This window comes from Eretmochelys imbricata, chromosome 7 (assembly GCF_965152235.1).
Source record: "Eretmochelys imbricata isolate rEreImb1 chromosome 7, rEreImb1.hap1, whole genome shotgun sequence".
NCBI lineage: Eukaryota > Metazoa > Chordata > Testudines > Cheloniidae > Eretmochelys > Eretmochelys imbricata.
The window spans coordinates 122135997-122207895 of NC_135578.1; the positions used below are offsets into that span (position 1 = coordinate 122135997).

At 43.9% G+C, this 71899-nt stretch overlaps 1 protein-coding gene across 5 annotated transcripts; it reads left to right on the forward strand.

Annotated features, from left to right (window-relative positions):
• Positions 1-303: 303 nt before the first annotated feature.
• SLF2 (SMC5/6 complex localization factor 2) lies at positions 304-58854 on the forward strand. Of its 5 annotated transcripts, XM_077823279.1 has the most exons (21): positions 305-512; positions 9641-9684; positions 11727-12436; positions 13522-13579; positions 17517-18712; positions 21123-21205; positions 22078-22197; positions 22854-23021; positions 25862-25918; positions 29661-29763; positions 33179-33254; positions 34888-35029; positions 35836-35938; positions 36926-37102; positions 37759-37856; positions 39606-39693; positions 40284-40412; positions 41195-41272; positions 50299-50385; positions 51919-51987; positions 52930-58854. In XM_077823279.1, the coding sequence occupies exons 1-21, from the start codon at positions 403-405 to the stop codon at positions 52963-52965; spliced, it is 3732 nt and encodes a 1243-aa protein (XP_077679405.1). In that variant the 5' UTR covers positions 305-402; the 3' UTR covers positions 52966-58854. The 5 variants fall into 5 exon arrangements, with proteins under 5 accessions (XP_077679404.1, XP_077679406.1, XP_077679408.1 ...); XM_077823281.1 differs by lacking the exon at positions 25862-25918; XM_077823278.1 differs by lacking the exons at positions 51919-51987; positions 52930-58854 and having other exon boundaries at positions 304-512; positions 50299-51910.
• Positions 58855-71899: the final 13045 nt, after the last annotated feature.

The window sequence follows — 71899 nt, forward strand, 5'->3', positions numbered from 1 at the left end:
AACACCAGCGCGAAGCTTTCCCGCCCTCCCCCTCGCGCGCCGGGCACGGACCAATGGGAGAGAGAGAGGCAGCACGAGGCGGGGCCGCCAGGCACCTTCCCACCCCCTTTCCCCCCCACCTCTATCCGTCGGGAGGCTCTCGCTCAACGCCGCTCCCCCGCCCTTACAGCCTAGCAGCCAATCAGAGGGAAGCTCGGTCTCTTGTCCGACCCCCCCATGCATTGTGGGAGCCAATTGGAGAGTTCGCGCCTCGTCTACGCAGCCAATCAGAGGTCTGCACGCAAGAGGGGCGGTGTCGCTCACGGCTGGCGTTGGAGGGCCGGGCCGGGCTGTGGGGAAGGCGGCGGGCGCGGCCCTGGTTTCCTCTCGCGCCTGGGCGGCGGCCTTCGTGCAGCCGGAGCCATGACCCGGCACCTCGGCGCTGGCTCCTCCGCACAGGGCTCTCCCGGGGGGACCCCCGGCCGCCATTTTAAGCCGGCGGCCGCCGGGAGAGAGAGCGCCCGAGACTGCAGGTACCGGCGGGCAGGACCGGGGCTCTGGGGCGCGGCAGCGGGTGTGAACAAACGTCCTGGCCCGCCCCCTCTCGGCGGGGGGTGACACCCCCAGGGAGACCGCAGCGCCCAGCGTGCCCTGGGGGGGGGCTGGCTGTGCCTCCTCCCCCCCCCGCAGGGAGACCGCAGCGCCCAGCGTGCCCTGGGGGGGGGGGCTGGCTGTGCCTCCTCCCCCCCCCCGCAGGGAGACCGCAGCGCCCAGCGTGCCCTGGGGGGGGGCTGGCTGTGCCTCCCCCCCCCCCCACAGGGAGACCGCAGCGCCCAGCGTGCCCTGGGGGGGGGCTGGCTGTGCCTCCTCCCCCCCCCCCCCCGCAGGGAGACCGCAGCGCCCAGCGTGCCCTGGGGGGGGCTGGCTGTGCCTCCTCCCCCCCCCCCCGCAGGGAGACCGCAGCGCCCAGCGTGCCCTGGGGGGGGGCTGGCTGTGCCTCCTCCCCCCCCCCCCCGCAGGGAGACCGCAGCGCCCAGCGTGCCCTGGGGGGGGGCTGGCTGTGCCTCCTCCCCCCCCCCCCGCAGGGAGACCGCAGCGCCCAGCGTGCCCTGGGGGGGGGCTGGCTGTGCTGTCGTCGTCCCCCCCCCCCCCCCCGCAGGGAGACCGCAGTGCCCAAAAAGAAAAGTTTCAGAGTAACAGCCGTGTTAGTCTGTATTCGCAAAAAGAAAAGGAGGACTTGTGGCACCTTAGCGACTAACCAATTTATTTGAGCATGAGCTTTCGTGAGCTACAGCTCACTTCATCAGATGCATACCGGTATGCATCTCATCGGATGCTCACGAAAGCTCATGCTCAAATAAATTGGTTAGTCTCTAAGGTGCCACAAGTCCTCCTTTTCTTTTTGCGAATACAGACTAACACGGCTGTTACTCTGAAACCTGTTGCAGTGCCCAGCGTGCCTTGGGGGGGGGGGGCTGTGCCTCCCCTCCCCTCCAGAGGAGATGGCAGCATTTGCCATGTGCTGCTGCATCTCAGTTTTTCTAGGAGGATTCTCCCATATAGACATTTGCAAGTGCCCAACTCAGAGGAAAATAAGTTCTGTCGCCTGCTACACTCCCAAGTTCCACCCACTTGGGACACTGTCAGAACAGACAGATGCCTTCTGGGCTTGGTTTGGCCTTCATGAGATGCACTTTTCATGAGATGCAAAGTGCATCTCGTGGTTTGGGAGGGCTGTTGGGCTCGCCTCTGTGGAGCTCTGGGTGGTTGCTTATGCAGTTTGTGTGCTCACCTGCTTGTGAGGAAAAACTGCAGTAGCGCCAACACCCAGATGAAGAATTGATAGTGTTGTGTTGCTTAATAACAGGTGCTGATGGCAAATTGATCTCTCCACTCTTTGGAGGGTGGTAGGTGATGGGCTAGCTCTTTCTTTACTTTTATTTGATGCCAGTGGTTCTGATAACACAAGATGGCTGAATGGCAGACTTGGGAGCAAATTGAAAATGGTGGCTGACCCAAGAAGTACTAATTCAGGAAGTCATACTCCTGTGTGCAGAGGTTGCAGCTGTCAATATGTGCTGGTCTGTTTTGAGTCCAGGAAGAATTGTAGCCAATTGAGAGAACTGGTCTTAAGAGCTCAGATCAAAAGAGAGAGCTTCTGTTTATCTTTAACTCTAGTTGGCCTGTCCCAGATATGACTAATACCAGCTCATGGTTTTGAAATCAAAGCAACATGAGGGTGGCACCAAATGATTTTTTTTTTTATACCAGCTGGGTTCATCTGTCCAGCTGTTTGTGTGACCCATGCTTGCTTGGTGTGGTGCTGTGTCCCCCTCTAGTGGCACCTAGCCCAGCTAGAGCAGGGGTTCTCAAACTGGGGGTCGGGACCCTTCAGGGGATCGCAGGGTTATTACATGGGGGGGTCATGAGCTGGCAACCTCCACCCCAAATCCCACTTTGCCTCCAGCATTTATAATGGTGTTAAATATATTAAAAAGTGTTTTTAATGTATAAGGAGAGGGTCGCACTTGGAGGCTTGGTATGTGAAAGGGGTCACCAGTACAAAAGTTTGAGAGCCACTGAGCTAGAGATTGAGTCTGCTACAGTCTCGGGTAAGAACCATATGGCTTTTAGTTTATGCAATTGAGGCTCATACGCTAAGCTTCAGAGGTCTCAAGTTCTATCCCGCCCACTGATGACCAGGTTCTATTGGTGCTACGCTTGCAGTCAGCTGAATTCTGCTGATGACTTGGTCAGCTCCATCCCAAATTTTCTGTACGTGACAGGAGGCTTTCTCCTACATGATGGAGCACCTTATTTTGCCCTTCTATTTCCTTTATTTTTCCTCCATCTTAATATTACCTGTTCTAGAGGGAAAACAGGTATGGTTTCATTTTCCTCTCTGTATTACTTCCTGTTTGGGAAAGTGAAACTGATTTGTGTGGCTTTCGTTCTTTGTGAAGCGTTCAGATGAAAGTGGTTATTTTGAAAATGTGTTTTGGCCAACTTGCATCCTATTACTTTGCAGACTTTGAAAAGACTGTCATGAGATGGTAGATGTTAAAAAGCTTCCAGGAGGACAAAACGAAGTCATTACTCCTATAGATCTATTAGTTTGAGATGCTCCATTGCGGCAGGGGCAGATATGTTTGGTACCCTGCTCCCATTTTGTGTAACTGTGCTTTGTCTGATGGACTAGCAATATTGGTGCTGCTGCAGATTTCTTTGGAGATTAAACGTGGATCTTACTGGATCTGAATAAGATGGATATAGATAATAAATAGTTTGGAAGGGCTGTGGACCCTTATGTTCTTAGGGTATTAAACATTAGTTTCAGTGGTTAAAAGTCCTTTATAAGGAACTTTTATTAAAAATAGGCTTGTGCTGTTGTTTCCTGTTGTATGAGATATGAAGAAGGCTTGAAAAGTGTTAGAAGGGTTATTTGCTTTTTTTTTTTTAATTGAAGGATTTTGTTTGCTTCTTGTCTTATTATCAGGAATGTTGAGTAAGATCATCCCGGTTGTGTGTGGGGTGCTCCTGAGTCCTTTTTGATGGTCTCGGATTTATTGTCTCGGATTAATACTTGCACATTAATTGAAAGAGTGTTAGTAAAGACTTTTTCCCCCCTTTTAAAGTCTGACTGAAAATCTTTCCCCTCTCAATTACTTGCTTTCATTCTTTTAATTATTGTGACACTGTCACTTCACTAGTTCTCCATCTTCCAGGGCTGATGACCTGGATTTTCAATGCTTTTTGGGTTTGTTTTTGTTTTTTTGTTTTTTTTTTAAGGGGAAGCAAAAATGCACTGCTTCCCTGAATACGCACAAACCTATGCATCCTCTTAGGTTTTTATCCCCACTGAGTTATTTGTCTTTGTCGTGTTTTGCCTTTATCTGAAGTATCTAATATACTCCATTGTCTGAGAGAGGATATTAGTCTTGAGTGATAATTGACCTATTAATAGGACAGATACTATCGCCCCTGGTTACAAAAGGCAATGTGTCTTTAAGGTCTATCCTTCTACCCTTTCTGTTCTAAATTTTACAGTGACATTAAAAAAATTGATGGAAAGAGCAAATACCAAATAAAATTCTGTAGCATTTACTGTTTTAACCCTGAAAGAAAAGCATATATACTCAGGTTTTTCTGTCCCTTCTTTTGGACTGAAGTTTCTGACCACTGTTGCTTCAGCGTGCAAGGGCAGGGAAAATGGTACTGCTGTGGGCCTGCAGGGAGAAGGCTGGAGAGTAGAGCTTCCTCCAAGAGCCTGCCTTCTCCTGCTGGGTGAGGCAAAGGTGGAAGATCATTAATTATCGGAATAATGATGATCAGGGCTTTTTATGTACTATTCATGACTTGTCTATCTTGATAGTATGTAAAATTATTTTCTCCTAAGTATGGATTTCCCCCCAAGCATGGCTGTGATGTTACATCTACCCTAGATGTTAACAAGAATACATAGTTATTATAGGTTTCAGAGTAACAGCCGTGTTAGTCTGTATTCGCAAAAAGAAAAGGAGTACTTGTGGCACCTTAGAGACTAACCAATTTATTTGAGCATGAGCTTTCGTGAGCTACAGCTCACTTCATCGGATGCATACCGTGGAAACTGCAGAAGACATTATATACACACAGAGACCATGAAACAATACCTCCTCCCACCCCACTGTCCTGCTGGTAATAGCTTATCTAAAGTGATCATCAAGTTGGGCCATATCCAGCACAAATCTAGGTGGTCATATAGTCTGGTCACAGCACATGTTTGTTGCAATTGTGAGTATACTCTGAAATTCAAATGTTAATTTAACCCATTTAAATTAACGTTAGGTGCAGGAAATTTCCCGTGTGTGCGCCTTAAAAGCAACAGAATCAAAAGTTAGTGTTGTTTTTTTTAAACATAAGGTTTCTCCTCCAGTCTTTTTAAAAATCAAATGTAAAAATTAATATATTGCTCTTAAAAGGTGACTGAAAAGTGCTATAAACTTAAGCCTCAGTTCAGCAAGGTACTTAAGTATGTTCCTAACTCTAAATATGTGGGTACTGTAGTCACACTGACTTTCTGAAGGCATGTGCTTAAGTCCCTGAATTGAGGCATTTGCTGGACTTCTAGATACAGAGCTAACTGTCCCCTTCTGGCTCAGAGCTAAAGACAGTTTTGTAACATGTCTCTCCTTGCTTAATTCCCATATAACAAGCTATCACTTTAATCTGTAAAAGCATAACCAAAATATGGGTAATTGGAGATCTTAAATGACAGTCCTCAACAAATAAAGCTGGTCTTTGTAATCTTATACTTTCCATCTGCATACTAATTCAGTTTGACTAGAGTGTTAGAAAGTACACTCTGATTACATCACCCATAGGAAACAATTTTAATAAAGATCTCTCACCATACATCAGACTCCTCCTTTCAACATCATTTGTTTGGAACCTAAAGAAACTTCCACAAATAAAAAAATAGGAACCATCTTGCAAGTCAGTAATAATTTCCTTCTCTTCTTGGAAGAGCGTAGATGGTGGTCATTTAATTACTTTTGAGTTAGACTGGGGTGGCTAACCTGAGCTTGAGAAGGAGCCAGAATTTACCAATGTACATTGGCAAAGACCCACTATAATATTTCAGTAGCCCCCCGGTCCTAGCACCTCTCACCCACTGGCAGCCCCACCAATCAGTGCCTCTCCGTACCTCCCAATCATCTGCTTCATGGTGTGCAGGAGGCTCTGTGAGGGAAGGAACGAGGACATGGCAGGCTAAGGGGTGGGAGTGGGAAGGGGTGGAGTGGGGGCAGGGCCTGTAGCAGAGCCAGGAGTTGAGCAGTGAGCAACCCCCCCCCCGGCACACTGGAAAGTTGGCACCATAATTCCAGCCCCAGAGTCGGTGCCTATACAAGGAGCTGCATGTTAACTTTTGAAGAGCTGCATGTGGCTCTGGAGCCACAGGTTGGCCACCCCGAATTAGACTGTTACGGGTTCCCCCTGGGGTGCCTCCAGTGGCAGGACTTCAGGAGCCAGGCTGTGCGGGTTCTGGCCTCCAGCTCTGGCTGCTGCCCTCTGGCTCTGGTCCCAGGCACCTGCTGCTATGTGGCAGGAGCTGGCCCTGGGTGCTGACCCCCTGGTCCTGGCTGCACAGCAGTGGGCTCCACCCTGCGGCTTCAGCTGTGTAGACCCTGCTCTGACCACACAGCAGCGTGCGCTGACCCCTGGTTCCGGCCATTCAGGCTCAACCCTGCCTCTCCCCCCATTGCTTTGGGCCCTCACTGCCTTCCCCCTCTGACCTCCTCATCCAGGGCTTAATTTGTCCTGGGGCTTGCTGAGAAAAGTGAATTAACAAACATAGAAGTATCACTTTTCACAGCAGACTTACTAACTAGCTGAGAGGCTGTGGTAAGTGGTACTTGTATATTTGTTAGTATCGTATCATTTATCACAGCCTCCCAGCTAGCTACTGAGTGTGCTGTGAAAAGTGATATTGACAAACATACAAATATCAGCAAAAACGAGGAGTCCTTGTAGCACCTTAGAGACTAACAAATTTATTTGGGCATAAGCTTTCATGGGCTATAACCCACTTCATCAGATACATGGAGTGGAAAATACAGTAGGCAGGTATAAATACACAGCACGTGAAAAGATGGGAGTTGCCTTACCGAGTGGGGGGTCATTGCTAACAAGGCCAATTCAGGTAGCGTGGATGTGGCCCATTTCCAACAGTTGACAAGAAGGTATGACTAGCAACAGAGGGAAAATTTATTTTTTGTAGTGACCAAGCCACTCCAAGTCTTTATTCAGGCCTAATTTAATGGTGTCAAGTTTGCAAATTAATTCCAGTTCTGCAGTTTCTCATTTGTTTTTGAAGTTTTTTTTGTTTGAAGAATTGCCACTTTCAAGTCTGTTGTTGAGTATCCAGGGAGATTGAAATGCTCTCCTACTGGTTTTTGAATGTTCCAATTCTTGATGTCCTATTTGTGTCCATTTATTCTTTTGCATAGATTGTCTGGTTTGGAAAATGCACATGGCAGAGAGGCATTACTGGCATATGATGGCATATATCACATTGATAGATGGGCAAGTGAATGAGCCCCTGATGGTGTGGCTGATGTGGTTAGGTGCTATGATGGCGTCCCTTGAATAGATATGCGGACAGAGTAGGCAGTGTGGTTTGTTGCAGGGATTGGTTCCTGGGTTAGTGTTTCTATTGTGTGGTGTGTAGTCGCTGGTGAGTATTTGCTTCAGCTTAGGGGGCTGTCTGTAAGCGAGGACTGGCCTGTCTCCCAAGGTCTGAGAGTGAGGGATCGTCCTCCAGGATATGTTGTAGATCCTTGATGATGTGCTGGAGGGGTTTTAGTTGGGGGCTGTAGGTGATGGCTAGTGGCATTCTGTTATTTTCTTTGTTGGGCCTGTCGTGTAGTAGGTGACTTCTAACCCAGGAACCAATCCCTGCAACAAACCGCGTTTCCAACTCTGTCTGCATATCTAACTTCAAAAACAGAGTTCAATGAGAAACTGCAGAACTGGAATTAATTTGCAAACTGGGGAAGGGGGTTGTTAGAAGGTTATAGATTGCTGTAATAAGCCATAAAATCCACTGTGTCGAATGAGTCCATGATTTTTAGTAAAGAGAAAAGGAGTACTTGTGGCACCTTAGAGACTAACAAATAGTACTCCTTTTCTTTTTGCGGATACAGACTGACACGGCTGCTACTCTGAAACCCATGATTTTTAGTGTGTAGCAAAAATTTTAATTTAAGCTCCCAGGCTTTCTTTTGAAAGTATTGTGCTGGTTTCCTTTGACGATTAGGACTGATAGGTCAGAGATAGTGATCACTTTGTGAAAAGCAAATTCACCCACATGTGATGTAGTGTTTTTTGTCTCATCATTTTTCTCTGTGAGTGCATTTGACAGCATAGTGATTGTCTGGTTTCACCCACATAGTTGCTATTGGGGCATTTAGTGCACTGAATGAGGAACACCACATATTGTGCTAGGCATGTGTAGGAGCCATGGACCTTGAAAGGTGTTTTCCTGGGGGGGTGTTGATCATTAGAGATAGGGCATTGCAGCATCTCTAGTGTTACTTCGCAGTGTGTCTGTTCTAGCTCATGCTAGACTCAAAAGGAGTAAATTGAGTGCACTTATACTGAAGTGGGAGGAGGAGAATTGTAAAGGTCTTGAATAGTAGGAGGAGAAGCTTGAAGTTGATGCCTTGGAAGAGTGGAGTCGGTGGAGGGATTCAGATAGGGGCATGATGTGATTATTGGATAACAAAGAGAGAAGGCAGTGTGTTCAGAGAGGAGGAGGCTGCAATTGTTGTAAATCAGGGATGTTTTAAAAGCTATACCTATCTCCAGAGCTTGATCAACAAGACTGGTTGGTTGATATTTTCAGAGTTGAATGCAGGGGTTTTAGCCACACAGGTTCAAATGAAATTAATGGAAGCAGTGTGGCTAAATCCCCTCATCAACTTTGAAAATCTCACCCTTAAAAAGACCACTTAGTACCAGTGTTCCCTCTAATTTTTCCCACCTATGTTTGGAATGAATTTTGTTCATATCAGTGCACATAACAAAATCCATGTGGTAGAGGTGGGGCTGAGGGGTTTGGAGTGTGGGAGGGGGTGTGAGGGCTCCGGGTTGGGGTGCGGGCTCTGGGATGGGGCCAGGGATGAGGGGCTCAGGGCTGGGGCAGTGGGTTGGGGTGCAGGGATGTGAGGGCTCTGGCTGGTGGTGCGGACTCTGAGGTGGGGCTAGGTATGAGGGATTTGGGGTGCAGAAGGGGGCTATGACAGGGAGAGAGGACTCCCTCCCCACCTCTCCCCCCAGCAGCACCTGGGCTGGGGGGGAAGGCACCTCTCCCTGCCACAGCAGCTCCACGGCTGGGGCTTCAGGATAGGGGGCCCTCCCCCGGCCCCTGCAGGTCTGGCCAGGGCTTGGTTCGGGGAGGAACACCCCGTGACAATTCCAGGCTGGGGCTAGGCCATGCTGCGCTTCCCCGGCCCCTGGCTGGGCCCCGGCATAGTTGGGGCTGGGAGCCACCCTGGCCAAGGCAGGTCCAGGGCTGTGGCATAGTTGGGGTGGGGGGCTGCCCCAGCTGCAGTAGGTTGGGGCAGGTCCCCGAGCAGGTTCCCTGAGTGCCTCCGCGCAGCTAAATAGGCTGCTGTGTGGCCACACAGCTTGCAGAGAACTTAGCTTAGTACTTTATTTATAAAAAGAAAAGGAGGACTTGTGGCACCTTAGAGACTAACCAATTTATTTGAGCATACGCTTTCGTGAGCTATAGCTCACTTCATCGGATGCATCTGATGAAGTGAGCTGTAGCTCATGAAAGCGTATGCTCAGATAAATTGGTTAGTCTCTAAGGTGCCACAAGTACTCCTTTTCTTTTTGCGAATACAGACTAACACGGCTGCTACTCTGAAACCTACTTTATTTATAGTTTCTCATTCCATTCAGAGTGGGAAAAGGAATTATGTCATCTGCTTGTTTTTTTCAAGGCTTTATACTGGACAGAATGCTATTGGAACTTAGTTTTGACATTTACAAAATTTTCTGTAATGAATGGGTAAAATATTGCAGGATTTCAGTTTTATCTGTATTTCTTATGACAGCATTGATATTATAAAAACTGTATATTTAGGCTATAATACTTCTGTTTCCTTTTCAGAAATCAGTCTATTACAGATTTCTTCAAACCAGCTCCAAAACAAGGTAAGTTAATATTGTTATGAAAGATCTTTCGTACATGAGTTTTCTTAAATTATACAAGCGCAGAAATCTAACTAAACTTATTTCCAGTTGCGAAACTTCTAATCTATAGAAGATCTTAGCTCAGGTGTGGGCAAACTATGGCCTGCGGGCCGGATCCGGGCAGTTAGGGCATTGGATGCGGGCCAGATCACCACCCTCGTGGCACCACGGGCCCCGCACTGCTCCCGGAAGCAGCCGGCACCACATCCCGGGGGGGCCAGGATGGCAGAGGGCTCTGTGCGCTGCCCTCGCCTTCTGGCACCGTCCCCTGCACCTCCCATTGGCCAGGGATGGGGAACCGCAGCCAGTAGGAGCTTTGGGGGAGGTACCCGTAGGCGAGGGCAGCGTGTGGAGCCCTCAACCCCCCACAGCCCTCGGGCTGCAGAGACATGGTGCTGGCCACTTCTGGGAGCGGTGGGGCCTGGGCAGGCAGGGAGCCTGTTTTAGCCCCGCTGCGTGCTGCTGCCACCCCGGAGCCGCTGCAGGTAAGTGGCGCCGGGCCAGAGCTTGCACCCCAACCCCTTGTCCCAAGTCCCCTCCTGCGTCCCAACCCCCTGCCCTGAGCCCCCTCGTGCACCCCACACCCCTTCTGTGCCCCAACCCCTTGCCCTGAACCTCTTTCTGCACACCGTACCCCCTCCCACACCCCGCACTCCCTGCCCCAGCCCTACATTCATGGCCTTGCATGCAATTTCCCCACCCAGATGTGGCCCTCGGGCCAAAAAGTTTACCCACCCCTGCCTTAGCTGTATAACCAGATGTGTGTGTAATGTTGCTGATCAAATAGGTCTGATGTAACCCTGCATGAATTCTAGTAGGGTAATAATGGCAAGGTTACAAATTTCCTTTCCATTGAGGCTAGTTAAGCTAGATGGTGGATAGTAACCCAAGCTGTGGCACAGTTTCATTTTTATGTTTTGGGCATTAAAATACTGTTTGAAATAATTTACGTAGTGCAAGTGAGCACTGAATTACTTAATAGTCTGTTTGGCTGGTGAGAGAGAGAGATGGAGTCTGTGGATATGTCTATGCCAGAGGTGGGCAAACTACGGCCCGCGGGCCACATCTGGCCCATGGGACCCTCCTGCCTGGTCCCCTGAGCTCCTGGCTGGTTAGGGGAGGCTGTGCCTCCTCAAACAGCCTGGCATGGCCTGGCCCCCGACCCCTATCCAACCCCCCCCCCGCTTTTCTCCCCCTGATGGCCCCCCTGGGACTCCTGCCCCATCCACCACTCCCTGTCCCCTGACCACCCCCACCCCGTCCTCCCGCAGCCTCAGCTCATGGTGCTACCAGCACAATGCTCTGGGTGGCAGGGCTGGGGGGGGGGAAGAGGAGGAGGAGGAGAAGGAGGGCGGGGCGTGGGTGGTCGGGGGGGTGGTGGTGGATGGGGCAGGAGTCCCGGGGGGGCCATCAGGGGGAGAAAAGCAGGGGGGGTTGGATAGGGGTCGGGGGCCAGGCCAGGCCATGCCTGGCTGTTTGAGGAGGCACAGCCTCCCATAACCGGCCCTCCATACGATTTTGGAAACCTGATGTGGCCCTCAGGCCAAAAAGTTTGCCCGCTCTGGTCTATGCTGTGCAAAAAAGGTGTGTTCTGAATTTGGGTTAGTTAACTAAACTAGCAGTAGAGAGACAGCAACTCAGTTTTTAACTTTGGTTAGCAGGTTGAGTTAGTCTCTGGGAGCATGGCATTGAACTCAAGCTGCTAATCCAAATTAGTTTTTAACTTGGGTTCTCATAGAGGTTTTAACTCAAGCTGCTAAACAGAGTTAAAAACTGAGTTGCTCTTCACTACCATGTTAAGGACACACCCTTTTAAAACTGAATTAAGGACACACCCTTTTTTGCAGGACAGACATACCTTTTCTTTATTTGACTGTAGGTTCTGCATTGTTACTTCATATTTTGTGTCTAAAAGCTTTTTTATTTCTATCTGTAATAGTGTGGTGACTAAATTATGCATAATTAATTTTATATTTTGTATCTCTTTAAATTTGGCAATAAAGACAGAATTGTATTGTGTTCTCCGGACAAAAGAAATGTAAAAAATGGGGATGTTGAACTGTCAGTCATATGTACAGAACGATTTGAAAAGAAAATATCATCTCAGAAGAAAACTAGAAGGGAAAGGATTCCAGTCCAATCGCCAAACAAGAGTCCTGTAATGGATGACTTATTGAGAGGAGCTAACAGAGAGAGAAAGGACAGTCCAAAAATTTTAGAGAACAATAGACCATGCATGGTGCTAAACACAAAGTATCCGAAGGTTGTGGTTCGAAAACTCCTTATGTCTGCAGGCTCTCCCAGCTATTCCTTGACAAAAAAGGATACGACTAGTAAGAGAGAACCTGGGAGGAATGAAAAGTGTCCAATTAAAACAAGAACACCGTTTTATGAAAATGGTAGGGAACAGCGGATTGACTGCGTGGATCTAGAGGAGGCCAGTTCAGATGTTGCCAGCAAATGGGTTTCAACATCAGAAGTTGACATCTTAAAAAACTATGCCAGAAGTAATGGTAACGTGAATAATAAACCTTTGTGCCAAAAAGCAGGGCATTCCACAAAGCTCCAGTACAGCCCCGTTGAATCTCAGTTTTGGTTACCACTGGAAACTTACTGCAGAGAAGGAGAGAAGAAGAGACAAAGAATGGAACAACCTAAACTGCAGCCCTTCAGTCCAGTAAAGGTATTCTTAGGACCAGGTATATCAAATCAGGTATGTCTGCAAGTGTCAATAAGGGCCAAACCTCTGACCAATATTTTAGATGAATGTGATTTACATACAGAATATATTACATAGTATTGTCTTTTTAAGCAAAGCATTGATAAAGTGATTACTAGCTATTTTTAGGTTAATCAGAAATAACTAGCTGAAAAGTTGCCTGGTTAAAACAGAAGACTACCGAAGCTAGGTAAAGTTTACTCTAATACACCAAATCTTGAGGACCCATCTGATAATTCATAACCTTAGCCATAAGCATTGAGCAATAGGAAGGGACATTAGCTCTCTTCCTGGCAGCAGTGGTCTGCCTTCATTCTCAATTTTCAGTGCAAACACTGTGCTTTGATGGAAATTGTAGTCCCTCTCCCAGTGGTAAACTTAAATGCAAAGGCAGGTGTACTGATGCTGGAAACCAGTACAAGTGTGCAAAAATAGTATAAAGTGAAGTATATTGATATAACTGATGGCATTTTATTTTAAAAAAAAAAAAGCTTATGTTTTTGACAAGGTAATTTTAGGTGAAGCAGTGATCCTCTCTCCCTGTGTGCCACTTTTTAGGTATTTACAACCTTAGAATTAAGGCAGCGGTTCTCAAACTGTGGCTGGGGAGTCCAAAGTGGTCATGACCCTATTTTAATAGGGTCACCATGGTGGTGTTAGACTTGCTGGAGCCCAGGGCTTCATCCCTGTGCGGTGGGGCTCTGGCTTCGGCTTTAGCCATGGGTGGCGGGGCTCAGGTTACAGGCTTCCTGCCTGGGGCTGAAGCCTTGAGCTTGGGTTTTGCGCCCTTCTCCCGGCCTGGGGTGACAGGGCTTGTGTGGGCCTGGGCTTTGGTCCCCACTCCTGGGGTAATGTCGTAATTTTTGTTGTCAGAGGGGAGTCGCGGTGTAATGAAGTTTGAGAACCCCTGAGTTAAGGCATAACACGCTTTTAGATGTGAACCTTACAGCCAAGAGAAACAAAAAGTAGTTTTAAATAAATGGAAATGGCATTGGTATTTTTTTCTAAAATTGAATATGGTATTTATTTCACCAACCGGCGAGCCCTGTTTAAAAACACTGTTTTCATCTTATTAACAGGGCAATGGATGTCTTTTAAGAAAAAGATCAAGCTCTGCTTCATGGGAGACTGCCTCAGGTAGAAACAACAATGCTAATGATGTAGAATTAGTTGGAGCAAACAGGTTATCTCATTTTAATGATTGTCCTTTATTAATGGTTAGATTCCTTTTGAAGTTTGAATACTCCTTGTATGTGCATGAAGATGAACTGAGACTCTCATAATTTCATAGAGGCTCATCAGTAACTAAGAAACTAAACATGAAACTGTACCACAAATATTCTGTGTTTTTTTTTAAGTAATGTCAGTTAAACAGACCTAACTATTTCTGCTTTGCAGTGGTTTGGTCTGTTGTGGCAAAGTTTAAAAATGACTTGGAGCTGCTGAAAGTATTAAAATACAGTATGTAATTAAGTGGTGCTGTAGCCATGTTGGTCACAGAATATTAGAGAGATGAGGGCTCTTGTAAACTTGAAAGCTGGTCTCTCTCACCAACAGAACTTGGTCCAATAAAAGATATTACCTCAGCTACCTGGTCTTTCTCTAGTGTATATATAATTAAATCAGGATATGATGTTGCAGAAATGAGCTGTGTTATCAGTTTGCTATAAAAGGATTAAGCATGAATTCCTAAGACCTTTAAACATAGAAACCACAATATTGATTCAAGATTAATTTGGAAATTCCACCTTTACTGTTGTAGTTTTTACAACTTTTGTCTTTTTAAACTTTTTTAAAAAATAATAATGGTTTTACTTTTTAATTAGGGCTCTCGATTAATCGCAGTTAACTCAAAAAAATTAACTGATTAAAAAAATTAATTGCACTATCAAACAATAAAAGAATACCAATTGAAATTTATTAAATAGTTTTGGATTTTTTTTACATTTTCAAATATATTGATTTCTATTACAACACAGAATACAAAGTATACAGTGCTCACTGTATTTTTTATTACAAATATTTGCACTGTAAAAATGATGAAACTTTTTCAATTCACCTCCTACAAGTACTGTATTGCAATCTCTTTATCTTTAAAGTGTAACTTACAAATGTAGTTTGGGTTTTTTTGTTACATAGCTGCACTCAAAATCAAAACAATGTGAAACTTTAGAACTACAAGTCCACTCAGTCCTACTTCAGCCAATCGCTCAGACAAACAAGTTTGGTTACAATTTTCAGGAGATAATGGTGCCCATTTCTTGTTTACAGTGTCACCTGAAAGTGAGAACAGGTGTTTGCATGGCACTGTTGCAGCCAGCATCACAAGATATTTATGTGCCAGATGTGCTAAAGATTCATCTATCCCTTCATGCTTCAACCACTATTCCGGAAGACATGCGTACATGCTGATGACAGGTTCTGCTCAATAACAATCCAAAGCAAAGTGGACAGATGCCTGTTCATTTTTATTATCTGAGTCAGATGCCACCAGCAGAAGGTTGATTTTCTTTTTTGGTGGTTTGGGTTCTGTAGTTTCTGCATTGGAGTGTTGCTCTTTTAAGACATCTGAAAGGATTCTGTACACCTCGCTCCTCTCAGATTTTGGAGGGCGCTTCAGATTCTTATACCTTGGGTCGGCTGCTGTATCTATCCTTAGAAATGTCACATTGGTACCTTCTTTGCGTTTTGTCAGATCCGCTGTGAAAGTGTTCTTAAGATGAACACGTGCTGGGTCATCACCCGAGACTGCTATAACATGAAATATATGGCAAACGCAGGTAAAACAGAACCGGAGACATACAGTTCTCCCCCAAGGAGTTCAGTCACAAATGTAATTAACACTTTTTTTAACGAACATCATCAGCATGGAAGCATGTCCTCTGGAATGGTGGCCAAAGCACGAAGGGGCATATGAATGTTTAGCGTATCTGGCATGTAAATACCTTGCAATGCCGTCTACAAAAGTACCATGTGAACGCCTTTTCTCACTTTCAGGTGACGTAAATAAGAAGCTGTCAGCAGTATCTCCTGTAAATGTAAACAAACTTGTTTGTCTTAGCAATTGGCTGAACGAGAAGTAGGACTGAATGGACTTGTAGGTCCTCAAGTTTTTACATTGTTTTTCAATGCAGTTATTTTTTGTGCATTTGTAAGTTCAACTTGCATTATAAAGAGATTGCACTACAGTACTTGTATTAGGTGAAATGAAATATACTATTTCTTTTGTTTTTTACAGTGCAAATATTTGTCAAAATAAATATAAAGTGAGCACTGTACACTTTGTATTCTGTGCTGTAATTGAAATCAATATGTTTGAAAATGTAGAAAACATCCAAAAATATTTAAATAGACAGTATTCTATTAGTTTAACAGTGCGTTTAATTTTTTTAATTACTTGACAGCTGTACTTTTAATATATTGCTTTTCTTTTAAACCATAATTTTGTACTATTCAGTATATAGATGTTGCATAAACTGAATTAAAAAAAAAGATTAAACCAAATGAGTAAATCCTAAAGTAATTCCATTGAAATCAATGGAATTATTTTGAGTTTACATTAGAATTAAAGCTGCGAGTCTGTCACGGAAGTCATGGATTCCGTGACTTTCCATGATCTACGTGACTTCTGCAGCCTGTGCTACAGTTTGGGTGTGTGGGAGGGGGCTCAGGGCTAGGGGCAGGGGTTTGGGTGGTGTGGGGGGCACTTATCCTGGGGTGGAGGGCTCCCTGGCTCTCACAGGCATGGCCCTGCACCTCCTAGGTAGAGGAGGGGCCCCCCGCAGCTCCCATTGGCTGTGGCTCCTGGCCAATGGGAGCTACGCAGCCGGCGCTTCTGGCGGGACCGGGAGCAGCGCGCGGAGCCCTCTGACCCCTCCGCCGCCTAGGAGCTGCAGGGGACACACGGAACTAGGTAGGGAGCCCCTGCCCGCCCCACAAAAAACCCCAGCACCAGCAGGATTCCAGACAGCACCCTCCCCATTGAGCACCCACGGCCCCCCACCCAAGTTTTAGTTAGGGGTATATGGTAAAAGTCATGGACTTTTTGTTTACTGCCCATGACCTGTCCGTGACTCTTTTACTAATAATACCCATGACTAAAGGGTAGCCTTAATTAGAATAAATAAGGGCAGAATTTCATTCACTTTGTGCATAGGTTACTTTGCTTAATCTGTTTTTTTTAAAAAGGACAGATTCATACTTACCTAAAAAGCGAACATCACAAAATTAATGCATAGTTGACAATGTGAGATATTGATTCTGTTTACTTAAATATCAAAATATAGCAAAATAAACAGTGCATGTTAGTGCACCAGTTTTCAGAATAACAGTGCTTTTGCCCAGCTCTGTGTCTCAGGTATCAAATTTAGCTTTAGAAGAAGGCATCCTTGGGTCTCTTTTTAAGTTGGATGGATTTACCAACCAATAGCTTTATATATGGTAGCATTTTTTACCTCCCACTCCCCCGGCCAGGCTGCCAGAGGTGACAATGCCTAATTAGAAATTTGGAATTGGACCACCACCCAGAAGATCAGTACCTATATTTTAAAAGAATCCAAAAGGGAATGGGATCTGATAAGTGTGTTAGTTACTGTGATACTTTTAATTCTGTTTTCAAAATCAGTTTTCAGAAGCCCAGGTATAAATAAATGTGTTTGAAATAAATTACATCAGACTTAACGGAAACTTTCCTCTGTTCTCAGACATGATCCCTCTTCCCTTAGTCTGGGCTACTGTCAGTCCAACATATTTTAATTCTAGCATATGGAGCAGGTGCCCCAATATGATACTGAGCTCCTTTCTTAAAAGAAACTGTTCTTATTTCATTGCCAAATTAGTTACAAGTAGTAATGCACATGTATAATCTCAACTAAAGATAACTGATCTTAGCCTGAATACTGTGGGCTAAGTGAGAGAGTTGCTGTTTGTGCTCAAACATTTTGTCAGTTATGTCATTAATGAGGAACTGACAGTTGTCTTACTACTTTATAAAAGAGGAATGTTGTGACACAGTTTCAAGAGGGACACTGAAATTTTTACAAAATATGAAACTTTTTTCAAACTTTTTCCACAGATGATTCATCTCAATCAAAGCAGGTTTCAAAACCTGAAGTTTCTTCCCCACTTCTATCAAGATGGTCATCTGAAAAGGCTGTTAATATATGGAAAAACCAGTCATTCCGCCTTAACTCAAAAATTTCTTCAGGACTGTCCAAACAAAAAGACTTTCCTGGGAAAAAAAAAAGAATATCTATGAATATGGATTTGAAAAGTTCAGGAAAACCTGTGGTACAAAGTTTGAATGAACCTCATTTCAGCAGGTCGTCTGAAAAATGCCAAAGTAGAAAGTCTGAATTCATTAAACACATTGTACTAGAGTCTCCAGGTAATGGTGTTCTGCAACTAGAGGATGCTGCTATGTCACATAGAGAAGACTTGTCTCTTTCAGAGGAATATTTTGACATAAGCCACAAAAAGGAAAAAGGTAATTCCTCGTATGTGGGTTTATCACCTTTAAATTCTGGACACTGTGCTAATAAAAATGACCAAATCCATGTTGCAGATACCAAAGAAAATCAGTTGCAAGCAACCCGCTCACATTTCCTCTTAGAAAAGTCAACATCTTTTTCTCAGGAAAAAGCTACTGTAAAGACTTATATCCATGAATTAACTAAAACTCAGTCAAACACAGTGTGCACAGAAGAAATGAAATGCCTACATTCTTCTTCCCACATTGAAAGTGCTAGTTCATCTCAGGTATTGGAAACTAAGAAAGAGCAAGACAGAGTGAGACAGACTGAACCTATCCTTTGTAAAGATGATAATGTACAGCTTCCCTCAGATTCTCACAAGAACTTTACTAAATCAAAAGAGAACATTGTAAAGACTTCAGAAGATAATTTTAACTTGCCTTCAGTGGAAATTTTTGAGAAGCCTGTATTTTCAGTAAAGATTGGCAAAGTTGTTGCACGTTCACTGTATTTTGAAGATGGTTGCTCAGCTAATAGCACTAGTTCTTCACAGATTTCAAATGAGTTGAACATTGAAAGCTCCACCATAACAACTTCTGTGTTGAATAGAAAATTAAGCATCAGTTCTGATAGTGAAGATGAGAGTTTTGACTGTAATCTGGACAGCGATGAAGAAGAAATGCTCTTGCCACTGCAAGATATCCTGTCCTCAACTTCAAAATCATGTGCTGGAACTCCAGAGGGAGCTTGTCTTGAGGATCTTTCACAGGACACCTTGACTCCATCACCCAAACGTCCTGTAAGTGGCTAAAATTTTTTTCATCTGAGTCAAATTTATCGGTGTTTTTCTTCTGACACTTCAGTGTTTCCTATGTAAGAAGAATCTCTTGTAAAGTCTTGTGTATTTGGCTGTAAAACTGGGTAGTCAGTTCTGATCGTATAACATGGTGAGCATCCTTTCATCGTGTATTATACCACACTCATACCTATGCTATCTGAGCATTTGCAGTGATTACATAAAGTAAATAAGTTCCTTTGGCTTCTTCCACTTGAGCATATTAGTGGTTTCAGGAACTTTGTTTTCCACTTACTCTTCCTGTTAAAACAGAAATAGGCTTTACATTTCCATACTGTCCTGAATGTGGCAAGATCCTTCCTTGGTCTGCTTCATTTCTTCTGGGAGTTCAATATTTGTTGGGCTGGCTGCTGAGTAAGCTGTTCCCCAGTCTCTAGAAGTTCATCCACCTTGATAAATTTAAAAGTAGTTAGCAGTGTTCACTCTAATTTTTTTTCCACGCATGTGCGGAATGAATTTTGTTATGTGCACCAGTATGGAGGTGATGTGCGCCATATTGGCGCACATAACAAAATTCATGCAGCGGGAGTGGGGCCGAGGGGTTTGGAGTGTGGGAAGGGGCTCAGGGCTGGAGCAGAGGGTTGGAGTGCAGGGCGTGAGGACTCTGGCTGGGGGTGTGGACTCTGGGGTGGGGCTGGGGATGAGGGGTTTGGGGTGCAGGCTGCCCTGGGCTACAGCGGGGAGAGAAGACTCCCCACAGCTCGCCCTACCCGCAGCAGCACCTGGGTGGGTGGGAGAGGCACCTCTTCCGACCCCCACCCCGGGCTGCAGCAGGTCTGGGACTGGGGAAGAGTCATCTCTCCCCACCACAGCCCTGCGCGGTGCTTAATAGGCTGCTGTGCGACCGCGCAGCTTAGCGGGAACCTAGCTAGTTAGTGAGCTGTGAAGGTTCAGGAGGTTGACCTGTGAGCATGAAGTGTTCTTTGAAGTGTATCAGACCATCCTATTGAGGGAGCCTGAATTTCAAGGAAGCTGAGAATACTTGGGAACTTGCAAGAGGTGCCAGGACTTATCCTGCCATCACTTCTCCTTTTTTCCTCAGTCTGTCCATTAGGATGAACCACATCTTACAATTTACATGAGTATTATGGGGATAATTTAAGGTTAGCACTTTACAAATTATTTGTTCAGTAGCACAACCTGGAAAAAAAGCTGCTTTTTTTTTTTTAATTTATTTTTTTATAATAAAATATAAAGGAGGGTTAACTTTAAGCACTTCTAGCATAAGACTTTCCTAATGTAGTGCTCCTAACAGAAGGCTAATTACCTTGAAAACAGCTGATTTTTTTAAAACCTTAGTCAAAGTTGTCTTATAAATATCATGACTGCATAAAAATTTATTCTGTTTCTAACTCTTGAAATAGTGGGGTCTATGTGTGTGTGCTGTTCGCCTTGTTTCCTGAAAAAACACAAATGTTATACACACATGTAATGACCATTAATTAGAGGCACATACTAGATCAGATGTTTGGTCACATACATTTACTGCAAACATCTTACCTAGTTATGTGTCTGTGGAATTAAACGGACACTACAGATAAATAGTATGTTACTCAAGAATTGCCATGACCATATCTTTTGTGGGATAGTCTTGTGTTTTGTTTTATTTATTTTTTTTAAAGGGTGTGCACACAACAATATAGAACAAAAATCAGAAGTAAAAAAAAAAAAAGCTCCTGAATTGTGCTAAAGCTATCTCGGGTCGAATTTCTACATGTTAATCAAATGCAGGATCTGGTAAAAGCGCTTCTTCATTCCCCACCAAAATGTTCCTTTGAGCTTCTGTGATTGCTAGCCCCACCTAGCTCTGAACCCTGTGCCCAATGTTTTAGACTCCTCTATTCTATTGCCTAGCCTTAATTCTCTTCAGCCCTTATTTGGTAAAACCTGGCATCGCTTCCTTAAGAAGTTAGCAAGTGTGTTTGCTTAACTTTTATATGATGCTTTTCACTGCAGTATCTGACACCCATTTTACGTATCGGTTAAATGAGGCTTAGAGAGGTTGTGATTTTTTTTGCCCGGTGCCTCATAGGAAGCTTGTAGTAGAGCTGAAAACAGAACTAAGATCTGAGATGGTAAGACCAATGTTTCATCTGCTGGTCAGTGCTGTCTGAGAGAAAATGTTTCTGCTCTTTGCAATTGGTTGTGTAATCTGTCAAATGGGGCTCTTTGGTTTAGATTTTATTTTTCAGGATCTCCTGTATGTTTCTAAGTGCAAATTCATATAATATATCTTCTTGAGCAGATGGATTAAATTATTATTATGAATGCTGCCTTTTGTCTAGCCGTGAATCCTCTTAAGAAGACTGTTTTCCCCATTATAAAAAAAAAAATTCATACTACTTCATTACAGCTTTCTAAGATGCCTGTTGTGAGTCAAGTGTCTTATGTGAACAGCCTAGAGCATCTCTTGAAGGAGAAGGAAGAATCCAAAAGGTTAGCATGTTTGTTGTTTTAAGGTAAATAATACTAATGATACTTGTGAAAAATGCTAAACTTGCTTGTGGAATCATAGGTTCTTTATTCCTCCCAGAACTGGCACAGCATGAGCTGTAGCAAGTTAAGATTTGGCTACTGCTGCCAGTGTGCCTCAATCTGTACCTAGAGGGACCATCTGAATGTGTGTTAATGAGACTGTCAGTAAAAGGACATAGTGTTAGTTGTGGCTTTTGTGATGTGTATACCTGTCCTTAGTCTCATTCCAGTTCCTATCGTCTCCCTTATTGTAGGTCACCAAACAGCTGCTAGGCAGGTACATACTTACAAAGACTTTTTACTGTCGCTTCTTCCGAGTTGGTTGCTGTTATAGAGGTAGGCCTATCAGACACTAACATCGTTCTTGCTGCATACTAGGATCAGAACAGCCACAGTTTGGTGGGTGCAATCAATTAGCATCCTTCCAAGATGTCCTTAAGGCAAAAGCCATAGGCTGGAATGTGTATTGATGCCAGTTTGTGATGATGGGAGGGGGTGCTATTGACAATCTAGCTAGTAACGAACTTGATCTTAGAAGTAAATTCAAAAGCTGTTTAAAGTAATAGAAAAAGAGTATTCTTCCCGTTGATCTTTTACCTGTTGTTAATAATTTCTTGATATTATTTACAAGTAGGATCATACAGCTATAGTAGTCTTCATCACATTTTTGTTTTAAACTGATATACTCAGAAGAGTACATTCAGCCAGTTTTATCACCTTATAATGTGCTTCATGTGATGCTGAAATCAGAGATCTGAACGCTAATCGTACTTCCGTTCGTTGTAAAAACGGACTAGCAATAATAGGGTGTTCTGCTCTTGCCTCCACTGCAGGATAGATGAACTAGAGAAGCAACTACAAGAAGACATGCAGGAAATTGGACTAAATTCTTCAACTGGAGACGAAGAGCAAGAAAACTCTGATGAAGATAGAGATCTATCAGAAGAACACAGGTTTTTCCTCTTTATCACCTAAATCTGTTGTTTAGTTTCTTTATTCTCCCACATGGGCATGCGTACTCAGTGTAATGTTGTTTATGTCAGTGGTTCTCAACCAGGGGTCTGAGCCCCCCGGAGGGGTCTGAGCAGGTTTCAGGAGGTCCACCAAGCAGGGCCGACATTAGATTCACTGGGGCCCAGGACAGAAAGCCAAAGCCCTGGGCTCTGAGCCCCGACATCTGGGGCTAAAGCCAAAGCCTCAGCAACTTCGCTTTGTGGGGCCCCTTGTGGCGTGGGGCCCTGGATAATTGCCCTGCTTGCTATCCGCTAACGCTGGCCCTGCCTTTTATATGCAAAAAACAGTTGTTGTGGCACAGGTGGGCTGTGGAGTTTTTATAGCAAGTTGGGGGGGACTTGGAAAGAAAAAGTTTGAGAACTCCTGATTTATGTGGCTCCTGTAACCTATCCCTGTTACCTCTTTGTTTTTTTAAAATGCAAGCGCCTACTTTATCTTCAGGGTCCTACATAATTACTTGGCAATAACTGTATTGAATCTAGGCTAAAGAGGCTTTTCAGTTTAAGGCTGAAATGTTCATCAGCCAAGGATAAAACTGTCTCAGACAGGTAGTACCAATTATCTAAGTTCACAAGAACAATTGTGTGTATTACAGGGCATTTATAAAGAGGTTTTCAGTAGTATCTGATGCCATTCCTGATTCTCATCCTGGAGAAGAAATATTTCACTTCTCAAACTCTGGGAAAATCTTCAATCAGCAAAACCTTGATTTGAGGAATTCTGGTTTCATCCCTCAAAATCCTATAGAAAAACTCCTTCTTAGGTGAGGATATTTTTTTTCCCCCTCTTCTCCCCCCCATGTTATTGCCCTTTATTTGCAAGGCTGTCATACTGGCTAGATTTTTCTGAAGAGTTAAAAAAAAAAAAAAGCCTTTGGATGGAAGTGAGTTCTGCTTTACCTTGAAAACCAGTGCTGACCCCTTTATCTGGAACTCAGGTTTTCCTAGGGGGCTTTACAAAACAATTATGCCACTGCATGAAAGGAGGCTTTGCTGTTTCCCCCTGTAGGTGGAAACCTGGGTCTCCTGCCTAGTGGTTAGGGCTCCAGGTGGCAGCTCTATCTTGTGGGCACAGTTCCCGAGTGGCAGCCCAATCGTGATGCAGTTCTCAGGTAGGGTAGGGAACCCCAGGTCCTCCCACTTCACTGGGTTCTGATCCAGGGTTGACTTGGTGCGGTATTGGGTCACCTCCTTCTCTGGAGCTCCTAGAGCATATCCTTCTCCCTGTCCTGCCACCCCCAACTATGCTGTCTGGCTGCCTTTTCAATCTCACCTCCAACCCAAGAATGCTGGACACAGGCAGGTGCAGGGCCTCCTGAGCCCAGAGGTGCTCCTTAACCCTGCCTGTCCAGTGAGGGGTTTATAAACCCAGTCACACCACCTCCAGGCTCACTGAACAACCCACCTCCATTTTTCATTAACATGGATGAAGAAGGATTCAAGATAGAGGGCTTCCCCCTGTTTCTGTTGGCTCTTGGAATCCTTGGCCCATGGAATCCTTCACAAGCTTGACAGTTTGCTAAGGCAGACCTGAAAAATACAGTATAATGAATGAAGAAAGTTAGCTGCTTGGGTATGGCAAGACCCAGAAGATCGGGTCTCCTAAAATGGACTTTGAGCTGTAGTACGTGTTGCACTCATTTGTAGAAAGGTTGCCATGCTAAGGAGGATTCAAACAAAAGTTTTTACAGCTTAATCATTATGTTCTGGGGTGACGTGAAGCCTAGAATCCTTCGCGTATCTAATCATGCAGCCCATCAGAAGAACTAGTTGAGTCTCATGACAAAACCCCTAGAACCAATTTAAGCATACGGCTGTCTTGTCATGAGAAAATTTGGAAGTAATGGTAAGTCAGTCATGGCAAACTTCTTCCGTCGTCTTTCCCTTACAGGGAGGTGGCACTTAATTCCTTATCTGTTTTACATTAGCGTTTAGAGGCCCTAACTGAATGTGAAAAGAGGTGAAGTGGCTTGTCTTAGGTCACATAACACACCAGCTGCAAAAAGAACCCAGTTCTTCTGACTCATAATCCAGTTCCCTATCCATCGGTCCATACTGCCTTCCAGAGGAAGGGGAGGGAAACCAAGGGTCCAGCATCTTCTCTTCATTCCCTTTTGGGGAAACAAACAGAAGTGTTTCTCTTCACCTATCATCAGAGGATAAAATTAATAGGGACCTAAAAAAAAGTTACAATCTGTGGCATCCCTATCCCCCTTATCAGGGCTTAATCATAGAACTAAGATCCTTTGTATGCCTGTGTAACCCTCAAGAGCAAAATTTCCTTGTACTTTAAATGGCTTCATACACATCACAAAAGCAACAGCTGACACTATACCCCTTTGATAGTTTCATAAAGATCAAAACTCAGTTTTAAATTTCGAACGTTTCACTATTCAGTTTTTAATTTTCCTTTTGCATTTCGCTGAGCTTGGGCAGGAAATTAGACTGTGCTGCTTTTTTAAATTCTTTTTTTAAGTTAGTCAGTTTCACCTCCAGAATCTCTTGTTTTATGATGCTACGGTGTTTGGCTTTTAAATACTGCAGGAAAATATTGGAATGCAAGTAGTTTTCAATTTTTTCTGTTCTTTTTTTAAATTTTATTAAATCATTCCCAGAATAGAGACTGAGGTGATTATCCCTTTCACTTTAGAGAAGGGATATATGTGTATATGATAGAGGTATACAAAATGATGATTTGGACATAGAAGGAAAACTAGATGCTCTTAGTTATCCTTTCTCATAATATAGGAACAAAAGATTCAATAAGATTGTAATTCCACAAGTATAAAACTGATAAAAGGAAATACTACTATGCCTAATTAACCTGTGAACTCCTACCACAAGTTGCTATAATTGAGGCCAGTGATTCAGCAAATTACACTGATGATAAAAACATACATGGTTATATTAGACGGTTGCTTAGAAGGGGTAAAAACACACATGCTTCAAGGTATAAGCCAGTATCTAATTAGGAAGACACTTCATCCGTGGGCTTATTTCACAAGTGTTCACTATAAAGTTTCTCCAGTTTTTCCACTAAAGAAACTGGTAGCCCCTATTTTCAGAGGCAGGGTACTGGACTAGCAGGGGCCACTGGTTTGATCCATTTTAGCAGTGCATATATTTGGTTATAAAAATATAATCCAAATTAGTCTTAGAATTTGTTTTTTCATTAGTAGAGCTAGTACACTGTTTAAAAAGTACATATCTTTAAAACAATTATGCCTTTTAATGAAGACCAGTGAATATTTGAAAGCGAATTATTCTTCCTTAATCTTAAAATTTTCAATGTATATTATGACAGTTGAGAGAGGACTAATTGCTTTAAAATTAGTCACCTGAGTTTGAAAAGTTTTATTATGAATAAGGTACAGCCACTGTAGTAGACTAAGGCCTTGTCTAAACTACAGTTTTGTCGACAAAAGTCAGCAAAACAGTAGAGGTATACACATTGAAATGCTTCTCCTGCTGATGTAATTATCCTGCTATGCTGACACAAGAAAAGCACCTCGAGGAGCGGCATAGAATTTTTTGCGATGTAGTTAAAGCAATGCAGTGTTAGTATAGACAGCTCACTTGATTACGTCTCCTAATTTGCCTCCAGGAGGTGTTTCACAATGCCCCTCATGACTGCTCTGGTCACCAGTTTGAAGGTACACAGGTATGCACCCCTCCCCCGCTTAAAGGCCCAGGAATTTTTGAAATTCCTCATTTGCTCGGTGTGCGCAGTTCACACAGCATCATCCCGGCTGACCATGCTGGCTTTATGCAGCAGACGCGCTCCTGCATAGAGCCCAGAAAAGCTGTTAGATCTGCTGACTATATGGGGAGAGGAGGCTGTGCAATCACAGCTTCGCATCAGCCATAGGAATTTCAATACCTATGGGCTGATTGCCAGTGACATGCAGGAGAGGGGCACGACAGGGACACGCAGCAATGTCATGATAAAATAAAGCGGCTGAAGCAGGTGTACCAGAAGGCAAGGGAGGCCAACCGTCGCTCTGGTTCAGCACCGAAGGCATGCCACTTCTAAAAGGAGCTGAACGCTATCCTCGGCGACGACCCCACCTCCACCACCAAGAGTCCCGTGGATACTTTGGGGCGAATGGAGACTGCTGACTCAACCCTGATGAGGAAGTGGTGCACGAGGAGGTGGAGCTGGAGGATGCTGTGCAGTACATGGCAGAGTTGTCCAGTGCCATGGCTAGTCAGGACCTCTTTTCCACTCTGGAAGGGTCTAGCCAGTCCCTGCAGTCCTGCTCTGATGTGCAGGAGAGGGGAGCTCCGGTAAGTGCTCATTTTGCTTTCATACTGCATGGTGAAAAGAGATTGAGCTCTCATGTACTTTGCTGTAGGTTGGAGGATGGGGTAAGGGACAGAAATTAACAACAGAGCCTGTCCATCTATGCAGTGGGGCCACGGCAGAAAAGTTTGTTAGTGTACACAGGGATGTCTCTCTGGAATCCTCCATGGTGATCTCTAGGAAACTTTCCTGAAGATATTCTGCAATCCTCTGCTGAAGGTTCCTTGGGAGAGTTGCTCTTTCTCCCACATCTGTAGGAAACTTTGCTGCTCCATGTAGCAATTATTTTTGCAGGGACCAGAGCAGTATGCAAGCAAGCAGCCTATGGAGCTAGTCTGAAGCCACCTGCATGCAGCAGATGCCACCTTGCATCCTGGGTTACCCTTAGGAGTGAGATATTGGGTTCAGTTACCCCAGCCTGTGGAAAAATGTACCAATATTCAGAGTAGGTTCCCAAGCCACTTATAGTAACCCCCTTCGCAAAACACCCTTTGTCCCCTCTGGCCCCCCTCCTCCCCCCAAACTCACCTTGATTGGGACTCACGGCGACCTGTGTGCTAGCCAAGAGACAGTGAGAAAGAAGTGTGTGTAACTTTTGATAGTCTCAGCTGTGAGCGCACTCACAATATTGTCTCTATTCATTGTTTCTTTGCCTTCATCTACAGATGTGCCCTTGAGAAACACACTCCTTCGCACCAGCAGAGCACCTCCATCAGATAAGACAGTGACTCAGGAGGAGAAAGGAGGATATGTTTCGGGAGGTGCTGCAGTCAACAGATACAGCATAGAGCGAAACAAAGAGCATGGAGGGAGACAATGAAAGACTGAGGCTGGATAGCCAGGAAAGGACACGGGCAGGAGCGGATAATTAAGGTCCTCGAGGACCAGACAGAGATGTTGAAGTCCCTCATTAGCCTGCAATCACAGCAAATCTGTGCCTGTCTCCTCCTCCAGCCGCTACAGAATTCTGGTCCATGCCCTCCCCAAATTCCCCCACCACATTCATCGTGGGTTCCTCGTCCCTTGTCGTACCCTGTGCACGCTATGCTGGGGGACTGGTTTCCTAGTGAAAGCTAGAGTTATACGCAGCTGTGAGAGCCCTAACTGTGAGATTGTTCTTCTTTGTTGTGTCCCCTGTTTGACCAAAAGTTTGCATTTGATCCTGTTGTTTGACTTGAGACTTTGAAATTAAATGTCTTTATTTGTGAAATACATACATTGCTCAGTGCTAACATTGAAACACATTGGCTATAAGTAGGACTATTTGCTCCTTGCAGTTAACGCTCAAGAAGCAAGCACTACAGGGGTAATTCATGGTGGCATGTAAACATTACTTGGCCAAATGCATCACATACCGACACATTACTGGGAGTCATTGTCAAAATGCTCCTTCGAAGCCTCCCTGATTTGAAAAGCCTCCCGCTGCGCCCCTTTAATTGCTCTTGAATCTGGCTGCTCAGAATCGGCAGCTGGCTGCTCAGAATCAGTGGCCCATCCCTGAGAAACTTTCCCCTTTTGATTCACAAATATTATGGAGAATACAGCTGGCTGTAATGACCATTGGAATATTTTCCTCATTGAGGTCTAACCAGCCAAAAAGACAGCACCAGCAATCTTTTAATCGGCCAAAGGCATGTTCAGCAGTCATTTGGCACCTGCTGAGCCTGTTATTGAAGTGCTCCTTTCTGCTGGTTAGGTTCTTGTATAAGGCTTCATGAGCCACGGGAGCTAAGGGGTATGCACAGTCTCCAAGGATCACTGAGCATTTGCACATCCCTCATTGGAATCTTCTGGAAAGAAAGTCCCAGCATGCAGCTGTCTATACATTCCAGTGTTCCGAAAGATACATGCATCGTGCAACTTCTCTGACCACGCCACACTGAAGTCAGTGAAACAGCCTGGGTGATGCACCAGTGCCTGCAAGACCATGGAGAAGTCACCCTTTTGGTTGATGTAATCTGTTGCAAGATGGTCAGAGGTCAAAATTGGGATATGCGTTCCATCTATCACCCCGTCGCAGTTAGGGAATCTCATTGCCGCAAAGCTATCTATTATTTCCTGGATGTTACTGAGAGTCACAGTCCTTCATAGCTGGATGCAATTAATGGCCCTGCACACTTACATCACCGCAGCACGCAGGGTGGACTTTCCAACTCCAAACTGATTTGCGACTGACTTTTAGCAGTCTGGAGTTGCCAGCTTCCACACAGTGATCACCACTCCTTTTTCCACAGTGAGGGCAGCTCTCGTTCTGGTGTCCTTGCACCTCAGTCTGGGGTGAGCTCCGCACACGGTTCTAAGAATGTGGCTTTACGCATCTGAAAGTTCTGCAGCCACTGCTTGGCATCCCATACATGCATCACGAGGCGATTCCCACCACTTAGTGCTTGTTTCCTTAGCCCAGTACTGATGGTCCACCTTGGCAAGCTGTTCTGTGAATGGCAGCAGCAATCTTGAATTATTTGTTTCCATAGCAGACTGCAGAGCAGGGAACACCAGTTCACCCTGTTCTGCAGCTCATGGAAAACTGCTGGACCAGTTGCGTTGTGTTCGTATGCTCAGCATCACAGTGATCAGTAGCTGAGGATCCATACTGTCAATTAGCGGTAGTGGGCACACAGTTTACTAGGGCTGTTGAAAAATGGTGTGAAATGAGGTAGGAAGCCCATGGAATGATGGGATGGAAAGACTTGCATCACAGGATGGCATGCACAGCCCCATAATGCACTATGATCCATTCCCAGAGCTCCCAGCAGCAGAGGGTCACAAAGGGTGGTGAGTTGTACAGTGGAATAGCTACCCCTAATGCAACACACTCTATGTCAATGCAAGAGCAATGACTGTGGACGTGCTCCACCGATGTTAAAGCAACTTATGATCATTGTCAAAACTTAAGGTGACTTAATTCTGTAGCATAGACATGGCCTGCAACTTGTATACACCAGGAATATAGTGAAAAGAATATTTGTAATGGATGTTTCATAAACTCAAAATTCTCATTAAGTGAGATCTTGGGGGGAAAAATACTGTTTTTATGGTTTTGGAGATGTCAATTTTGTCACCAAATTGATTTCTGTTCTCTTTCTAACTGTTTTCACAGATCAGAGGTAACGCAGCAGCTTTCTTTAGCAACTCAGGGTTTCCTCAGTTGTGCTTACAGTTGTACACAGTGCCCCATGCCAGTTTTGAAGTGGCTGTTTCAGGTAAGATCACTGCTATTTTTCACTTCTCCTAGGTACAATTATATTCATGATTAGTTTATTTGGGGACATATAGTTATACAGTCATACAGTTAGAATACCCAAGATTGTGAACCTACTAGATCAGTTTCTAATTTAAACATAAATCACCCTGTCTTTCTGGATCCTGATCTGTCCTCCAATCTGAAATATTTCAGCTGCACCTCTCTTCCTGCAAACACCAGAGACATTTCAGACACTGTGGGGTTCTGGGGCTTGGCCATGCCACTTCGGTCTTTTCACCTTCCTGGCACTACAAACAGAATAGGACTTCAGCAATCTTGCCTTATTCTTTAGAATCCTAGTGTCTTAAATCTTATTTTGGGGACAACAGAAAGCTCTCTCTTCCATCTTCCCATCCCTGTGATCCCTTTTAGGAGATCAAATTTCTTGTACCCAGTCTGTCTAGTATGATCATCTACCAAACTCCTTTTTTCGCCTCTTCCCTCCCCAATCAAGGCAGAGCTGGCCAAACAGTGCAAGTAGAAGACCAGTAGGTGCTCTTTCTGTCAGGAGTCAGAAGGATTGGGGAGCTCTGCCACACCTGCTCCCATTTCATAGAATCTTATGCTGGGGAAGGGGCTCTGACTCTGGACAGCAAATCAGGTTTTCCATTCACTTGTGACGCTTCCCCTATCACCAGCAGGCTTCTGTAGAGACCCTCAACAGGGGTGGTTCTGTCCTGAAACAGGCCTAAGGGTGGAATATCTCTTGTCTATCACATGGATGCTATTGACTTCAGACATGTGGGTACAGGAGTCTGTACAGTATAGATGTTCTCTGGAGCTCCTCCACACCCTTCATTTCCTCTTTAGACCCTGAGAAAAATTAAACTGACTGAAGGAGACCTTTCACTTCTATAGTTAAGGGTCTTAAAGCCTGTCTTTCGTGATAAAAGATGCTCAAGGCCGTAGTCTGTATTCTCCACAGTAAAGAATAGATTATGAAGAGTTTGACCTGTCTTGGACCTCAGGAGAATGAACAGGTAGATGAGGGCAAAGTTCAAGATGGAGACTCTAGTTGCAGTTATAGCAGAAATTTCTCCATCAAACATATTGACACTGGTGGTTATGGCAGAAGCTTATCTGCATGTCTCTCAGACCTGTTTAACTTCTATTGCTCAGTTGCAGAAATCACCACAAGAAGCATTACTTTTTAGTCTGTCTTCTGCCCCCAGGATGCTCTGATGTTATCAGTAGTGACACTAGCCAGACTTAAGGAGTCCAGGAATTCATCTTGACATTCTCATCAGAGCTTCATCCCCAGGGGCCATACAGGAAGCACCCCAGGGTACGTTCCTGATCACATGATTCAGGCATGTGGGATTCTGATAAATAGTTCTGACACCACTCTCTTTCCAGCCCCTCACGCAACTACTAAATGAGTGATTCAGAAGATCAAAACTGAAGAAGCAATCAGTGGTCAGTCATTCTTATCACCCCAATTGCCCAAGAATACATGGTTCTCAACTAGTTAAATGAAGAGATGTAACAGTTCCTTCTCTGCAGACAGCCTCTCCCGTCCCATAGTCTGTTCTTGCATACCGCCTCAACTACCTAAACGGGGTAGCTTGGCTGTTCAGCAGCAGTTGCTAAACAAGGTACTCTCCTAGCTTTCTTGTGGGCATTTTACCCTTTTCAGCTTATACGGAGTATTGACAGAGTTCTAGTAATGGTGTCGGGGGGGGGGGGGGGGTGGATCAACTTGGAAACCAGAGATTCCATCTCCACTGGATTACTTGCAGTTCATCCTAGACTTGGAGTTGAACAGTTGCATCTCAACAGCAAATAGTGTTCACAGGTTTGTCATAAGGTAGCTCAGAGACTTTGATATCAAAGTTTTTAGGGCAATTTGTCTATCCAAAAGTTAGCTGTTTTCCAACCTGGGAGTAGGGTTATAAGCTCTTGCAACCTATCAAGTCACTGGAAAGTAGATGTCCCCTCCGTTCTTTCTCTCCATAAAGACATGCTTCCTGGTGTCAAAGACTTACACAGAAAGAGTCTGAAGTCTCTGCTCTTAGAAGGCACTGGCTTTACAGCATATTACATACAGCAGTTCTCTGTAGTTCATTTATTATCAAGGTAAACATCCTTCCATTTATCACAAGGAATTATTCAAGTTGCCCAAAATCCTCAACATGCATGAGTAGGTGGGTCAAGTTCTGAATCATTGGAGAATATGCAGCTTCCGAAAAACTGATTCCAGAAGGCAGGAGCCCACTTGCCCCATTGGCCTTAGGAAAAGACGTGAACCACCATTTAGGAAATCTTCTTTAGGGTTGTCTTTATATCTTTAAAAAACCTTCCTCCCCAGTTCTCTTCAACAATATTCAGGAAGATGGTCTCCAAATGGATTAATACAGTACTGCTGGTTTTAGGATATGCTGCTCTCCCTCCTTACCAATTTTTCTTTACTGTTTGCTACATCTCAAATGTTTCTGAGGGAAGAGGTCAAGATTCAGAGATCAGGTTTCAGAGTAACAGCCGTGTTAGTCTGTATTCGCAAAAGAAAAGGAGTACTTGTGGCACCGTAGACTAACCAATTTATTTGAGCATAAGCTTTCGTGAGCTACCGCTCACTTCATCGAATGCATGCTGTGGAAACTGCAGAAGACATTATATACACAGAGACCATGAAACAATACCTCTTCCCACCCCACTCTCCGGCTGGTAATGGCTTATCTAAAGTGATCACTCTCCTTACAATGAGTATGAGAGTTTGTGTGTGTGTGTGTGTTTTGTGGGGGGGGGCGAGGGTGAGAGAACCTGGATTTGTGCTGGAAATGGCCCACCTTGATTATCATACGCATTGTAAAGAGAGTGGTCACTTTGGATGGGCTATTACCAGCAGGAGAGTGAGTTTGTGTGTGTGGGGGCGGGGAGGGAGGGTGAGAAAACCTGGATTTGTGCGGGAAATGGCCCAACTTGATCATCATACTCATTGTAAGGAGAGTGATCACTTTAGATAAGCTATTACCAGCAGGAGAGTGGGGTGGGAGGAGGTATTGTTTCATGGTCTCTGTGTATATAGAAAAGGAGTACTTGTGGCACCTTAGAGACTAACCAATTTATTTGAGCATGAGCTTTCGTGAGCTACAGCTCACTTCATCAGATGCATCTGATGAAGTGAGCTGTAGCTCACGAAAGCTCATGCTCAAATAAATTGGTTAGTCTCTAAGGTGCCACAAGTACTCCTTTTCTTTTTGCAAATAACCCGAATACCCTGTGGTATCATGCCTCACACTGTTCCTTGCTTAGGAGGCTTTGGCATTTATTTTTTTGTAACCTGTTTCTTCTCTTAACAAGGATTCAGGTTATTTTATTAATAAAACTGCAGTGTACCTAATACGTAACTTAGTTTGCAATGCTTCTTTCAACAGATGATGTCAGTTCATTCAGACTACTATGTTTCAGTGCAGATTTTGGATACGCTGATGGAGATAACAATTAAAAATGGTGAGTCTTTTAAACGAGACAGTGTGATTGACTGAGGAAAATGGTCATTAAGCCCAAATCTAGAAAGAGGAAAAACAGAGAATACGTTGGTTCTCTTTCATTACATTGCCACCGTAGATCCAGATTGTAAGTTTAGGTCCCTTTGCTGTGTGATATGGCACACATTTCATAGCCGCTAGTCTTTCAGTGATTGTATGCAAGCCATGCAGCTGGTCATGATCTCACTGTACAGCTGCAGGGGTGATACACCCAATACAAAGGTTACTCTGGTCAATTACCTTCCATCCTTGCCCAAATAGCACTAAAACTAGGAAGACATCTGTCCAGTAGATCAAATGTTGACTTTTTCCCTCCCAGAAGTCTTTTCCTCAGCCTTTATTTTGTGAGGTATAGGCAAACAGTCCATAGACTAAAAACTAGAAGGCAGTGTGGTTTTTTTCAGATGGTTATATCTGATTATATCAAACGCTGCATGGTTTTCCTTCAGGATAAATAGCAGAAGTGGTAACAGAGGGCCCCGTGTATGGAAATGGCCTTCGAGCATCTGCCCCTGCCTACATCTCTGCTCTCATTTCCTGCTTATCCTCCCCTCTCTCGTTTGCAGTTTCAAGGACTTCTGTCTGACCACTCCAGATATTCTCCAGCTTTTTTGTTCATTCAAATCCCTCAAAACTCGTTACTGATTAAAGCCTACCAGCTAATTCTTTTAATTAAAAAGGCAGTTACTCACCCATTTCATATAAACTTTTAAAAAGCTGGTATGGGTTGAGTTTCTCTGAACCATCCTATTTATTTTCTCCTTGATTTCTGTTGTCTGTCTAGATTGTAAGCTTCCGGGACAGGGAACATGTCCTCCTCTGTCTTGTACATCACCGTGTGTATCTTTGTCTCAAATGTTACTCCATAGGAGTAGGGTTTGATCCTGTTTGGGGCACTTTCAGTTTCCACTGTTTTCAGCATTCCTCGCAACAGCATCAAGTCCCAATTTATAAAAGCGTGACCCAGTTCAGAGCTATAATCCTGATTCTTTTTGTTGTCTGAAAAATTTTGCATCTCATTTTTATCTTCCTTTCTTAACTTAGCTACCCCTAGGCTCGAGAGCATCTTCTACAATTACTATGTGTATGTCAGACAGTAATGCATGCTATAAACCAATATCCCTTAGGCTTTGAGCATCATCTTTTTGGTAACTGCCATCAAACGAGTAAATTATACCTGTACAATGCTTTCTGGTTTAGAAATTGTGTCCATTCTTAGAGGCAGGCATAACCCTTCCGGTATTCTGATAATAGCCCCACTGGCAGTTTATCTGGTCCTCTGAAAGTAACCCTCACCCTACGTATCATGCTCTGGGTTGGGGAGCAACTTCAAAAACTCACCTAAAACATAAACTGCTCTGAACTAGAAAACCAATATCACCTTTCAGTGTCAAGCACCACACCTTTAGTGCTACAAAATTATCCTGGTGGCTTTGTGGATAACAGGCCTGTACTTCGATGTACAGAAGATCCTCATGTTAGTAGTGCTTAGCTCTGGTATCACCATATGGCCATTACACATATTCAGTTTGTTTAAAAGCAACAAACTCTAAAATTAACTTTTTAAACATCAGTGTCTTGTTTTGTACTTGTAGCTTCCATCAATGATGCACAGTCTAAAGCGTGGATTCCCTCACTGTCTGATATATCGGCTATATTTATCAATATGGGAGTGCCTTTTAGATCTTTATTTCCTCTGCAGCATCTACAGCCCACCTTTAGTGAAGATGATATTTTGTAAGTAATTAGCTCTTGCTTTCTTTGCTCTAAACAATAAATATCCTATCTCACGCTGGAATGTAGACTAGGAGCTGCTTCCTTGGTTTTCTTCTGTCATGTCCACTCTCTCTGGATTTTTAAGTGTACACAGCCTGACTGTTAACCATATAGTACATAGAACACATACCATTATAACAATTCCTGCCAGTTAAATGTTCAACAAACCAGAGGGTTTATTGGTCCTTGGCTCTTCCTGCTTTAACTTTTTGCTGAGTTTTATAAAAAGCACAACCTAGGAAATTGGGCCAAACCATTAAGAGTGCTTTAGAGCAGTGGTTCTCAACCAGGGGCCTGGGGTCCCCCTAGGGGGCCTCGAGCAAGTTTCAGGGGGGCCTCCAGACAGGGCCAATATTAGACTCGCTGTGGCCCAGGGCAGAAAGCCGTAGCCCCACTGCATGGGGCTGAAGCCCAGGTCCCTGACCCCTGCCACCTAGGCTGAACCTCAGCAATGTAGCTTTGTGAGGCCCCCTGTGGCATGGGGCCCCAGGCAGTTGCCCTGCTTGCTCCCCCCAATGCCGGCTCTGGCTTTTATATGCAGAAAACCAGTTGCTGGGGCACAGGTGAGCTGTGGAGTTTTTCTAGCATGTTGGGGGAGCCTCCGAAAGAAAAAGGTTGAGACCCCTCGCTTTAGAGACACCCAGAGCTTGTTCCCTATAACACTTTCTAAGAAATCATGCAATATTTTTCTTAAATTGAATCAAAATGGCTTTGGAGTATCTTTTTTTAAAAAAAATATGTAGGTCGTTTAACATGTTTTCTCTTAGATCTGAAATGCAAATAACAGTGGGAAAACAAACAAGTGGAGAAACCTCTGCAGGTCCTGCTTTTTCTTGTCTGCCAGAAACCAACCTAATTAACGTGGTCAAGGTGAGATTTCTCAAGTGCTGTTTTTTTTTAAGGGAGATCTATGTCTGAGTGCAGTACTGGGTATGTCTTGTGAAGGTAATACTACCCTGAGAGAAAGTCAAGCTTATGTTTTTGAGCTAGCTCTTCTGAATAAAAGTTTCTAAAATTTAAATACAAAATTTTTAACTGGCTTCAAGAATATCTTGTGGAAATACTTTAATTGTCATAACATATCATTTGTGTAGGGAAAGCGGTAACTGTATGATAGCATTACTGTTTACAGGAAATATTTAGAGCAACATTCTTGAGAAATCCAGAATATGTGTATTTCAGGATGTAGGTTAAGGAATACATATATTTTCAGAAGAGAATAAAGTGGGATTAACCCATACAGTAATACCTGAGAGCGTCTAGTCAAAATCTTAGATTTTTCAAGTATTGTTCGTTTAGCTGGGAAGCTTGTCAGCCACTCACCACCCTATATTTATATAGAATGTCTGTTCCATGGGGGATCACTGCTACAGCACCTTTTCCCAGCCTCTCTGGGGAATATTGTATTGGAATCAGATGAAAAGACACCCTGTCTGAATGACAGAAAGGAGGGAGTGAATAGTTTAAGAAAAATGTGCTACTGTAAATGAAAAAATACTCCCTTTTAGTCCCCTGGTATGATAGGAGATGTTGCAAGGGAAATCCATCAGTTAGTACACATTTAATATGCCTGCTGGCAAATTTAAGCTCCTAGAATATATTTTAAAATACGGCAGAGCCCTGTTTATCTGGTCTTGTTGGGACCCCTTGCCAGATTGGACAAAGAATGGGAAAATGCAATGCTGCATCGCCATCTAGTGGCCACAGGCGAGATCACCTGCTTCTGGCCCTGGAGTCCTGGTTGTTCTGTAAATGCAGAGAGCCAGTAAGGAGGGGGTCAGATAAATGGGGCTCTACTGTAGTAATTTAACTGAAAATCTCATAATTTAATATGTTTGGGTTTTTTTCCCCAAAAAGTTTCTTGGTTTTTGTACAACTATGTATCCGGATGGGTATGCGGACCAGGAGCTGCTGCTGCTGCTGTTACTGCTGTTTAAAATTAGCCTGGAAAAACGACTGCAGCAAATTCCGTTGATCGATCTTCAGGGCCTGCTGTTAAACCTACTGAAAAATATCAAAGACTGGGATGCCCAGGTAACGTCATACCTGATTTTATAATGCTAGGTATACAAAATTACAGCTTGAGTCCAAGGAAACCCGCTCTTATTTAAACGTCGGCCTGTATTGAAGTACGTTCATGTGGTCATCCTGACTTGCGTTCTTGACTTAGCAAAAAAAAAATTTTTTTAACTTAAATAACAAAATCACAATTGGAAAATTCAGCATAAGCAAGATGAGTAATCATGGGGGAAGTGACTGAGTGTGTGGGGGAGAGGGGTAAGTGTAAATATTTCTCTACCATTGTGCTTGTCTGGCTTGTTTGTAAGCGAGCACTATATTGAATTGTACAAGAATCTGACTCAACAGAGTTCTTGTAAATTTAGAATGTCTGCTTGAAAGAATGAAGCAAAGCATTATCCTAAATGTAGCTGGCAAGCGAGTTTTTTGGCATACAAACCTTGACTGTCCTACTGTAAATTAATAAACCTGGAATATCTATGGGCTGACTACCTACAAATGCAATGCAAAAAAATATCATTAAGGACATACTCTCCCTTCTTTCTGCACGGCTCCAGGAAGGGGATAATGGTTTGATTGTAGATATGTGGATTTTCTGACCACTTTTCATACATGTAACAGCTGACCATTTTAATATAATCCATTCTTAGTAAAGCTTTTTCCTTTTTAAGATGCCTCAGCTCTGTCTGACAATTAGTGAACTTTCCAGTCATCACCATGATCTCCTTTGGTTAGTTCAACTGGTCCCTAGCTGGGTAAAGCGTGGAAGGTAATAAGTGTTGCATTTATTTGATGTTAATAAGTTAACAGTTTATGTAATATCAAAATTGTGCTAAGCACGTTAGACATATCCTGAAATACACACAGGTTTAAGTAAAGAAGCCTACAAAAAGTGGAAACATTGGAAGAAATTACTAAGAAGTAGTATAAAAGAATAGCATAAGCATGTAGAAAGGCTAAGGCACAAAATGTGTTGCTTCTAGTAAGGGATGTAAGAGGCAATACAAAGATTCTTTAATTACATTAGGAGCAAGAGAAAGACAAAGGAAAAGTATAGGTCCTTTGCTTAGTGGGCAGGAAGAGATAACTGATGACATCAAGAAGACTGAGGTAGTTTTGCTTCAGTTTTCACTAAAAAGGTACTCAACGTAATATCAAGAACAAGGGGGAAGGAACGCAAACCGAAATAGGGAAAAGAACAAATTCAAGAATATTTGGGTCAGTTAGATATATTCAGGTCAGCAGGGCCTGATCAAATTCATCCTCAGTTACTTAAGGAACTAGCTGAAGCAATCTCTGAACCGTTAGCAATTATCTTTGAGAATTCATAAAGGACGGTTGAGGCCCCAGAAGACTGGAAAAGGGGAAACCTAGTGCCTGTCTTTTTAAAAAGTGGAACAAAGAGGACCTTGGGAATTATAGACCTGTCACCTAACTTCAATACCTGGAAAGATTCAGGAACAAATTATTAAACAATCAAAATTTAAATTATTAAACAGTTTGTAAGCACCTAGAGGATAATAGGATTATAAGGAATAGCCAGCATGGATTTGTCAAGAACAAATCATGCCAAACCAGCCTGACTGCCTTATTGGACAGGGTTATTGGCCTAGTGGGTGTGGGGGAAGCACTGCAGCTTTTGACACAGTACCACATGACTTTTTTTCATAAGCAAACTAGGGAAGTGTGGTCTAGATGAAACTCCTATAAGGTGGGTGCACAACTGGTTGAAAGACCATACTCATAACTACCAGTAGTTCTCTGACAGACTGTGAGGTTGTTTCTAGGGGGGTCCCTCAGGCGTCAATTTTGGCAATACTATACAATATTTTCATTAATGACTTGGATGATGGAATGGAGAGTGTATGTATAAAATTTGCAAGTGATGCCCAGCTGAGAGGGGTTTCAAGCATTTTGGAGGGCAGGATTAGAATTCAAAATGACCTTGACAAATTGGAGAATTGGTCTGAAATCAGCAAGATAGAATTCAGTAAAGACAAGTGCAAAGTACTTCATTAAGGAAAGAAAAATCAAATGCACAACTGCGAAATGGGAAATAACTGGCTAGGTGGTGCTGCTGAAAAGGATCTGGGGGTTATCGTGGATCACAAATTGAATGAGTTAGCAATGTGATGCAGTCCTGACAAAATATTCTCTGGTATATTAACAGGATTCTTGTGTGTAAGACATGGGAAGTAATTGGGTCCCATAGTACTTGACACTGGTGGGGCCCCAGCTGGAGTATTGTGTCCAGCTTTAGGAAAGATGTGGACAAATTAGAGAGTCCAGAGGAGAGCAACAAAAGTGATAAAAGGTTTAGAAAACGTGACCTGTGAGGAAAGATTTTTAAAAAACTGGGCCTTCTACCTTTATTTAGTGAAGCTGGAAGATCTGCACTAGATATGCAAAAAAGCACATGCTAAAATACTTTAGGGAAATCATATTTTGCCTCATATGCAATGTTAAAAAGCACTTATTTGAGATGTTCCTTTTTTAAAAAAACAAACTTCTCTTTCAGACAAATAAGACGACACCTTAGCCTAACGATAATTTCAAAGCTTCTTAACAAAAAATATACAAGTTTACCTGTTACCAGTGACCTGCAGGTACTGTATACATACCTTCTGTTAAAATTTTGTGTGTGGGTTTTGTTTCATTTTGCTATTTAGTGATTAAATGTGTTTAATTTACATCTTGGTCTTGACTCTCTGAGGCTCATATTTGCTGTGGTTTAGGAGTTCTTCAAGATGACCGATTAGATTTCTAAAATTCTGTAAATCACGAGTGCTGTATGCTGTTAAATATAGCTCTTCAATTCCCTGACTTATTCCACAGCTACCATTTCTTTATTCTGTAATAGGTGATTTATTTTTTTAATGTTAACTCCTTAAGATCCATTTTCCTGACAATAATGGTACCATGCCTTTTGCAAGTTTCTCCTGCTTATTGCTTGTCATGCAAAAATCAGCATTTGGTTACTAACATAGTGTTGGCTTAATGTTGGCAACACACAAGAATTAACTTGTTAGTTTGTGAATAGAGTAAAATTACCTACTGTTTTAGATGTTGAGTTTTCATTTTGGTAGACAAAATAGTCTGCAACTGGTGGTGATCTGTTGTTTGTACTGTATTGAGCTTTGCAGTGTCAGGAAGCTATACTAATTCCTAGAACATTTGTTTGTTGGCTTTTATATAGATGTCTCTTCTATATCAGTATCTGGTGCAGATGAAGCCTTCTGACTTATTACAGAAAAAGATAGAAGCAAGAAAGGAGCAACAGGATGACCTCAGTGGAGAGTCCGTCTGTACAGAACTAGAGCAGCAGGTATATGTGATTTGCATTCCTCCTACACATTTATTTTGTCATTTGGAACATGTTGACTTTCACAGTTTTAGAGTTAAGTGCTTGAGGGGTTCTGTGTATGGAATGCCTTGCAGCATCTTGCTCTTAGTCTTTTATATCCATTCATATGAGCTGAGATACTATTATTTATTGTTATGGTAGTGCTTAGAGGCCACAGCTGAGATTGAGTTCGTATTGTGCATGAAAAATGCCTAGCACATAATAAGGCACTTTGTGCCCCCAAAAAGCTTACCGTCTGTCTAGAAGCTGTCTACTCTGCAGTAATGTTATACTTTGCCTATATTGGAAGACTGGAGATTGTGCAGGATGGCTTAGTCTGAAAGCCATTCCTTCAGGATCTTGGTATACATGTTTGATGTTGGGGGGTAAGCTGAGAGAAAAACATAGCTACCCATTTCATGCATCCAGTTTGTTTAATTATAACAATTGGAAATACAGAAAACCTTTCAGGTCATGTAGGGACCCATGTAAAATTGTTCCAAAATTGTATTTTCCAGTGCTCTTGTCCATTTTGTTTCAAATTATTTATTTAGGCAAATTTTCAGATATACATGTTTAATGACCTGGCCATCTGGCTTTCCTGAGGGCTTAAAACTAGATGATATAGCACTAAAATAAAATGATCCTAAAATCAATTATCCGTGGTGTAGTTTCAGAGGAGGGTGGCAGCACTCTGAATTTAACGAAGATTCAAGTTCACACTTGTAATATTAAAAGCATTAATTATGTTGGCTTCTTTCTAGGCCTACTATCTGACCTACAATCTTCTTCACTTGGTCAGTGAAGTTAGTTGTTTTGACGTTGTGAATTCTAATCAGAGGGTAAGTGGCTGCTTATGATGGTGCTTTTTTGTATAGGGACACAGTTTAAATTTTGTTAAATATTAGAGGAAAACATTTCTTTCTTGTGTAAGAGATCAGTGGAGCTAGCTGGAGGACAATTCTGTTTTGTAACAAATTTTGAGGCTTCAAAATTTATTTTCCTTCCAAAGTAGAACAGAAACAAAACCTTCTTCGAGTAGCGTCTCTGTGGATGCTCCACTTCAGGTGTCTTGACACCCTGTGCGTGTAATTGGAGATTTGTGGTAGCAGTGCTTGGTTGGGCTGTGCACGCGCTGTAGCCATCTTGCACCGTTCTGAGCAGTTACCTAGTGGTGGTCAGCCAACCGTCCTTCAGCTTCTTCTCTGCTGCCTTTGGGTTGAGTCAGAGCGATCAGCAGTTCCCTCTCTTACCTCAGATAGTTCATAGTTAATAGTGTTAGCTTAGTTGTAGTTAGCTACCCTACTGCCTTGCCCTACTATAATGCCTTATATTTCTTTATTTATATATAATAGAAAATATATTGCCTCAATATAAATCCTCATACGCCCACATCTTGAATACTGCGTGCAGATGTGGTCGCCCCATTTAAAAAAAAAAAAAAATTGGAATTGGAAAAGGTTCAGAAAAGGGTAACAAAAATGATTGGGGGTATAGCACGGTTTGCCCTATGAGGAGAGATTAATAAGACTTGGACTTGTCAGCTTGGAAAAAAGACAACTAAGGGGGGATATGATAGAGATCTATAAAATTGTGATTGGTGTGGAGAAAGTAAAGAAGGAAGTGTTATTTACTCCTCCTCATAACACAAGAACTAGGGGTCACCAAATGAAGTTAATAGGCAGCAGGTTTAAAACAAACAAAAGGAAGTATTTCTTCACACAACACACAGTCAACCTGTGGAACTCCTTGCCAGAGGATATTGTGAAGGCCAAGACTATAACAGGTTTCAAAAAAGAACTAGATAAGTTCATGGAGGATAGTTTCATCAATAGCTATTTGCCAGGTTGTGCAGGGATGGTGTCCCTAGCCTCTGTTTGCCAGAAGCTGGGAATGGGAGACAGGGGATGGATCACTTGATGATTACCTGTTCTATTCATTCCCTCTGGGGCACCTGGCATTGGCCACTGTCGGAAGACAGGATACTGGGCTAGATGGACCTTTGGTCTGACCCAGTATGGCGTTCTTATGTTCTTCATATGAAAAAAAAAAAATTCTTTTTCCTTTTACTGTCCCCCTGTCTTTTCAAGAGGCACACAGCGATAGCCTCAAACAGGGCCATCCCAGTTTTTTCCTTGAAGAAACAGACGCTCTCAGGCATGCCCGTGTCAGCTGGCTTTAAATGCTGCCTGACTTGCAGACTTTCTATACTGGTCTCTGACATAACACATCACTCAAAAGTGCCCAGGCAAAAAAAGCCAGGGATCTCCAACTGAAGCTCCTCCTGATGGAGAAATCCCTCAGGCCAGCCTCAAATCCAGAGTCCAGGACGCCCCCTGGCCAACGGTTGCTGGGAACAGCAGCTGATGGGTTCTGCTCCAACAGTGGCTCACAAGGAGCCTGTTCCAAGCATGGCTACCAAAAAGCAGGCATGGACATCCCCACACCGAGAATTGCCTAAAAGAAAACTATCTCCAACGGAAAAATCTGCCCTGGTACCGACGGCACTCAGAGTGCCGGACCACGGAGCACTGGGAACGTCCGGCACCGAGAGTTCCCAAAGAGCTGAAAACCTATGTGGGCAAGCTTTAATGGAGGTTCTCACAGCAAAGTGAAACTTTCCAGCTCGGCACCCACAGAGCCGAAGACTACCTCGGTAGTGAGTGATACAATGGCTTCACCTGCTGTACCTATACCTCACAGCTCTAAATCCTTGGCACCACCAGCTTCAGCTCATACTCCTGGGCCATCCGCCATGCCGTCTCCGGCACTGAGCCTCACGGGTCTGCAGCAGTTCATGAGGCATTCAGACCTGATAGTGGGCTCTGTGCCTGAATCTCCTTTGATCAGAACCAAGGGTACCCCATCCAGATCAGTACCAAGCAAGCTGACTACTCCCTGCAGATCAGCCCCTCCTATCTCTGGTGATGAGGAAGAGGAGGATGAAGCAGTAATATACACTCTTCACCATTCCTCACCCAAGCCCAGACCATCTCACCACCAAACACCTACCATATGAGGATGGTATGGTCAGCCATGGGCACCGCCCCCACCATACCATTCCCACCTAACTGGTCCTACTAGGATACATGGGCAATGTATATGGCCCAACACCACAGACTCATTAGCCCGCCCAGGTCCAGAACAGCATGATACTCTTCACCAACTGTCCCAGCTCCCTCGGAAACACAAGAGGAAGAGACTGAGTGACCTGAGAACATAGCTGAATATGACACTTGGCTGCCTACTTACCTCTCTTCGTCATCACTGAACAAAAACCATAATGCCGCCATCACCCACCACGGGGGATGATTTCAAATCCTTTCAGGACCTGTTGAAAAGGGTAGCCGAATCTCTAGACACTTCACTAGAACAGCTACCAGAAGCCCAACCGAAGCTCACAGACGTACTCCAGGCATCCCCGTCGGCAAAGATAGCTCTGCCAATTGATGATGCAATCATTGAGCCTGAAAAAATAATCTGGCAGACACCTGCTACAGCACCACCCTCGTGTAAAAGAACTGACAAAAAATATTACGTGCCAGCAAAAGGGGCTGAGTTCCTATTTACATACCCTATGCCAAACTCCTTAGTAGTGGAGGCAGTCAACCAAAGGGGGAAACAACACAACTCCTGAATGACACCATACGACAAGGATTGGAAAAGGCTAGACCTTTTCAGTCAAAAAGCTTATTCCTCAGCTACACTTCAGTTCTGCATAGCTAACTATGTGGCTCTGCTGGCCAAGTATACACACAATATGTTCTCCAAAATGTCAACTTTTATTGAAAATTTACCCAGTGACAAAAAAAGAACAGTACAAAGCAAATATTTCTGAAGAGTCTCTCATCACCAGGATGGCCCTACAGGCCTCCCTTGACTCTGCAGACACGGCAGCACAATCCATCACGAAATCTGTGGTCATGCGCCATACATCTTGGCTCCACCTCTCCAGGTTTCCAGGGGAGGTCCAAGCAACAGTCGAGGACTTACCCTTCGAGGGTCAGAAACTATTTGCAGACAAAACCAATGTCTCACAGAATATCAGGGTTGGAAGGGACCTCAGGAGGTCATCTAGTCCAACCCCCTGCTCAAAGCAGGACCAAGCCCCAAATAAATCATCCCAGCCAGGGTTTTGTCAAGCCTGACCTTAAATACTTCAAAGGAAGGAGATTCCACCACCTCCCTAGGTAACGCGTTCCAGTGTTTCACCACCCTCCTAGTGAAAGTTTTTCCTAATATCCAACCTAAACCTCCCCACTGCAACTTGAAACCATTACTCCTTGTTCTGTCATCTGCTACCACTGAGAACAGTCTAGATCTATCCTCTTTGGAACCCCCTTTCAGGTAGTTGAAAGCAATTATCAAATCCCCCCTCATTCTTCTCTTCCGCAGACTAAACAATCCCAGTTCCCTCAGCCTCTCCTCATAGGTCATGTGCTCCAGTCCCCTAATCATTTTTCTTACCCTCCGCTGGACTCTTTCCAATTTATCCACATCCTTCTTGTAATGTGGGGCCCAAAACTGGACACAGTACTCCAGATGAGGCCTCACCAATGTCGAATAGAGGGGAACGATCATGTCCCTCGATCTGCTGGCAATGCCCCTACTTATACATCACAAAATGCCATGGTCTTCTTGGCAACAAGGGCACACTGTTGACTCATATCCAGCTTCTCGTCCACTGTAACCCCTAGGTCCTTTTTGGCAGAACTGCTGCCTAGCCATTCAGTCCCTAGTCTGTAGCAGTGCTTGGGATTCTTCCATCCTAAGTGCAGGACTCTGCACTTGTCCTTGTTGAACCTCATCAGATTTCTTTTGGCCCAATCCTCTAATTTGTCTAGGTCCCTCTGTATCCTATCCCTACCCTCCAGCATATCTACCTCTTCTCCCAGTTTAGTGTCATCTGCAAACTTGCCGAGGGTGCAATCCATGCCATCCTCCAGATCATTAATGAAGATATTGAACAAAACCGGCCCCAGGACTCATTACATACCCTAAAAGACTCAAGGGCGACCTTAAAAAGCCTGGGCATCTACATACCTGCAAACAAAAAGAAGCAGAGCAGGTTTTAAACAAAGACAGAATAGATGTTTGCAGAATCAAGACCAGCCTTCAAAGTCTCAACAATCCACTTCCAGAAAACAATTTTGAAGGCATAGTTAGGACATGAGTCTTCCACACTCTCTCTTATTCCAGAATCCGAAATGGTCCCCCATCTTTTTGGAGACCATCTGTCACCATGCTACCCAGTCTGGCACTCCATCATGACAGACAAATGGGTGTCAGAGATTATCTGAAAGGTTTACTCCATCCCCTTTATTTCTATCCCACCTACCCACCCCCTTCCCCATCCCACTTTAGGGACCCCTCTCAGGAGCACCTACTACAACAGGAAATAAACCACCTTGTACAAGTAGGTGCTGTGAAACCCATACCATTACAACACAGGGGCAGAGGTATCTGCTCACACTATTTTCTAACTCAGAAAAAGACCAGCGGGTGGAGACCCATCCTGGATCTACACAAACTCAACAAATTTGTAAGAACACAACATTTCAGAATGGTGACCAACTACAATAATTCCAGCACCATAGAAGGGAGATTGGCACTTGGCCCTTGACCTCCAAGATGCATATTTTCATATCGCTATATACCCGTCACACAGAACATTCCTGAGATTCATCCTAGGGAAGCAAGACTTCCAGTACAGGGTACTACCCTTCGGCCGGTCCACCGCTCTGAGAGTCTTCTCAAAAGTTCTTGCTGTCGTTGCAGCTCACTTCCGCAGACAAGGAGTAATGATATTTCCATACTTATAAAGAAGGTGTCCAAGGGCACCAATGCAGCAAGAAGCAATAAATGCCACGCAGCGCACAATAACCCTGTTCACGGACCTAGGGTTGCAAATAAATGTACAAAAGTCCACATCTGTCCGTGTCCAAAAGTTAGAATTCATAGGAGCCTACCTCGATTGACTCACAGCAACGTTACCCCCAACTACGCTTCCTCACTCTAGTCAGCCTAATTGAACGGTGATGGACAGCCCACAAACATCCACCAGAACATATTTACAACTCTTAGGCATATGTCAGCAACAATGTTTGTTGTAAAACGTGTCAGACTCCTAGGGTTGCCACCCTCCAGGATTGTCCTGGAATCTCTAGGAGTTAAAGGTTAATCTTTAATTAAAGATTGTCATGATAAAACCTCAAGGAATCCATCCAACCAAAATTGGCAACCCTACAGACTCCATGTGAGATGTTTGCAGGTGTAGTATATACTGCCAGCATATATACCACACAGATATTCTCTCAACAGACACCTCACAATGTCATGCAGAGTGAGACCCTGTAACACGGTGGACACAACCAAAGAATGTCTGTTCAAGAGTCCCTTTCCAGCAAAGAACTCCAACCATTACAATCATGACAGACGCTTCCCTAATAGCTTCGGGGGGCACACCGACTCAACAACATGGTTCACGGCCACTGGTCTCCAGCGGAGTCCAACCTGCACATAAACTTACTGGAGTTAAGGGCAGTCCAAAATGCATGCAACCACTTTCTCCCTCTAATCAAGAACAATGCCATCAAGATCCTCATGGACAATATAGCATGCATGTTTTATATAAACCACCAAGGGGAAGCATGATCATACTCCCTATGTACTCAGTCAATATGACTTTGGAATTGGTGCATCACCAACAACATAGAGATATCTGCAACCTATTTTCTGGGATGTCCAAATACAATAGTGGGTGTACTAAGCAGGGATTTCTCTCAAATTCACGAATGGGAGATGAATCCCGGAATTCTCAAGTCCATATTCAAACTATGGGGGTTCCCCACCATAGATCTATCCAGATGTGCTACCAAAACAATGTACAACTTCCAGCAGGAGTTCACAAACACTCTGCCAGAGCACTGGCAGCCTATGTGGCCTATCACTGACATTTGTAGAGCAGCTACCTGAATATCAGTCCATACTTTCACTAAAAACTATGCTTTAGAACAACAATCAGCATCAGATGCTCACTTTGGATTTAAGATGTTATCCAGCATCAACAGACGAGCAGTGCCCCTCAGTGGAGGGGAGGGGCTTCAAAGTTGAACAGTCACCTAAAGTGGCGCACCCACAGGGACACTCCTTGAAGGAGAGGGTTACTCACCTTGTGCAGTGACTGAGATTCTTCCAGATGGTTGTCCCTGTGGGTGCTCCACTACCCTCTCTCCTCCCTTCTACTTTGGCGTTTCGTGCGGATTCTCGCGGGTAGAAAAGGAAGAGGGGGATGGCTGACTACACACCGCTGTGCAACCACTCGGAACAGCATGAGACGGCTACGGCACATGCGTGGCCCACCTGGGCACAGCTACCACAAATCTCCAATTACAAGCGCAGGGCATCAAAACACCTAAAATGGAGCACACACAGGGACAACCATCTTGAAAAACCTCAGTTACTGCACAAGGTGAGTAACCCTCTCTTTCGAACACTTTCATGAAACAGAATTGTGTTTGTCTGTCTTTTCGGATGAAAAAGGTTAGATTTTTGTTTCAGGTCTCTGTAAGTGACCTGACAGTCCACCTGGACCTCAAAACCTTCACACCGAACTCTTTTTGAAATGGATACATCTCAGCAAAAGTTTCAGCTCTAAAACAGCATATTTTGACAAATAAACATTTAGTCAAAAATGTTTTGACCCACTCTAGATATTGCAAAGTATTTAAGAGAGCGTAGTGAAGTACTGGAGTGCAGCAACGGCAGGCTAATATAGCAGCCATTATAGGCTCAATAGCAATAGCTCTCTTTTGGCCTAGGATGTTACAATCCATTTATTGAGCGGATATTGACCAGGAGACATCTGTTATCCCATACAGTAATTTGGTCTTTATTTGTTCCCATTGAATTGCTTACTGTAAGGTAGCTGAACAGTTCTTACCGCTGATGCTGTTGCCACTCCATGGATCTTCCCACATGGTGGTTAAAGAAATCTGACTATCATGTGACTCCCTTAAGACGGAGAATGTCATTCTTATGTCTGCTCCAGTCTGTTGCTAATATTTGTGTGACTGAGAATCTTCGACTCCTTTGAAAGTGGAGAAAGATTCATAGTAGCTTTATTGTGAAGATGTTAGTGACTTGTATTGTATAAACCTTTTGTTTACACATTTTTCCTGGAAATTTGGTTTTTTAAAATAGGTACCTTAATACATTGCCCCCTCCCTAATGTTGTGTTTTCAGTTAGAAATCCCACTCATTTCTTCTCCACCAAATTTACTTTTTTAATGAAAAGTGGTGGCATGATAGAATACCTTTCTACAGTCTAGTCAATGGGATAGGCAATGTATAAAGCCTTTAGCACTTGCAGCTGTTTTCAGTATTGTCTCTCCTGATTAGACTGAACCAACTACGTAGGATTATACGGTATCTTTGTGATGCTAGCGGATGTCCCTGAGCAGTGGTTCTTTACTGTGGATCAGCAGTGGTCCACAGAATGAAACCTTTTGACGGCTATTCACTGGGAGATGGAGGACAGAAGTCTCTTATGAAGTGGTTCATAGAATTGGAAAAAAGGTTAGGGAATTACTGCTGTGGAGAATAGGATGTTGTTTGCCTGCTTCACTTCTGATGACCTTAAGTAGGTTTCTAGAAGTGAAGGGCCTGTGCATAACCCACTAGTATATTTTCCATTTAAATGATCTATCTTGAGATTCAGATCATCCTTGGTTTTTCCATTTTTATTAATCAAAAATAAAAGGTCCATGCTTCAAAGTGCAAGCTTCCCTCCTCCAAGCACACAATTCCAGTCTCCACAGAGGAAAGTCAACTCTGTTTTTTGGAGACTTGTTTAGGAAGGAAACTGAATTCTGCAGTGAAGCTTCCGTTAGATATGGGAACCAGCGTTCATTGTCCAAAACTACTGTAAAATGGATCCTAGTTCATATTTAAGCAAAAGGATGTTGCCAGAAGAGTAATAATCTTCCAGGAGAGCTGCCACAAACATGAAAAGACCATTAATTCTTCCAGGAAATGCTTAATGATTACCTGACTTGTCTGCTGAAAACTTACATTTTGACTATTGTAGTTTCGATGCTTTCCATGAAAACTTGATCTGAGTGGCACCTGTAGTCGTCTAGGGCATTGACGACTCAAAAAACTAGCCAGTCAGAATTAAACAGGACCCCTCAGCCGGGTCCATTTTGGGGGGCAGTGAGCCAGACAACCACGTCTGCACTTCATTCCATGTCCCCAGCCAGCCCCAAACCGAAACTCTCTCCAGCCCCTCCTCCTCTGGGCTTTGTCCCTTTCCTGGGCCAGGAGGTCACCTGGTTCCTTTGTTCTCCAACCCCTTTAGCTCTCACTGTGCAGGGGGGAGGGACCCAGGCCATCAGTTGCCAGGAAACAGGGTGTTGGCCATTAACTGTGTCCAGACCCCTGTATACACCTGCCCTCCAGGGCTCTGCAATGATCATACACCCTTATCCCACCCCCTAGATACTTAAGAACTGCATAGGGGAAACTGAGGCACCCCCACACTATTCAGAAGAAACCTTAACAGTCCCGCTTTGTCACATCTGCTCCGTGAATATAACTTTGGAACTACTATTTAAAAAAATGTTTAGTCATGAGTTAAGTGGTGTTAAAGGTACCTAACAGCAGTGGCCTTATGGTTCTAAAGTCAGCCAGATGTGTGTATTGGAGAAAACGCTTCAAATTAAAAAAAAAAGCTGAAAAAAAAAAAATTAAAAAGCCCTGCAAAAACTGTATGCTTTTTCCTGTATTTGCAATTTTTCTGTTTAGGGTTTAGACAGTTTAATTTTGAAGTGATGAACTTAAACATACTTTTGAATTTGTGTTTATTTAGAAGTGCTTACTGAGGCTCTGTGGTGCCTTAGAAAAACATGTGAAGTGTGATATTAGGGAAGATGCAAGGCTATTTTATAGAACTAAGGTAAGCATATGTGTGTCTTCGAAGTGTGTTCCATTTCCATGCCCCAATTTAGGAGGTTTTAGAAGTACTGAGATTCCCTTACATTTCGTTGCTGGCTTTTTATACATGTAGGCCCTAATCCTGCAAAGACTTGCTCATGTTGCTTAACTCTGTGCACTGCGAATAGTCTCATTTGCTGTCAGAAGGACTCTTCAGTGCATAGAGTTAAGCACGTGTGTAAATCACTGAAAGATCGGGGCCACATGGCCAGAAAAAAAGATAGCTGCAAAGGATCTCTGGATACTGCTGGTTTTTCCTGCCTAGAGACGTCACTGATTGTTGATGGGGGAAGTGCTCTTTGGGACAAGGGATCTGTCCAAGCAGCACTTACAGAGAAAAAGATAAGAGGACTTGGAAAGTAATCTGATTCTTTTGCACAGTGATCCATAGCTTTTATTTGAATTAACAAGTAATTTACATACATACATAATTAATTAAGCCACCAAAAAACCCAAGGTGATGCAGAATTAAGCCTAGCTCACCTATTCTATAATGTGTTGTGGTGCTTTACTTATGAGGGTCTCAAGTTTGTTACTTGAGTTACTTTCATGTGCTTTAGTAGCAAGCCATGGCATGGCAGTCCTTACCTTTCAAAAGCCTTTTGTTCAGTTAAGTCAAACCTTTATATTTTAATGCTGTTTTACACCAGCTTAGAGAATTCACTAAATTCCTACCCTTCAAAAAGCCTCTTTATTGACATTTGATTCTATAGAGGTGTCATTTGGTGCAATTAATACTGCAGACCTACTTTAACTATATTTCAAGTTTAAACTGTATCCCCACCACCATACATATCTTTTTGTGTATTTTTTCCGCTTACCCTTGAGGTGGGAAGGGGTTATTATTTTTCCTGTTTAATTGCTTCTCCCCACCACTTCTGCTTGTATGTATTGTTGTGAAGTAGCTCTTGGGGGCGGGGGGGGAGGGGTACCATTGTGTTGGGTGCTGTACAAGCAGAGTAAGAAATAAGGTAAGCTCTTCAGAGCAGAAATTTGAGTGCATACTCAAGATTGGTAGCCATGAAGCCTTATGTATCAGGAACACATACATGGCCTTATGTATCAGGAACACCTTTTAGAAGCTGTCTGTGCTGCTGTTTGTTGCCCAGAGTAATTACTGTAACAAGATAATCAATCCAATGGCAAACTGCAAGACTTGCATTTTACACCCTGCTAACCCAAAAAGAGTGAGACACCGGTATTATCAGGCAAATGCTTTCACGCTGATCTCAGGCAAATGCTTTAACGCTGGTCTCTAGCACTGACATTATTTACGTGTTAAATTGAGATAATCAAGTTTAATCTTGCTTGTAAAATTGTCTATCGCTCTAGTATCCGCATATGGAGTATAAGCATTTGATTAAGAGCTCAAATGCTATCACCCCAAAGCCCTGCTGTATCACAGCTTTAAAAGGGATCTTCATATGCTGTCCGATAAGTCTCACATTTGTTTTTATTCTATTAAATAGGTAAATGAATTAATTTTTGTTTATAGGTAAAAGACTTAGTTGCTAGGATATATGGCAAGTGGCAGGAAATGATACAAAATTCTCGGCCTACTCAGGTACTGTTAAACCAATTTTTCTTATTGCTAAATGCATTTTACTAATTTGTATTACTTGAAAGTATAATGTAGCAGTTTTAAAAAGCAATTTCTAATTAGTAAATGAAGTCAGTAGTAAAGTACACTATATCTACTAGCTGTGCTGCTATAATCTTGGGTGAAATCCTGCCTATGATTTCGGTAGGATTTCAACCTTTTTTCTAACAAATGGCTTGAGTGACCAAGTAAACTCTGATTGCACTTTGTAAGTGATATGCCTTCAAGATATGTAGATGATTTCGTGTGGAATGTACAAATATCCAAGTTGGATATCCAAGATTTGGGGCTGTTTCTATCAATCTCTAGGTTTTGTATCTCAGTAGGATGCCATGGTATCAGAGTACCTATTTTCTATTTTAATACTAACTGGGGATATAATCAATTATCTTAAAGCGAAATTTGTTTTGCTTGAACCAGTAATCTGAAAGAGGCTTCTTGGACTGAGTTTTAAGCACGTATAAACACTTAAATCTATTTGAAATAATTATTGAATAATTAAACATTGGCACTGTTAGCATATTGATAGCTCTTGCAGTCTTGCTGAAAATTTGACATAATTGTAACATTGGTAAAATGAATGGAATCCCTGTGAGAGAAAATGCCATGAAAGGAAAGGAACTAGAGGGTGATACACTGCTGAAAAAGCTTTCTATAAATCAGGTTGTGGAAATTTCTGATGATGCAATTCTCTAATTGTTTTTTAAATTAGATATGCATTTGGCTGTTGCCTAGGAAACTTGCTTTTCATTGGTAGGCTTATTGTTTAAAATAAGAAGATTATATGGATTTACAGGTTTACTTGCAGTACCGTAGCTCAAGCTACTTATCTACTTATCTTATTACTCTCTCAAAAATAAAATTTGTATGTTTCTCAATTTTTTTCCTGTTCTCTTTTCTTTTAAGGGGAAGCTGCATGATTTCTGGGAACCAGATTTGTGAAACATAAGCCAGGTCAGAGAAAACAACAAAGAAAGAAATTGAACAAGAACTTCTTTTGCAACCAAGGAAGACTTTCCAAGAGGATTGAAACTCTAGCCTGGTCAAACAGACTAAATCAACAACTTGAATCAAAACTTCAGCTTGGTGCAGGCAACTAGAAAAAACATAACCTGTGCAATTGATTTCTGACTTTATGATAGATACAGTAACATTCCTGAAAAATTGTGTATATGTATGTGCAAGATTTAAATAATACCTTTTCAGTATGTCTATCTGAATTGTCCACTAGTCTTCTATCCTATTGAAAGCTGAGAGAGTTTTCTCATTTCCCTTCCCTTGCTAATCACTACAATGTAAAACTATGGTAATATAATTTCTTTTGTTCTGTTGCCCAAATGCATCCATAAGTATTGCTATTGCACAGCTAGAAAATGAACAGCCATGAATTGAGTGTGCGAAGTAGGAAATGGTGGCCCCTCAATGAAAGGGATGGGGACTGCAGTGTAAATAGTGGTCCAGGCAGATTGATTGTTGAACTTTTCTTTGTTCCATGGCTGTGCTGTACCCATAAACAAAGGAGAATTTAAGAGGTCATTACAGTGATGTATTAGGTTCAATTTAAACTTAATTTTCCTCCTTCATGCTTTAGCAAGTCTGTGTAATTTATATATAGTGACAGAAAATTAAGTTGTATGTAAGACGAATATTACAAGGAGAAATCTTCCTGCAACATTTGCTGTCATAGTATCCAAAACACAAATTTCACCTGTTTATGTATGTAGTCTGACTTCAGCACCTTTCTGTAAATGACCAAAATATCAACTTAAAAATATCAATTTTAAAATATCACCTTAGATTTGGGAAATGAGAACTTATTTGACTTTGCCAACGTTGAAGTAGCTGAGAAAGTCATATTAGACTTGTCCAAAATCATTTGTGCTAAATTTTGCCCTTAGAGGTGTGCTCAGAACTCTTGTTGAAATCTTTGAGCTGTGTGTAATATTCTAAGGACAAAATACCTTTGTTTGTGAGCAAATGTTGGCACTCACTACTTATAGTGTGCTTAGCATACCACTTCATCTATGAAATATATGTGCTTAAATAGATAAGTTCAAGTATTTGGTAGAAACATCAACAAGAATCTTTTGCTAATTAAAACTTAGGCTATGTCTACATGTCCCTCCAGTTCAGACTACCAGAGTTTGAACTGCAGTATGCACAAGCTGTAACTGCCCCATGTGGATGCTGCTGGTGCAAACTAAAAGGTGTACCTAGTTTGTGTGAATGTAGTCCTCTTTTTTTAAAAACAGGACTGCATTAATGCAAGCTAAGTACCTTTTAGTTCACGCTCTCAGGGTCTATATGGGGAAGTTACAGCATAGCATACTAGTGTGGGCTGCGGGGTTGTGTTGGCAAGCCCAGAGATTCTAGTGATATCAACATAGAATACACATGTAATGTTTTTTTCTTTGGTTTTACAAGTATTAATTGTACTTATGGTTGATTTGTATAATAAAACTCATATTCCAAACTCTTTCCCAGGAAAAATAGCCAAAAAAGACTCAATTTTAAAAAAAGCTCCCTCATGTAAATATGTAGAAGAAACTATTATAGAATTGTGGAGTGACCTGTAAGGAGGAGAAAAGTATCCTTACCTGACTTTATTTGCTTTTGACACTCGCTGCTAAATTGCTTTTCAGACTATTTCTTGTCCTCCATTTCAAGCGTTAGTGTGTGAGTTTATTAATAAAGTCGAAAGCCACAGCATCTTTGTGCCTTTCACAAGGTCTTCACATGTTAGAACAAGATTCATGGTGATTGCACTATTAAAAACAAAGAAACAAAAAATCTTAACCTGTCACCAGGATTTGGAGAAATCTACCTCAAGGGTATTTTTTTTATTTGGGTAATGAAGGGTAGGGGACTTCTCTCTCTACAGTTTGTCCTATATAAATGCATCCTTTAGTGTCAGATTGTTGTTCTGTGACTATATTATTGTACATAATTTTATTAGTGTTTATATTTTTCTCACGTGTAAAGTTTAAAAAAAGTGCCGAATATATTGGTTTTTACTTACTGTAATTAATGTGTATATATTTTCTTACTAAGTGAAGAGGAAGCTCCTGTCTTGTACATTTCTGAGGACTGGTAGGTGAGGGTTTGGACAGCCAGTCTCGTTTTTTATTGCAGTTCAAAGCCAATTGAAACTGCTGATTTTTTCAGATTAAATAGCCACTTTGATATTTGCTTTTTTATTTAATAGCTCCAATGGAAAATAAAGCTAGAATTGTTTTTTAATTAGATGTCTCTGCACATAAAACAGGCAGTCATGCAAATAAGAACTTTCACTTCGTGAAAAATCACTGCACATCCTATTTCTGTCTTACTGCAATGCCTTACAATACGTCTTGAAGTAACAGCACACGTACTCCTGTAGTTTTTGCACTTTTGCCTTTTTTGTAAACCCTGGGATTTTTCCTTTCTCTTTTGATTTGTACACAATCACTTTCAACTCTCCTGTGTTTGAAGGAACAGCTCCCCAGCCAGTGAAAGTTGGACAGTGGTTCTGTGGGAACCTATCATTGATTTACAGAGATGGTTCCAAAGCTTTGCTTCAGTGTCATGCCAGGGATTCCTTGCATTCGCCTGTCATCTGTTCTGAGCTCAGTACTGCCTCCAGTACTGCTGGCTGCTGCCAACTTTGACCGAATCCACGGCTGTTGTGCTTTGCTAGCCCACTGTGCTCCTGCTAGCTCCCTATGATGCTAATGCTCCTCTGGAGAAAGGCTAATTGCACCATTAATGTGTCACCACTTCTGCTGTCTTCAAATAAGCACTTTGCACTGAGGTTTATCTTTCAAAATGATGCTAGCTGCACCGAGAGCCACTTTATCTCATTCCATGGGTAATTAGGTACACGTTGCTACGCTGTCACAGACAGGAAACGAAAGGATGACTACGCAATGTACATTCATGCTTCTACGCAACACGTTTATTTTACTGACAAGCATTGTTTGATTTACAAAACTAGATCAATAAAATGTTTTTAAATTAAGAAAATCTGATAGCACAGTGGCAACAAACATTTGTACTCTACCGTCTTGTCCCTATTATTGTGCTTTGGTCTTAAGTATATGAGTTGGGCTTTTCTACAGTGCCTAAATGATTTGAGTTCAAGTCCCACTGAAAAGTCAGTGGGGACTTACACTCCACAGGTGCGTTTGAAAAACTTCATTCAAGATGACAGTTGTGAGAACTTTTTGAAGCCTATGAAGGGAATTCAGCTGTTGAGCTTAGTGGATCTCAGGTAACTAGAACATCAGGGACATATGGCATATGTATAACTTGTTGGGTGCATATCAAGATCAGTACAATAGGTGGATCATGGAAGTAAACACGTTTTTAACAGAAAATGCTTTTTGATAAAATTATTAATGGGTTGTGCAATTTTAGCTATTCAAACTCTATACACTTGGAGTATGGAAATAGTGTATCTAGATATTATGATCTGTATGGGTTCTTATACCATGCTTATTACTGTAGTATCTGAACGCTTTCATTACTGCATTAAGCAGTGTGACCACAAATCTGCAACATGTGATTTGTTCTCCCCTTCCAAGGAGAGAGAAATGTATGCAGTACAGTGCTTGTGTTAGTTTTTTTTTTTAAATGTACATACTGCTCTGTCAGAAGGCAGCTCTAAGTTGTCTTGCATTGTAAGTCAGAAGGTGCTGAGATTCCTGATTATCCTTAGTTCTATGGGAGTTTATTCCACAGTCTTAGACCAGCCCTACTGCACAGATGAGCTTTACTCTTCTGGTAGAAAATTTTGTTGTACCAGAGGAATAGAGCTCTTTACCACTGTCTTTATTGAAGAACATTAACCGTCTTATAGGAGCGCTGGGCCCAGCCCACTGAGCACCTTGAAGAGAAGGACTGAGACCTTGAACTTGACTTAGTATTCTATGGGAAGTCAGTGTAGAGGATGGAGATTAAATTTGATGTGATGGCAGTAGCCCATGATGCCAAGGTGACCTGCTGCAGAGCTCTGTACTAGCTGGAGTTTCCTAAGAGCTGAGGGTTTCGTGCTCTGGTGCATTGCATTGCTGCGGTGTGGATAGGCGGTGAAAATAGTGTCTTAACCAAGGACCCTGCCACTGTCAGGTGGGATGAGAGCATCTCCTAGACAATTTATATGGTTCCTCCCATCTGCCAACTATTTAAAAATAGAAATAAAAATAAGTCTTCCATTTTTCCCAGCCTGTAAGAGAGCTTGGTTAATTTATAAATTGGTGATTTTCTTTATTGTGAGAAGAATTTGCGTGGGGAGTAGGGTTTGCAGCATCTAAATGCAGAATCTTCCTCTGACTTAACGTAGCGGATTTCTTTTGTCGCTTCCGCGGTCTAGGCCTAGCTCCTGAGAATCTTCTGCCTCCAGCACTCATGAGCCTGTTGTTTACCTCTTTATTTTTCAGTGAAATGTAGTAATTGTGGGGGATTCTAGTTGCAGAGGGAGTAGCAACCTCTCAGGAAGTCAAGGCCGATCCCATGGAGGATTTCAAGTACTGCTTGAACTGAAATCCCTTTCTATGACCAAGGAGTGCAGAGAGCAGAGCATAGGGGTGATCTGTTCAGTGACGTGTGTTGCCAAACAGATGGGTTCCTGTGTTTTGTGTCAGTGGGAGCTTTTTTAGGCTCTGTGGCTCCATACCTAGCCAAAAGTTTTTCAATCAAGCCCGGAGGTTATTGCGGCCAGATGTGTGCCCGATGTAATGAGATATAAATCTTTTGGTTGGTCACACATGGAAGTAGGCATGTTCTGCCCCCATGACTGTTGGAGCACCCAGTAGCATCCCAGGAGCTCTTGAGGCGGTGAAATAATTTCAAGGCAGGTGCCCTTGAAAATGGGGGCTGTTAAAGTTCTTCAAAGTGCTTCCCTCTTCCTACCAGCATCGCTTTAGTCTTGCCTGGGTTCAGCTTTGGGCACCTCCTCTTCATCCTCATGGTGAGAAAGTTGAGAGGTGATGCAGAGCTGGGTGTCTGTGAGCTGCTTGGCACTTCATCCCCATTTGTCTCACCGATTCTTTCATGACAGGTGTTGAATAATAGGGAGCAATGGAGTCTTGGGGACTCTGTAGGTGACTGCTCTGGGGATGAAAAATTGCCCATAAAGACTCCTGGGTTCAGTGTGGGAGAATAGAATTGAGGCGTTTCAAGGTGGTTACATTCACCCCTGTCATGTCTAAGAGGTGGGTAACCTAATTGCATATCCATGCTGCAGAGAGATCCAGCAGGATGATTATGGCTGTACTTTCTTTGTCTATGAATGGGAGGAGGTCAATCACCAGAGCTACAAGTGTTTCATCTCAGGTCCTGGTCTGAAGCTTCACTGAGGGATCACAGGGGAGGGGTTTTTTTGTTTACTAGTTTCTCTATTTAGCTTGCTTAGAAATGAAAGACTGACTTTTGTGCTCTTGGATTGATGGCAGGTGTTCCAGCTACTCACCTCAATATATAAACACCATGTTTAGGATGGCAAAAAAAGAACTTGGTAGCAGGCGTTTGAGTAGTCAGGCTTTTGGGAGCAGGCAGAGGGAAAGAGTCAGCAAGCATTGATTTTTCCTGTGTTGTTCAAACTGCAGACTTTTGTAAAAGCAGTGTCATTTGTGTTACAGCTGTGAGCTTTTCCCAGAGGTCACTGTTCACAATGGGGTTTCTGCTGCTGTTCTGGTCTGTGCACTGAACGAACAATGTCATTCATATCTTTGTCTTATGCAAGCTGTGGGGAAGAAAATGTCAAGGATTTATTTTGTGACTTTATACAGCATTTTGTTGCTTTGTACCTTTTTGTTTGAATGTCTAGTTCTGTATATTAAACTTGTTTTGGTATTTTGGGCTTCGGTGTTAACGTTTTTTATAAGCTTTACTTAGTATGATGTGGGTTTTATTCCAATTGACTTTTATACCTCACACTCTTTTTGGCTCTGGTTTTCCCTACAGTATGTTAGCCTCCCCTGCTTGCTGAGAACTGCTTGAATCTACTTCCTATCGTAACTCTTTGGCAGGATCAGTGAAGGCAGATGCTCTCTAGAGTCTTCATTTGTTGAGTCAAAACTACAAAGACTCATTAAAACGTAGTTTGTTGCAGCATAGATTGGCATTGGTGGGTCAATAGGTGGTAGTTTTCTTTTGAATCAGCACAGTGCTATGGTGCTGTTGTGCTCCTGAAGGGGCTGTGGTATGAATGAGACATAAAACAGATGGCTCATTAAAGAGCCCATGGCACTCGGCAAAAAGTAGAGGTGGATGTTAACCCTGGTGTCGTGCCTAAATTCCAGTTTGGATAGTTATTAATTTGTACTGTAGTGCCTAGGAGCAGCAGTCACGGACCAGACCCCATTGTTCTAGGCATTGTACAGACACGGAAAAAGGCAGTCCACATAGGCTAAGGTTAGAAGGGACCATCATGATCATCTAGTCTGACTTACACATCGCAGGCCACAGAACCTCACCCACCCACTCCTGGCATAGACCCCTAACTTCTGGTTTAGTTCGTGGAGTCCTACAATTATGTAAAGACTTCAAGTTACAGAGAATCCACCATTTACACTAGTTTAAACTTGCAAATGACCCATGCTGCAGAGAGGCAAAAAAAAAATCCAGGATCTCTGCCCATCTGACCCAGGGGGAAATTCCTTCCTGACCCCAAATATGGTGATTAGTTAGACCCTGAGCATGTAGCCGGTGGGACTTTCTCAGCCACCTGGGCAAGAATTCTCTGTTGTAAATCAGAGCCCTCCCCATCTAGTGTCCCATCACTGACCTTTGGAGATATTTGCTGCTTTCCTTTTCAAAAGGGGTGGGCATACTTATTCTTATCTGCATCCCATCCCCTTTATTGTCTGATAACTTCGCTAGTTGTCCGGTCACACATTTTTGTGAGACTACTGAAGCAAAGTAGGCACTGAGCAGCTCTGTCTTCCTATCGTCTTCCATTACCAGCTTGCCGCCTTCATTGAGCAGTGGACCCACACTGTCCTTGATCTTTCCTTTTTTGTCTGACACATTTGAAGACCCCCCTTCCTGTTGTCTGTAACGTTTCTTGCCAGCTGCAACTCATTTTTTGAACAGATGAACCCTGAACAGATGTTTTCAAAGACCTATCCACAATGATTCCAAGATCTTTGAGTGGTAACAGCCAATTTAGAATCCATCATGTTGTGTGTATAGTTTATTTTTTCCTCTGTGCATTACTTTACATTTTGGATTTCATTACATTTTGGATTTTTGGATACTTTACTGATATTGGATTTCATTTGCTATTTTCTTGCCCAGTCACCCAGTTTAGTGAGATCCCTTTGTAACTCTTTGCAGTCAGCTTTGGACTTAATACAAAATTACTCAAGATAGTTGTTTGCAAATTTTGCCACCTCAACTTTCACCCCCTTTTCCAGATCATATATGAATATTGTGACAGGGTCCGGCCAGCTGGCTACAGGAGAGTAATAGAAGGCAGATATATTAGCCCCAGGTTAAGTAGGTCCCTTTCCCCTGGGTATAGTAACAAGAGAAGGTTCCAGAACAATCAGGAACCTTCTGGAGACAAGATGGACAGGCTGATTGGCTGCAGGTGTTCTAATCAAGAAGCTGCTTGAATCAATTAAGGCAGGCTAATCAGGGCACTCGGTTTAAAAAGCAGCTCACTTCAGTTTGTGGTGTGCGTGTGAGGAGCTGGGAGCAAGAGGCGCTAGAAGCTGAGAGTGAGAACACGGACTGTTGGAGGACTGAGGAGTACAAGCATTTTCAGACACCAGAAGGAAGGTCCTATGGTGAGGATAAAGAAGGTGTTAGGAGGAGGCCATGGGGAAGTAGCCCAGGGAGTTGTAGCTGTCGCACAGCTGTTCCAGGAGGCAGTCTAGACAGCTGCATTCCACAGGGCCCTGGGCTGGAACCCGGAGCAGAGGGTGGTCACGGGTTCCCTCCAAACCTCCCAACTCCTGGTCAGACACAGAAGGAGTTGACCTGGACTGTGGGTTCATGAAAACGGCCAAACTGAGGGCTGCTGTGAAGCTCCAAGGCGAGTAAATCCGCCAATAAGTGAAAGACCCACCAAGATAGAGGAGGAATTTTGTCACAATATGTTGAACACCACTGATCCCAATACAGATCCTTGGGGGACACTGGTATTTACCTCTCTCCATTCTGCAAACTGACGTATTTATTCCTACCCTTTGTTTCCTGTCTTTCAACCAGTTGCTGATCCATGAGAGGACCTTCCCTCTTATCCTATGACTGCTTAGGAGCCTTTGGTGAGGGATCTTGTCAAAGGCTTTCTGAAAGTCCAAGTACTATATCCATGGGATCACCCTTGTCCACATGCTTGTTGACACCCTCAAAGAATTCTAATAGACTGGCGAGGCATGATTTCCCTTTACAAAAGCTGTGTTAGCTCCTCCCCAACCTATCCTATTCATTTGTTTGTCTAATAATGCTGTTCTTTGTTATAGTTTTAACCAGTTTGCCTTGTACTGAAGTTACTTACCAGCCTGTAGTTGCCAGGATCACCTTTGGAGCCTATTTTAAAAATCAACATTATATAGCTACACTCCAGTCACCTGGTACAGAGGCTGATTTAAGGAATAGGTTGAACACCCCCGTTAGTAGCTACAATTTCACATCTGAGTTCCTTCAGAACTCTTGGGTGAATATCATCTGGTCCTGGTGACTTTTATTACCATTTAGTTTATCAATTTCTCCCAAACCCACCTCTACTGACATCTCAATTTGGGACCGTTCTTCAGATTTGTCACCTAAACCATCTTCCCCCATGTCCTCTTCATTGAAGACTGATGCAAAAAAATTAATTTAGCTTCTCTGCAACAGCTTTGTCTTTCTTGAATGCTCCTTTAGCCCCATCAATTATCCAGCTGATTATTGGGCAGGTTTCTGACTTCTGATGTATTTAACTTTTTTTCCCCCTTTGATTGAGAACTGCATGGGCACCTGTTTCCAAATTGGCTCTGTAATTCAATGAGACCAATCCACTATGCTGCCATCAATTGTCATGTTTACTCACTGTGCTGCCTTTTTTTTTATTTAACCACCAGCAGATTGCTGGTTGTTCTCTCAGAGCTGCAGTGACTAACTGCCTGCTTAATTTGGAGATATAAAAACAACAATCTGCAATGGAATTTCAAAGTGAATTCTGCCCCCCCCCTTTCATAAATATAACACATGGGAGGGATGTTGGATTTATAGCAAGTCTGAAGTCCTGTCTATTGCCAGATCAGATCTATGGGGCATGGATGGTTATGGGGCAAACTTCCCCACACAGGCCTACTAAAGCAACCGTGGAGCTGGGGCTACACTTAAAATGCTGCACCAGTGCAGCTGTAGTGTTTTAATGAAGACGCTCTAAGCCACTGGGAGAGCTACTCCTGCCGGCATAGTTAATCCACCTCCCCCTGAGGCAGTAGCTATGTTGATGGGAGAAGCTTCCCCCACCGACAGCACTGTCTACACTGGGGGCTAGGTCAGTATACTGCCATCATTCAGGGGTGTGTGGGTTTTTCACAGCCCTGAGCAATGTAGTTGTTCTGATGTAGCTCTGTAGCGTAGTCCAGACCTAAGTCTCTGTGGTTCATTCAGTCCTTGGCCTCTTTGCTGAAAGTGCCAGGGCGGGGCCTGACTAGAGTCAGCAGTGGGGGGGTGGGCACCCACTAGGAACAGAGAAGGGGAAGGCTGTTCATCCCATCACCAAACAGCCAGTAGGCCTTTTCTGCTGAGACAGACTTGTGGGAGGTTCTCTCTCTCTCTGATGCACCTGCCCACCATGACTGATGGTGAAGGGCTTTGCCCAGAGTCACCCGGCACCACAGTGGCAGAGCGTACAATGCTGGACTTCCTGATGTCCTAAACCCTGCTCTCCTTCCTCTAGTCTGGCCCATTTTCTGTAGCCAGGCATATATATTTTAAGCCATCTTTCTTCAGCCTTTCCTAGTATACTGCCAAGCTGCAACAATTTGATTGGCGGAAACTTCCAAAATAAGAGATTTTAAAATTGATCTCTGTCCAAATCTCATTTATTTGGAGGGAATCTGCCTTTTTTTATTGATCATTTGCAAACCACTAAGGCTGTACATTACATTACATTTCCTTTATTGTTGGTAATAGAATTAACTGGTTTAATCCCTCCAGTCCTGTGATAACATAACCCTTATGGCAGGCAGAATTTGTCCTGTAATCTTTAATCTTATTGTATTCATTTGCCTATATTCCCTTAATCTCCTAGCAATCCATGCATGTTAAGATTTTCGTAGTCACATATAGGAACAGAAGCTCCCTTGTAAAAATCGGACTACGGCTAAAGCCACACGAAGGTCGGGGAGACCCAATGCAATATTGCACACCTGGATCTTTACAGATGTAGCCTCGCTATAGGGGAACCTCGGGAGTAAATAGCTGAAAAACTATTCCGCCCGTTAATATTAAATAGATTGAGTTTTACTGCCAATAATCTCAAAGCAAGTATTTATCTGAACAGAAGAAATTAGTGAGCAATTTTAATCTCAGGCTTAAAAAATTTTCTTTTGGAGGTGTGTGGGCAAATGTCTTGCTGAGGAAGGATGCTAAATTGGTAGCCCTAGAAATGGAAGTGCGCTCTCTACAGCAGTGATACGGCATGAATAACATGTACAAGATTCCACCTGTTGCCTGGATTCCAAAGATACTCTATGATACCTGGACCTCAGTGGGTCAGGAGCTATTACCCAAGAGAGCCACCGTAGTGTGAATTCATGGATTCATTTACTAGATCTATGATTCTCACAGCAAAATGACTGACCAAGTAGCAGTATTTTATCAACTACCGTTGGTTAATAACATGGTAAAAGCCTCCTGATTCGTTCACAACTTAGAGTGGTTATTCATTAAATCACACTGTGTGTTAATATCACGGGCTGCAAAGAGGCACAGGAAGGAACCTCAGTCTGACTGTCAGTGCCGTCTAGCATCCGTGGCCCCATTCGGTCTTGGACCTCCCTTCTGAGTCATGGTGCCATTTAGGTTGTTGGTTTTTGTGAGGTAAACACCTGACCACTAGGAACTGGACTGAAATATATCGACTTGTACCACAACCACCCAGTCGCTGGTAACTCTTGCGCTCCACTGACATGAGCTTTGGTTATCTTTCTCAGTTAACACGTTGGCATTATTGTATGTGTCCTGATGTTGCTATTTTGGGGTTTTTTTTTCCCAGGTTACATACAGAGGCTTCAGGTACCCAACATAAAATATTTTTGGGCACAAATGCTACCTTACATGCTATTCTATGCAAATAGATATTGTAGCCCGTGAAGTTTCTCTGGTGGTTTTAGCAAACGTATCACATCACACTACTAACTGTTAGCCTAGTCAGATTCTAAATTAGTTAATGTATACAGCAATGTACTTTAAAAATGAATCAGATTTTTGAAAGATTTCCATACTGGAGTGCACTTGGATCCTGGTTTTATAGCACTTCTGCTATCAATGGAGTTTGTACATGCAGATTTACAAAGAGCCAGCAGAATTTCTCCGACGTCATGTTCTCACACACCCATGCAGCTAATTAAAAACACGATTTAAAAAAGGACCGGGTCCAAGCCAGCACCCCACCTGCCAGAGGGGATGGGTTAATAGTGAAAACACGTAGGCTGGATGGAGCCAAAGGTTCTGTTCCCAGGAGGGCTGACTCTGGGTTAGAGAAAATGGAGCTCCTTGCAGATTCCTGGCTCCCGCTTTTGGATGGGACCTAAAATTCAAGGTCTTCTCTGCTCTGTTGTGGCACTTTCCATAAAAGAATTGTTCCAGTGTACCAGGATTTACCCTGCCCTTACGGGTGCGCAGCCCAGTCTGTGCTCGTTGCTTGCTGCCCAGCCCTCAGCGCAAGCAGGCAGCTGCCTTTCAGGGGGGCTGCATGGTTAAAACACATGGAGATGCTTCAGGGTGAAGTGTGAAATGTTAATACTGATAAACGGACCTGCCTGCCGCAGCTTATGTGTGGCTCTTTCCACAGTCATCCTCTTCTCCTGTCTTGCAACCAGAAGACTTTGTCTCTTTTGTATGACTCTGGTAACATTAAACTGCTGGTTCATAAGGACACGTGCAAGGTGAGGGAAAGAATTACGTTGGTCATGACACTGTACGTGTACCTCGAAGTGTCTTTTCTGCCCCCCCAAAGCAAACATATCCTAGCACCCCATAGACCTGGAAGACCAATGATCAATGTGGGGTTACCTAGAGAGGAAAGTTCTGTTAATAACCCCACACAGCATTAATTCAGGGCTTTAGCCATCCATAGATTACAATGCCCTTTAAAAAGGTGGGCACTGTCCCCTTTACAGTGAGGGAAGCTGAAGAACAGATAAGTGGAGTGACTCAACAAGGCAGTGAGGCGAAGTGGAGCAGGAAATAATCCTACATCTCTCTCTGACCTGTGCACAATCTATTAGGACTCAGCTGTAACAGCCTTTTTGCAGTACCTGGCTCTTTTTGGAGGGGGAGACGGGCAGTAGACACAATGGGATAAGGATGTAGGAACTGGGAGGAGACTTTCTGAGATCCTGTCTTGTAGTTTTGAAAAGGTAGGTAGCATTTCAGCCCAGTCAACCTTGGCCATGTCCCCTTTTAAGCCTTTCGGCAAATCGTATGTATTGTCCATTTTGTTCCATTATCAGATGACTCATTGGGTAAGTACATATTTAACTCCCTTGTCTTTTGCAATGACAAAAGCTATACTCTCAGCTGCATCTGGGGAAGGTTGCCCGCAACAGCAACTTTAGAATAGAACTAGAGATATCAAGAATGCCCTCAAATCTTCCTTGGTTCTGCTGACTCATTTGATCCCATGGCAGTTCATCCTAAGAAGGCACCAGCTAGCTGGGAAAGGACTTGCATGAAAAGTCTTTCTGAAACAACCCCATGCTTCAGAAAGAGAAGCTGGAAATGCACTAGGTCAGTGGTTTCCAATCTGTGGTCCGCAGACCCCTAGAGGTCCGCAGACCATGTCTAAGGGGCCCATGAAAGGTGGTTGTTACCATAAAACAGTGGTTTTCAACTTGTAGTCCTCAGATCCCTGAGGGTCTGCGGACTAAGATTTCCAAAGGGGTCCATGCCTCCATTCATAATTTTTAGAGGTCCACAAATAAAAAAAGGTTGAAAACCACTGCTGTAGGTATCCCTCCAAGTCACGAGTGACCCAAGAGCCAGTGAGGGAACAACGAGATGAGGGTCTTTTGGATCAGATGTAAAAATTGAGCTTTTGGCTAGTGGAGGAAGACTGCACTTTGGTTTATTCACACCCTACTGACCTAATTTTTTTCCTCCCTGAGGTAGCTGCACTGGTGGTAGGTAAAATAATCTATACACACAGCCAGGATCTTTGGACCAATTTGAATGAATTCAAATCAGCATGGCCACATGCTATTCACCTGAGGTGCTGAAGAAATCTCAGAGCCGCTGGAGAGAATATTTACAAACTCATGGATCACAGGAGAGGTCCTGGAAGACTGGAGAAGGGCTAACATAGTGCCTGTCTTTGAAAAGGGGTGAAAGGAGGAGCTGGGGACCTATAGACCAGTCAGCCTGACTTCGATACCTGGAAAGCTACTAGAGCAATGCATAAAACATTCTATTTGCAATACCTGGAGGACGGAGGGGTGATCACTAGCAGCCAGCGTAGAGTTACCAAGAACAAATCATGCCAAACCAGTTTGATTTCCTTCTTTGACAGGCTAACTGGCTTGGTGGATGGGGGCATGCGGTGGACGTAATATACCTGGACTTCAGGAAGGCTTTTGGCACAGTCCCACATGACATTCTGATAAATAAGCTGGAGAAATGTGGTCTTGGCAGAACGACCATTAAGTGGACACATTATGGGTTGGACAACTGCAAACCAAGAGTAACTATGAATGGAATGATGTCAGATTTGGGGGAGGTCTCAAGCGGGATTCCACAGGGATCTGTTCTGGGTCCAGTGTTGTTTAACAGCTCTATTGATGACCTGGATGGAGGTCGACAGCACACTGATCAAGTGTGCAGGTGACACAAAGCTAGGAGGGATTGCCAACACTTTGGAGGACAGAGCTAACATTCAGCGGGATCTTGACATGGAGAATTGGGGTATATGCGACAAAATGACATTCAACAAAGACCAATGTCAGGAGCTCCACTTAGGGAAGAAACACAGAGTGGGGGAGAACTGGCTTAGCAGCAGCACTGCTGAGAGGGATCTGGGGGTTGCGGTGGGTCACAACCTCGACTTGAGTCAGCCATGCGATGCTGTTGCAAAAAAAGCAAATGCAATTTTAGGTTGCATTAACAGAGGCACAGCATGCAAGTCACGGGAGGTGATAGTACCACTCTACTCTGTATTGGTTAGGCCTCAGCTGGAGAACTGTGTCCAGTTTTGGTCACCAATGTCTAGAAAGGATGTAGAGAAACTGGAAAGGATCCAGAGGCGAGTGACAAAGATGATCAGAGGGATGGAATGCAAACCATGTGAGCAAAGGCTGAAGGAACTGGGTATGTTTAGTTTGGAAAAGAGGAGATTAAGGGGGCATATGAGAGCAGTCTTCAAATACTTCAAAGGCTGCCATTAAAAAGATGGAGAAAAGTTGTTCTCTTTTGTTACAGAGATCAGGACAAGAGGCCATGGGTTCAAACTACAGCGGAGCAGATTTAGGTTAAATCTGAGGAAAAACTTCCCAACTGTAAGAACAGGAGGACAATAGAACAGACACCTCAGGAGGCTGTGGAAGCTCCTTCAGTGGAGGTCTACAAAAGGAGGCTGGAGCCATCTGTCATGGATGATTTAGACAGGGCCGTCCTTAGGATTTATGGGGTCCTATGGAGTATTATTAAACTGGTGGCCCTATACCTAAATTTCTCTTAGCAACACAAACATAAGATTACAGTATTGGAAAACTTGCCACAAGCACTTTATTAAAAACAGTTTAATTGTGCCACCTTCACCCCTAACCTCCGCACTTCCCTCCCACCTGCGCCCCTAACCCCAGCCCAGCGCTGCCAGTGTGCCCCGCCACACTGCTCCCCTGCCCAGTACCCCCCACCCCCTTATGCCAGCAACCCTCGTGCCCAGTGGCCCCTCACCCAGAGTTCTCCACCACAGATCCCTATGCCCAGCGATCTCCCCCCCCACAGCCTCCCGCAACTACCCAGCACCCCATATTCCTGAGGGAATTCAGCACCAAAAAATTAAATTCTGTGCACAATATTTTAAAATTCTGCAAATGTTGTCAATAAATAAATGTGGAGGCTCCAGCATGGCAGGGGCAAGCATAGGCCACTGGCTGCATGGAGGTGGGAGATCACCCTGCAGCCTTCCCCCTCCTCTCCTCTCCCCTGCTAGGATGGGAACTTGGCAGTGAGATATCTCGGTGTGCATGTCAAAAGGCCACAGAGAAGCATTTTACATGATGGCTGGGATGTCAGTCATGGCCCAAAATCCGTTTGAATGACAAAAAAGAAATAGCTGATACCAATGGCTGAGTCCAGCCCTCTTCCGGGCCCTTGCCTGCCACCGCTCTGGGCCATCAACTCCCAAACGGCCTTTCGTTCTCCCTAAACTAGAGCATTTCCCTCTAGTCCTGACCAGTGAAGGGGTGCTTGGGAGGTGCAGTTTAATAAGAAAAGGAATTGTATTCAGGCAGCAGGCCTTTCTTCTGCCCTGATTTACACCCCTGGTTGCCACACACGGCTCAGTGGGATTGCACTGGGTATAACTCTGCTCGCAGTTTCAACCATGCTCCAACAGTGGGGCTGGAGCCATAACCTGCCAGGGCTCATTTGAACAGTGGCTCTTGTTTTGGATTATTTCAGGCTGTTTTTCAAGGTCTTTCCCACGGGCGAGGAAGAAGGGACCTTTCAAATCCCACTCAACGCTGCACTGTTGGGCTCTCTCCCTCGGTCACAATGCTGCCAGCATTTATCCAGCATATCCCTGGAGATACTTGGGTCCACAAGAAAAAAAGTCACGTCCCTTTTGCCTAAATAAAAGTTTTCAGCTACTCCAGCCTTGTCAAGTGCAAGTCTATCTCCCTCCCCAGCTAAGCGGTCGCTCCCTCCCTCGCATTCTGCAGCCCTGATTGCGGCTTTTCTGCTCCAGGTACATCCCCCTCCTCGTTTTGTGTCAGGGTGCGTTTCCTCCTGTCTTCACCGGACTATTGTGAATGGGCAGGAAAAGCAAATGCCACCTTTTATTTCCCTTTAACTTTCCCTCCTCCCCAGCCTGGCTGTGTGCGCCTTTCCCTCCTCCCAGTCCGCGGATGCTGATCCCCGCTGGGGAAGGGAGGAGAGGAAAGGTGACGGTCCAGAGGGGATCCTTCCCGTCTGGGATTAAACTTCAGAGAAGCGGGAGGCAGAGTGAAAAGGAGCCGAGGAGAGAGATTGCAGGGAGTTGCTGGGGCAGGGCACATGGGCAGAAGAGGGGAGAGGGGCAGGCAGAATGGGCGGCTGCTCGAAACAGCTGCTCTCCCCTGGGGTCACTAGCCTGCTCCCCCGGAGGCCCTAGCGCATTTGCTGCTTGCTCACTGAGCCAAACAAAGACCCCCCCCCGGCTCTTTTCCTTTCCCAGCCCGACTCCTCCCAGTCATCCCCAGCCTGATTCCTTCTCTGCCCCCTGCTCCCTGAAATCCTGTGCCCAGCTCTATCCTCCGAGCTTGGCTCCCCCACTCTCTTCCCAGACTCCAGGTATCCCCCCCACTCTGTTGGCAGGCTTGCCCCCCCCCACACACACACACTTGGCCCAGCTCCTCCTGCTCATTCTCATGCAAACTTTTGCTCCTGGCCCCGTGAGGCCCGGCCCGAGCTGGAGCCCTCAGCCGGCCAGCTGAGGGGCCGGGGGTCGGGGAGAAGCCTGCCAGCCCAGTGCAGGGGAGGGGCCGGAGAGGAGTCCATGCTGCAGCCAGCGAGGCTGGTACCCCAAATTTCCGGGTGCCCTTCACAGCCGCATATGCTGTGTATGCCTAAGGACGGCCCTGGGTTTAGACACACCAAATCCTGCATCTTGGCAGGTGGTTAGACTAGGCACTGACCACCCCTCCCCAATCAGCACCTCCCCATAGATCAGCTGTTCTGCGTCATGCAGGAGGCACGGGGTGGGGGGAGGGAGGAGTGAGGGCAGGGTGTGCTCATGGGAGGGGGCAGAATGGGGTGGGAAGAGGTGGGGCGGAGCAGGGCAGGGGTGGGGCCTTGGGGGAAGGGGTGGAGTGGGGGTAGGGCCTGGGGCGGAGCCCGGAGGGAGCACCCCCCGGCACATTAGAAAGTCAGCACTTCTGCTAGATGACCCTTGCGGTCCCTTCTAACCCGATGGTTCTGTGTGTGTGTGACCCATTAGGAAAGGAATAGATAGTAAGACAGTAAATATCATATTGTCACTATATAAATCCATGGTGCACCCATGTCTTGAATACTGCCCGCAGTTCTGATCACTCCATCTCAGAAAGACATATGAGAATTGGAAAAAATACAGAGAAGGGCAACAAAACCGATTGGGGTATGGAACATCTTCCATAGGAGGTAGGGTGACCAGATGTCCCGATTTTATAGGGACAGTCCTGATTTTGGGGGCTTTTTCTTATAAAGGCTCCTATTACCCGCCCACCTCCTGTCTCAATTTTTTACGCTTGCTATCTGGGTGTGGAGAAAGTAAATAAGGAAGTGTTATTTACCCCACTACATAACACAAGAATGAGGAGTCACCCAATGAAATTGATAAGCAGCAGGTTTAAAACAAAAGGAAGTATTTCTTCACACAACTCACAGTCAATCTTTGGCACTCCTTTCCATGAAGGCTGAAAGTATAACAGAGTTCAGAAAAGAATTAGCTAAGTTCCTGGGGGATAGGTCCATCAATGGCTATTGGCCAAGATGGTCAGGGACGCAGCCCCATGCTCTGGGTGTCCCTAAATCTCTGAGCGTCAGAAGCTGGGACTGGACAACAGGGAACGGATCACTTGGAATTGCCCTGTTCTGTTCATTCCCTCTGGGGCACCTGGCACTGGCCACGGTCAGCCACAGGACACTGGGCTAGCTGGACCATTGCTCTGACCCAGTATGCCCATTCTTATGCTTGTATGTAAAGTTTTGCTGGGGAAGGGGGTGGGAATCTAAAGCAGAGGACAGACGGTTCAGTGATGAAGACACTAGCTTGGTCCTGGGAAATCTGAGGTCAGTTGCCTGCTCTGCCACAGATGGCCTGTGTGAACTTGAGCAGATCACTTAGTCTCTCCATGCCTCAGCTCCCTGTCTGGGAAACGGGGATAAAAGCACTGCCCTGTGTTGTGAAGAGGAACACATCAGAGAGTGGGAGGTGCTCAGAAATGATGCTCACACGGCCCATAGAAGTAATACAGGTAGAAAGCGAGAAGAGAAATTCCACTGCTTTTAAAAACGATTTCTGTCCCTCTGATGTGGCCAGTTTGAAGCCAACCATTATTTCCCTCGCTGCACCTGGAGCAATCAGCATGAGGGAAGAAAGGGGAATGATTATGGACGGGAGAATGCAGAGGGCTTCCCCTATGACAATTCAGTGCCAGAGTTTGGTTGCTGCTTTGGCCACCTGACAGAGACCCACTGCTTCCTTGAGTAAGGCTGAAGGTAAACTTGAGCAGTTCCTAACATCTGCTAATCTCTTTCACCTGTGGTTCTCAAGGCGCTTTGTATGTGCAGCATTAATCCCCATGGGAAGTAAATAAGTCTCACGATCCCTGTTTCAAAGGCCATGGAGAGAGGTTTAAGGACACGCTCAGGGTCACACAGCAAATCAGTGGTGAAGCTGGGAATAGATGTCCATGTTGTGTTTGGACCGCCACACCACAACCCCTGCTCCCCACTTGTGACGGAATGGCAGCCTGGATACTGCTCACAAAGC

Excerpts from the sequence above, each read along its gene's own strand:
- SLF2 (XM_077823278.1), top strand. The coding sequence starts at position 403 with ATGACCCGGCACCTCGGCGCTGGCTCCTCCGCACAGGGCTCTCCCGGG. Across the intron at positions 18,713-21,122 it reads CTCCATCACCCAAACGTCCT|CTTTCTAAGATGCCTGTTGT; the intron begins GTAAGTGGCTAA and ends ACTTCATTACAG. Across the intron at positions 25,919-29,660 it reads ACCAGTTTGAAGGTACACAG|ATCAGAGGTAACGCAGCAGC; the intron begins GTATGCACCCCT and ends CTGTTTTCACAG.